Genomic DNA, 71,109 nt, shown 5'->3' with positions numbered 1-71,109 from the left:
ATGCGAGACTGCGCACTTGCGTATGGGTACAACTGGCTGCGGCCATTCTGCTCATTCGCAGGGCCTTATGCCCGTTCCGAATGTCCTCGGTCTGTAAACTCGCTGTAGCGCCTCGATAGTGGACGGATGGTCGGTTTAAGATTTTTACGACGCTAAGTCTTTGCTCAGTATATCCTGCGTGCTTCCGCACTCTCCAGTGATTGTGGCGCTTAGGCTCGCAGCCATGACAGCTGGCTCGTCGCTACTGTAAAAAAAAAGTTCTGTGGCAGAAGCTCGAACACTGGAATGACTCGGCAGTGCGCGAAGCCAGTGCAGCCGCTTCACCCAAAGAGCAGTGGGGTGCCGTTGAACGATACTTCGCGGCCATCCTTGTGAGCAGCACGCCTATCACAAGTCCACAGTAGACAGTATCGACACCAGGCGACCAGGCGGACCGCGGTCAGGCGCAGCATCGATGCGGCTCGCCATGCGCTTCCGGTGATTCATATCTATAAAATTGTGAAAACGGCGCTCGCGGACGGGAAGAAATACAGTCGGACGAAGCGCTGAATAACAACCAAATAACCCCTTCGGCATAGTCTTATAAGTCATTCACGGAAATAAATCCTACGGTCGTTAGTCAGCGCAGACCGTCCGGTTGTTTTCGTTTCTCCCGTTCTCCTAAGTTTAAATCATGGGCCGTGCAGCTCTAATTTCTACTTTACCAAAATGGCGTGCCCTAATTTACATTGTGTCAAATGCCACGAACCGAAACTGTTCCCTTAAGTCTACACTGCACCTGCGCTAAGATAATTGCTGCTGAGTTAGGAATTCTACTCCCTCAATAGAAGCAGCAGAAGCACCAGGAGCTTTTTCCCTGTTTCGGATACGATAAGCTTAACGATACCCTGCAGAAGGTCGCCACGACTGCGCGCCGCAGACGTACCGAAGGTATCACTGCACACGCCCATTCAGTAGCGCCAGCCACATACCACGGACGTAATGGAGCCGGTTTTCCAATCTCGTAACACATTTCAAAATGTTGCTGGGCCGCATTGTAGTAGCCCTGGTAGCTGCACTCGTTCCTAAGGCTCCCCATTCTGGACCCGCCAATGCGACCGGTCGCTTTTATGGTGGCCCCCTATGGGCCGGATTAGTCCAGCGACGAGGACAGTTTCCCAAGTGCATGCAAATCATGGAGGAAGAAAAATGTTAGGAGGGAGTATGACGTCAGGCGGCCCAGCTTTGGCAAGCCAACCTCCTCTGACGCCGCATCCTCCTCTCCTCGGGCTCCTCCCGCGCAATGCATTATGGAAGATGCACCACTCTCAGGTCCGCGGTAGCATTTAGTGGCTAACAGCAACAAGATGCGCCCGATGCGGTGCCATCGACGCACCGGAACAGCACCCATGCACACCCAGGTGCATCGTCTGTGGAGGGGGCCATGTGACCGGTTCCAGCGAGTGTCAGCAGCGGTTTCGTCCCCGCAAGACCTTCGCCATGGCAGTCTCCACCGTGCCCGACAAGGATCAATTTCCGCCGCTACCTCAACGAGAGGAGAAGCTGAAACTATCCAAGCAAGATTGTGGCAAGAAGCAACAAGAAGCCGGCCTGACAACATCGAGCAACGTCCCCGGGACCAAACAACGCAACCAACAGGTGGGCATACCCCCCTTGCCTCTCTCTGCTCACATGCAAAATGATCGGTTTAACGCAACTCCCCCTAATCCAATGACAGACATAATTCGAGAACTGCGCACTATTAGACTTGAAATCTCCTCACTCAAAGCAGAAAACGCGGCTCTTAAGCAGGAAAACATGTTGCTCAAAGCTCGCATGCAAACGGCCGCTCTTGATTCTGACCAAGCAGCATCCCCTAATCCCCCAAAGCGCACGGCACTATGCACGCCGAATCTCGAGGAAAAAGGATCCACTCCCCCTATCCTGGAACAACGTGTCGGAAAAATCGAGCAGGTTCTAGTGGAACAAAACGCTGAATATACTCAGTTACATCAAATCCTCCTAGTAAACCTAACCACCATGCAGTCCACCATAGACGCAATTAGAGCAGAAATGCACAACAATATCCAACGGATAGTTAGCAGCATAGAAGCGACAAACGCGCCAGTGGTAGATATTACAGATATCGACATCCCCTGATTCGGCCCAGCAACCTATCAAGAATTTCAAGAATAAAATCACCCGAATTTGGCAGTGGAATTGCCGGGGCTTCTCACAGAAGAAAGTTGTCTTACAACAGTATATTCAAAATGTCGATACCCCCCCTGATATTATCGCTCTACAAGAAGTTGGAAAATCTGTAAAACTTCCGGGATATAGAGCATACCAAGCAGAACAGAACCCAATCACGGCGATACTGATACAGCGAAACATTCCTGCCTGTAGGACTCAATTTGAAACCATCGATATCCCTCACGATTTCATCACTTACCCACAAAACGAAATCAAACCAAACTTTTCCTGCTTAACATTTACAGCAAACCTAAGGCCAAAGATCTTAGATTTAACTTACTTTTCTCACTTGCCCGTAAGGAAGCTGGACTCCATAGCCTAGTCATAGTTGGAGATTTTAATGCGCCACACACGGCTTGGGGATACCTCCATAATACGCGAAAAGGGCAGGACCTTTGGGATCAAGCACAATTACATCATCTTACACTCGAGAACGAACCGAACACCCCCACCAGGATAGGAAACAGCATACAACGCGACTCTACACCAGACCTTACATTCACTATGCACATAAAGAAATCACAATGATCTGTAACAGACGTCAATCTCGGCAGTGACCACTTTATTGTTCAAACCGATCTTGAACTCAAGCACCCAATTAAAAGGCTACCTAGGCAAACACGGCTCATAGACTGGGATGAATTCAGGAAGCAACGCGTCGCCAAGCAGGACTCCCAAAACAGTGCAGACCTTATACATCTACAAAGCTGGACCACTCAACTTATACAAGACACAGAATTGGTCACAAAAATATTAGACCAGGAAATCCCCGCTGACAATACAGATTCACATCTACTACACTTATGGGAGGCACAGAGAAGCATTCGTATGCGGTGAAGAGGCAACAAACACAATCGTAAACTTAAGCGCAAACTCGCTGAATTGGAAAAACAAATACAAGAACATGCAACATACCTTGCACAAGCTCAATGGGACGAAATTTGCAACCAGATGCAGGGAAACCCGAGTATGAAGCGCACCTGGCATTTACTGAAGCATCTAATAAATCCCAACCACTCCAAAGCGGCTCAGATTAATCAAAGGCTTACTCACACAATTCAAAATTATCAAGGCTCTGGTGCAACACTCCTCAACGATATCATAGACACATACCTTCCAAAAGGCACCCGTGATACACTTCCAATGCTTCCAACCTACGCCGGCCCAGACAACCCTGACAAAGAGATTTCCGAGGCAGAGGTTAGGGGAGCTATCTTTAAACTTAGACCTAACTCTGCACCAGGTATAGACCAGATTACCAACAGGATGCTAAGGAATCTAGATGATAACTCTATTACAGCCATCACGGAGTTCTTTAATCACCATTGGACTCAAGGCACTTTACCTCAATCCTGGAAAACCGCAAAAATCACGTTTATCCCCAAACCAGGAAAACCACTCAGACTTAAACATCTCCGACCGATCTCTCTCACCTCCTGCCTCGGAAAGCTCATGGAGCACATTATACACAACAGACTCGTCAAGCTTTTACAGCACAAGCAACTCCTTCCTCACACAATGATTGGTTTCCGACCTAAACTATCCACACAGGACATTCTTCTTCAACTGTCCCACGACATAATCACGCCACAGCATAAACATGACAACGCCGCTATACTAGCATTAGATTTAACTAAAGCCTTTGATAATGTTTCACACACAGCGATACTCAAAGGCTTGCACTCCATAGGCCCAGGACCACGCACATACAATTACATCCGAAGTTTTCTCACGAACAGGACAGCTATTGTACAAATCGCCGATATCACTTCCACCACCCTGACTCTCCCTTCAAAAGGCACGCCACACGGCGCCGCCCTTTTCCCTTTATTATTTAATCTCGCCATCTTAACCGTCCCCCAACAACTCCAACAAATCCCTAATCTTAATTTTGTTTCGTACGCCGACGACATTACACTTTGGATCAACAAAGGCAGCGACGCTGAAATAGAGAGCATTTTACAAAGAGGAGTAGAAATAGTGATAGAGGAGGCTGGTAGAGCAGTGCTCACCTGTTCGCCAGCCAAATCGCAGCTGCTCGTACTCCCACCAAAAACGCAAAACTCATCCCCCCGAATATCCACATAAACATGCGAGGCGACCCCATCCCGAAGGTTGAAATAATCAAAATCTTGGGTTTAACCTTTCAACATAACAGATCAAATACTCACTTCATACGCCAGCTCGAACAACACGCCACGCAAACGATTGGTTTAATTCGACGAGTTACCAATAGACACAGAGGACTCAGGGAAGCTGAACGCCTCCGTCTCCTTCAAGCATTTGTCCTTAGCAGGCTGACCTACTCCCTTCCCTATTTAAACCCATCTAAAACAGAGCTTAATAGAGTGAACATCATACTCAGAAAAGCTTATAAAGCAGCGCTGCAACTGCCCCTCAGCACTTCCACTGCCAAATTCGAAGCTCTAGGTGTGCATAACACCGCGGAAGAGCTCATTGAGGCTCACCTCGTCAATCAAATGTATGTATGTATGTATGTATGTATGTATGTATGCATGTATGTATGTATGTATTGCACAAAAGAAAGAAAGGAAGGTCCACCAACAGGCGTAAATTGTCTCGCCTAGGGGCGGACACCGGAACGCCTGCTGGTGTAGGGGAGGTGGGATAGGGAGGAAAGAGTACATAGGAATAGGGGGATAGGGTAGAGGGCTAACATAAATATATAACACATGGGCAAGAATAACTATATATACAACGTTAGGTGAAAGAAAACAAAAACAAAAAAAACGAAACACTAGACAAATACATAAATATCAAAATAAAGGACACCAAGGAGTAGCAAAAAGGACATCTGCACACGCACACACACACACAAATACACGCACAGGAATTCCACACTAACAGCTACACTCCACTGCAACCCGGGCAGTTACGTAAAGTTGTATCTTAGTGCGTTGTGGAGCCCCGAGGCCCCCAGGTATGCTCCCAGGGTCTCGAGCACTTCGTCCTAAGGTCCCTGAAATTACTAAGGTAGCACCATCTTTAGATCTCGCCGCCTTTCGCCCTCGCCCGCGCTCCTTTCCTCCTTCGTTTTTTGCCATTTTCTTTTTCGCCGGCGAACGCCGCGCGCCCATAGAGCTAAAGGCGCGCCATTGGCCAACGGCCACTGACGTAGTACCTCGTCCCTGCGTTGTTTGTTTTTTCTTCTCTTCGCCGCCACTGTCCATGTAAATTCGCCATTTTAGGCTCAGCTGCCTCGGAGCAGGCCATTCGATTCAGAAGGGGTGCACGGCAACGTTGCAGAGGAAGTTCTGTGGTGCCGGTGCAGTGCAGCAGCGTGGTTCCACGGTGCCGTGCATCACGGTTGCACCATCAGTAGCGCCCCTGCGTGTTTACAATCGAGTGAGGTGCAGGCATAGTCGTCAGCTAATCATCCTCGCCTGTAGTCCTCTACAACTGGATATTTACGGCCATCTGGGTTGCGTCGTACGCATCAGCGGCGACGCAAAGTTTGTCCCACGCATCTTCGAGCTCGACGGACATTTTCACGCGGTCGCCGCAACTGCCGGTAGCCGCCTGCCAACCCGCAACGCCCGAACGCTCACGGCACCGAATCGCTGCGCCTCCTCCGTAGCACGTGCATCGGTTCTCTGCACCGCGGCGGCACCGCTGCAGCACCATAAGCAATCGAGCGACGCGGTGCACGACACCATTCCTGCAGCGGCAAATCGAGCGCTTTGGTGCAGCGCACCGTGCAACGGTGCAGGCGTTGCAGGGAATAGCGTCTGAATCGAATGGAGCTCTTATCGAAGCCGCCAACGTATAACAACCGAAGAGTCAGCTGCTCGTTTCAAACAAATGTTGCGTCGGCGTCACTTTATGTAGCTTCGCGATGCCGAGTTGTTGTGCCTTCGGATGCAATAAGTTCAGTGCAGTCACGGCCAGCTCGGCTGTAGCAAGCTGTAATTTATCAAAGCCCACACATGAATCAATGTTAGCTGTACAACATGGATTCACAACTGCGCTTTTAGCGCGCTTCTGGCCTTGGAATACGGTAGTTATTATAGAATTTGGCGCTACAGCTAATTGTAAGCTGAGCGCATTCTTTAACTGCGCGTTCTTTGTGCCAGCCTTTTCCAGATATGCCCGACAGGGCCTTACTCGAAGTAATTGTGAACGCCAATCGCACGATTATTGCTATGCCACGGACGCACTGCCAAAAGTACAGCCGTCATGGGCGAGGCCAACGAGGAGACGCGAGAACTTTGACCCTGACAGCAGCCTATAACGACGTGAAGGTGACATATATTTTGCAACAGCGTCAAAGCACCGTAAAGTGCACGGAATAAAGGTGGCATGAATGTCAGTAGCTAATGCGGGGCGCATACTGAGCGCTGCCTAATGATCTACAACTAACGCAAAAAACGCGAACGCAAAAAAGCCAACGCAGCGCTCGAACTGCCGCGAACCAAGGTCACCGCGAACCATGCGCAAGCCGTGCAGCGCTTGCACGACCACACCTTAATCACGCAAATGCAAGAACGGAATTACTGTAATAGAGCAATTTGAAACGTCCACGTTCGATCCTTTCGCGTTCACGAACTATCCTGAGCATGCCGCACACGTAAACAAACACCGCGCTGTCCGTATGAGCCAGCGGCATCCATCCGGCAAATATCCCCTTCTACACAAAAATATACAACAAAACAGCCTCACTTAGGGCGTGTTGGTAATATGGGGCTCTAGAAATACTATGTAACAGAGAAGTTTGAAACGTCCACGTTCTAACCTTTCGCGTTCACGAACTATTCTGAGCATGCCGCACACGTAAACAAACACCGCGCTGTCCGTATGCGCCCGCGGCATCCACCCCGCAAATATCCCCTTCTAGACAAAAATATACAACAAAACAGTCTCACTTAATGCGTGTTGGTAAAACTTGGCTGTATAAATACTATTAATGCTACCAAAGAGCGATTGCGGCGCGAAAACAAGAGCAAACTGCACGAAAAACTGCAGCGAGCGGCCCGAAGCGTTGCGAGGGCGTCTGCTCTGAGGAAGCCAACAAATATGGCGGCCCCGCCGCGGAGTTAAAGGAGTACTGACACCAAATTTAGAGGCCTAAATAACGATATAATTGGCTTCAGTAGTTTGTACAGATTACCCACAGAAATGTTTGGAGCGATCCGAGGCTGGAAACGCATCAAAAATCGATTTTAATTGCCCTGGCCGCGAACTAGTACAAATCGGCAGCACTAGCGAAATCGCTTAGGGTGTGACGTCAGGCTATCCGCGACATGGAGGAAAGAATACTCAGGAGAGGCCCCTGGCATCCCAATGCATTGCGAAAAGTGTGGAGGAAGTTACGTCATTTTTCTTGAGCCCATGGACAATGTTGCTTACTTGTTTACAACTGCGGCGGCCAAATTTGGGCAAATAGAACGGACAAATTTTTAAGGCGCTTGGCATTTCGCTGCCTGGCTACGCTTGCAAACCAGCGCAGTCACTACGACAAACGTTTTTAGATTAGGCCAGTTTGAAAACTCTGCCGTCGTTGCGCCATCCCGCGAGCCTGTTGCTATGACGACGACAAACGCTACTTTGCCAGGCTTAAGAGCTGAAAAATCGTCCTTCTATCTCAAAAACGAAGGCCGTTTTTCGATTGAAACTTTGGGTGAGGGTTAGAATGGGCAAATTGAAGGCGAAATCAACAGCTTAGAACATCACATCGCACCGAGGAATTAGCGACGAAGCTGTTTTCGCTTCGAAGCGGGAGGGCAGGGCGACGCCATGTTAGTCAAATCAAACCGGAGACAGCAAAGGATGATGGGATAGAGTGCTGGGCTCCGTGGGCTCAAGTCATGGCGGGACTCGGCTTCACAAATGTGACGTCACGGCCTCTCCTAACCTTTTCTTTCCTCCATGATCCGCGATTTTGCGGCCGATTCAGCATGACGTCATACAGTTGTTTCCGGAACCGGAAGCGATAGCCTGCGCTGTTGTTGTGGGCGGTCTCGCTTCGATAGGAGGTTTGGCTTGGCTGCGGTACCGCTGTGAGCAAGGCTTGCGAAGTGGCGAAGTGCGCACTTCACGTTTCCGCGCAGGTATTGCCATCTCTCGACCGGTCGGCGCACCGCCCGCCGCGCGCCGCGGGGGGCCGGTCAGCGTATACGCTTGCATCGCGGCAGATATCTGATCGCCGCTTTTAAAATAAGCCCTGATAACAATCCCAAGCACAATTTTTCACCACACTAACACCTACTTTCTCGCATGTGGAACTTCATTTTAACGATCAGATTGATTCAGAAGAGCAGCGACAAGCGGTTGCTACCGTCTTGCTACCGTGGTCTGCGCCGGATCGAGCCGCTGAGTGTCCGAGCTGGCAGGCGCGGCCGGCGTGTGCGCGAACTGTTTCCGAAGGCAGGAAACGCTTCACGATTGCCTGCTTTATCCATTTTTTGCGATTAAACGCGCGGGATCTACAAATTCAGCTCAGCGATAGTCGTAGTTGACCATGGAGCAAAAACGGTGGGCGGAGCGACGCCGACGACGCATCGCATGCACGCATCGGGTCATGTGTCTCAAATTCACGCGTACGACTAGTCGTGGTGACAGTCGTAACGATCAGTCGCATGCGAATCGAGTGTACAAATCGTACATGTGTCCAGCGCTTTAGTGTGAACCGCGTGCAATCCGTAGCAGACGATGCAGCGAACGTCCCTGACGTCACGGAGACCATGACGTCACGGTCCGACGTCACGGAGACCGTGACGTCAGGCAGTCCGCTTGCAGGCTCTCCTTCGAACGGCCATTTTCCCGCGCGGCGACCGAATTTGAAAGTGGTTGCAATAAACGTGCTATAATTAATTATATGTTGGTGGCTGACGCCTTTCGGTTCGATTTTCGTAATTACTGGGACCATAGGTATTCTTTACAGCATAAAAAAAGAGGAGGGCAGCGGAGAAGGAGGGAGCAGTTGGCGCTACCTTAGTTATTTTAGGGACCTTACTTTGTCCCGCTCCCTGGCACCTCCTGGGGGCCAAAGCAGTTCCTCGAGTGGCCGCACCCCTCGGAGCACGGCCAGAAGCTCCGCCCGCCCTGCCGCAAACTTTGGGCACTCGTACAGTACATGCGGCAGGGACTGCACGGGCGCTCAGCAGTGAGTGCAGGCGGGACTGGCCACCCGCCCTAGTCGGTGCTTCCGCTCTGCCGTCCACGCGGCCCCCACGCGGAGGCGCAGGACGGCCGAGCGCAGTCGACGAGGCAGGCGTGATGCCCGCACAGGCGGCAGACCCCCTCCGACACGCAGCCGCGGGTCTGGATGCCTGGTGCGGAGGTGTCGCTGGATGAGCAGGCGGGCGTCGTCCGCTGCCGCCTGGGCCAACATGTCCGAGGGAGGCAGCGCGTGTGCTCCGGCGGCCAGCTCGTCCGCCCGCTCGTTTCCGTCCAGGCCGATGTGGGCGGGGACCCACTGCAGGCACAACCGAGTGCCTCGGTCCGCCAGCTGCGCCGCTTTCTCCCGGATGCCCCGCACCAACAGGGAGTGCGAGTCGCCGTCCCGTAGACGCGCCAGGGCCACCCGGGAGTCGCACAGCAGGGCACAGAGCTCGGGCAAGGGCGCCACCTCCAGCAGCAGGTCCAGGCCCAGTCCGACACCCACCAGCTCGGCTGTGGCCGAAGATGAGGCATAGGGCAGCCGCACCTGCCGAGTGGCCTCTCCCACCACGGCGGCCGCTGCGGCCGACCCCTGCTGCTGCCGCACCGAGCCGTCCGTGTAGACAAGGGCGTGGCTTTCGAGGTCGCCGCAGACGACGCCCCGTGTCAGCTGCAGTTGTGCGCATGGGGGCGTCCACCGCTTGCTGCGCAGACCTGGGATGTCCAGTCTCACTTCAGCTGTCAGAGCAGGAGCCGGGCCACCAGGTTGCGCATCCAAGGGGTCCACCACCTCTTCGTAGAGCGCGAGCATGCGCCCCATGCGCGAGCGGTGGTGGCCCCTCAGTCGCTGCAGCAGCGGGCCGCCCCCCTCGGCGCGCCGCAGCCGGTCAATTTGGCCAAGCGCCCGCCGGTCAGCCGTCATCCCGAGGGTCCACGCCCCCGCCTCGACCAGCGTCTTCTCGCAGGACGAGCTCTGGGGCAGGCCGAGGCAAGAGCGGACCCCCTTGCGGTGATCCGTTTCCAGCTGCCGCCAGGTCGGTTTCCGCAGGCTCACCAGCGGCAGCGCATACATGAGGAGACCCAAAGCGGAGGCGTTGTACAGCCGGAGAGCCGTCCGCTGTGAGCAACCCCTGTCCCGGACCACCATCTTGTGGCCAGCTGAGCCCTGGCTCGGAGCTTCTTGGCTGCCTGCCGGAAGTTCAGCCAGTGGTCCAGGGTGAGTCCCAGGTACCGCACCCTGGTCTTCCACTGGAGCTCCTCACCATCGATGGTCAGGCGCCGGGTCCGTGCACGGGCGGCGGCGTCTGGATGCACCAGCATGGCGTCTGTCTCTCAAATTACCAGACTCTCAAATACTACCACTGGCGCTCTTATTCTCCAGAGGTTACGAATATCCCCTTTAGACCCCCCAGAAGACAAAACCACACTCCCTCACGACATTCATTCTAATTTAATTATCAGGCCTATACCCAGAAACATGCACCCACAATTCAACACCAAAAGGCGTTCGCAACGCGCACAAGCATTGTATACATAAAAAATACCGCGACAAACATGACGCGTCGACGCAGCCGAATATCGGTGGCATGGTGCCTTGTCAATCGTCTCCCATTGCCGTTCCAATCAGGTACAGCGGAACTTCCTGACCATTTGCACCACCAACCCAGCCACAGCGGAAGAGGCGGCGGTAGCATTAGCGCTAACGGAAAAGCCGACCCCTTCCAGAATCATCACCGATTCTAAAACGGCAGTTCAAAATCTCGCCTCCGGCTATATTTCGCCCCAGGCACTTAAAGTTCTCCAACAAGCACCCCCAACGTCCCCCGTAGAAATCATCTGGGCTCCGGCGCATGCTGGCCTGGAGGAGAATGAAGTTGCCCACAGTATGGCTCGAGAACTCACCATCCGAGCCGGGCCCAGCTCGTTCCCCCATGACGCCAGATCCGCTAGAGACGGGATGATCACCTACAATGAAATTACCACCACTACCGCCTCTCTCGCCGGCACACAAACTCACCATCCAGCAAGAACATACATATGGCGTCTTTTACAGACAAACACATTTCCCAATCCCGCTAAATTAAACCTAATTCAGCCAGCGCTATACCTTTCACCTGACTGTACTGCCTGCCAGTCCCTCGGCACACTTCAGCACCTTATGTGGGGATGCCAGAGGGATCCCTATCCAAAAATAACCTCATGTGAGCAGTGGGAGGAGGCGTTGCGCTGCCCAGACCAGGAGGCTCAAGCTTCACTGGTCGCCCGGGCGGCTGCGGTCGCCGCCAAACCGGATGCCACAATCGTCAACTAACTCTTCTCCCCAATAATAGTGTTTCTTCTTCTTCTTCCATGGTCGGGTGGGCCGGCGGCGGCGGCGGTCTCTGACTCCGGGGCATCTCTCGTGTTTGGTTGGCGGTAACTTTTCCCCGTCCTTCCTGCATTTGTCTGCTCGGCGATCCCATGCCCGCGTGCGGGCAGGAGTGCCGCGTGCATGCAAAAGACAAAAGCCGTGGGAAAAAACCAACATATAGCAGCCTTCGCGACAAAGGGCCGCAGAGCAGTTTCGAGCATACGAAATTGAAGAGTGCGCGGCGGCCCATACTTCGGCAGCGCGGTGGGGTCACGTGGTGCAGTGACGCCTGGGCCGACTTCGATTTTACTTTTTATGATAGGCTTCACGTTTCTCCGGTGGCGCCGTCTCCTAACTTATTGCTTCCTCCATGCGAGTGGCGTTGCCGAAGGCGCCGTACGAGATTTTTCGCCTGCGTTGCGCTCCCACCCTCGTATTGTGGAAGTACTGTCGCTGTTCAAAGCGACACGAGACGTAGATCCCATGCTCAGGAAGCACCTTCACGAGCTGCGAGCCGAATTTGACGCTTACCGCTGGAACCACGGCCGGCTTTGCTCGAAAGCGCCGCTGTAAACATTCACAAGCACGGAGAGGCCTACGGGTGCATAGTGTTTTTTAGGTGTGCTTTGACGATTGCGCTTGGAATTCTGCTAGGAGTTATCGCGCCACCTTCCCTTTACATCATAGCGCTGTAACGAGTGGCCCATCAGCTGATAGGTGGTGCGAAAAGCTTTGGTTTCGCTCGCGTGCGCATTTGCATACATTCGCCATATCGGTGCTCCGGCATGGTAGTTGGAGGCGATCGATGGCAACGTTGCGCAAAAACAAACGAGGGCAAATAAGAAACGAAAGGACAAGCGCACTTTCTTGTTGTTTCTTCTTTGACCTTGTTTGTTTTGCGCAACTTCGCCATGTGTAGAAAGCCGCTACCGCCGCACTGCACCCTCTAGTTCCAGCTCGTCGAGTAGCTGCGAATACCTCCCAGATGAAGGGCAACTTGCCCGCTTAAAACGCCGACGTGGGGCAGTATTACTTGTTCAGGTTTCTTTCACTTCTAAGCACGCGCACATAACCGGTTGCCGGCGTGCACGGCTTGGGGGGAGGGGTGCGTGCACGCGGTCCTTACTGATGGCGCCTCCCGTACTGGCGGGAGGTATAAACGCGGACGTCAAACGGCCCAATGCGACTTGTCCGGTGTCCTCTCAGTGATCGAGCGGATTGGGTTGGTGTGTTACACGAACAGTGAGATGCCTACGAAGCGGGAGTCAGCTCCTAGCTTGTCCGCGAGACTGAACCTTGGATCCTTCCAAGTTTCATTCAGCTAATTGGCTAGGAAGTTTGCTCAACCGCTATTTACGAACAAACGTGTTTCATTTCATGCACTTCGTGGACTGCGTCCAGCTTCGCAGGTCATTTTTCTTCACAGGGTGGAAAGGGCACTAATTTTCTTACAGCCACGACTCGTACGCACCCGCCGCGATGGCTCAGTGGCTAAGGCGTTGTGTTGCTGAGAACGGGTACGCGGGTTCGAGTCCCGGCCGCGGCGGCCACTTTTCTAGTGGATTCGAAGAGCCAAACCGCCCTTGTATATACGAGATTTCGGCGCATGTTAAAGATCCCCAGGTGGTCAAAATCAATCCGGAGCCCTCCACTATACGGCGCGCCTCATCGCCTTCATTTTGTCGGCGCGTTGAACCTTACAATCAATCAATCAATCAATCAATAAATCAATCAATCAATCAGTCAATCAATAAATGAATGACTCGTACGCAGTAGCATTTGTGTTCCCGCGCAGTCGACTGTTTCTTTAAGACGTGGCGTTTTTTATTCGGTTTCAAAAGCCGCGGAAGACGGCCGGTAACGGCCGCATGATCGATAGGACCGTGCAATCGCGCTAGCCGAAGCCCCCTAGCCGACATGAAGAACCACCAACCAAGAAGGTTATCTTGCTCCGTGACGCAGCATAAAATGCCTTGTCATGCCACGGCCGGGCTGGAGGAGCGGCGGGCGCGCAAAGTGCGCGCTCGCCGCTCCTCTAGTCCGGCCGTGGTCATGCATGCTCCGGTGGCCGCGCGGCTGCGACTTGATGCGATAACTTTTTCGTTTTGTTTTACAACTGGCAGAATGTTCTGGAAGACGATATCGATGTGAAAGAGTGGAAGGGTAGGCGGTAGCCGACCAATAGCAGTGCTCTGTAATCCCAGGATAAGCGCGTTTTAGAACAAGGGGTACGCCATCTTGCTTGCCTGTTGTGCATCGGGCGCAGAGTAGCTGGCGGCACGGTGACGGCGGCGATGGACAGGTGAGTTTTTTTCCTCGCGGTATACTGTCTATTGGGGAAGTTTAGTTCGCGCTAAGAGGTGTTTTAATGCCATAAGTGTTGTCGTTTTTGTTTCCTTCAGTCGTTTTTCGTTGTGCCTGTGCCATCCCCGCTCCCAACCGGCTCGCTCGGACAAGCGAATACCCACGAGGGCCTCACGGACTTCCTTCACGGTATGCTGCTTCAGTCTTCACCGACGACTCTTCCAAGTGGTGAGTTCCGTGGCTGAAGGCCCGGTGCGACGTGCGGCGTGCCCACGAAACCGGCTTTCGTATAATTTTTTTCGCGACGCTGAACGTTTGCGTATTTGAATTTTCCTAACCGAGCGCACATTAGCCTCGGAGCCGGACGTTTCCTGGGCCGTCGCGACGCAGGGATTCCGACTGTCGCCAAAGCTTTGCGGTGCGCGTTAGGCTGTAGCTTTCGGGACAGCGGCGCAGTGGCGGTGTTGGAGCCCTTCGCCACTGCCTTTAGCGCCGGACTCAGCTCGGAAGCCCCGTTAGGTTGTGGTGATAGTCGGTCTTCCTTTCCGAACGCCGCGGTAGCCGAGGTATGTGCACATCGATAATGCCTTCCGCTCGCACGTCCTCGGTTCGCGCGGCGTTCGGAATACAGTCGCCACCTTCAACGAGCATCACTGAAGCACGGAACGCAGCTCTGCGGTCTGCGGCTCCAAATTGGGGTCGTGGCAAAGGCGAGTGATGGAATTGGTGTCCTTGGTTCCTTTTCAGGTTCGCGTCCGGCACCGCCTCCGCCCTCCCCTTTCCCTGACCCTTGCGTCGTGTCTTATTGCACTTGTTCCTTCCCGCAAACATGCACTACTCTTCTGGCTAGGCAGGTACACGTCTCCATCTGTCCTATCTACTGAGCTCGACGACGCATGTTTTGTACAGAGGTGTTTTCTGGTAATAAAAGTGGTTCTGTCGCTGTTCGTCTGTTACTTTGCCTTTCAGCGTCCCTTCCCGTTCCTGCCAGGCGTAATCATGGTCCCCGCATTCAGTAAGCCGTGATTACTTTCGAAATTACAACATTTCTAACGTGCTTTGCCGTTTGTTCCAGACCGCCTCCTGCCTATGGGTACCGGCCACCGCCGAGCAGGACGGGGCCGTCATCGAGACGTCCAGAATGCCGTTCAAGTCGAGCTGTACATGGCTGCGCCTGTCTTGAAATCATTAAACCCTGTTTGCAATCGGTAAGGAATGGTGATCTCCCTAAACGTAACATTTTTAACGTGATTTGCCCCTTGGTGCAGGCCGCCTTCTATCTATGCGTCCTGGTTACCACTTTGGAGGACGGTCCGTCATAGAGCCTTCACGAATGCCATTCGAGTCGAGCTGTCCGTCGCTGCGCCTGTCTTGGAATTAAACCCTGTTCGAAACCGGAGTACTGCCTTTGTCGTTTGTACACAGTCGATGCGGCTCGCTGGCTCTGTCGGCTCGAGCGACATCAAGTACTGTGTCGGTCTCTTGTATCTCGTTTCGAACAGTATTTTAGGAAATCCTAGTTGTCATAATGGCGCTCATTAAAGTAAGGAGAGAAAAAAAAAGAGCGAACAAGTTCGCACTCCTAGTGAGCATAATTCCAAAAATGATTCGCTAGGAGTGCGGTTAGGGACAGCCCTTGACCCAGTGTGAACGTCGCACCGTTCATGAAGCGAAGTTCTTACTCGGGTACTTTGTCCTCAGGCTGGTGTGAAAGTGTTCATTCTAGGCAACGTGTCCTCCCAGGATTTGGCCCCGGACGGCGAAAAAGGTAAACGGACTGTTGTGTGTAGCTTGTACAGGGGAGTTCGGCGTAGCCGCCGGCAAAGTAGCATGCGGACAGAAGTCTGAACGTCCTTGTCGTCACTCGTAGAGTTGAGTGTAATACTCGGCGTACTGTTTAGTTTTCTCAGTGGCTCTAACCGCACCAATTTGTGTCCAGATAAACCATGGCGTGCCATACCAGAGTGTTATCAGATGTAGCTGCTCAAAGATTAGCGATTCAGTATCGACAAGTGTTGTACGTAAATGTGCAGTGAAGGGCTCGATTATGCATGGTGGCAGTGTGAAAAACTGTCGCAAAGCGCCTCAGTGACGCTAAGCCCCAAGCAGATCGTCACAGAGGAGCCTAGCAGCCCTGCCAGAGTGGTGCATTACCTGTGCGAAGGATAAGAGCCTGTGGGGAACCCGGACTGAGTTTTCACCCCCAGAGGGACGTTTGCTTCAAACTCACCGGAAAAAACAGTGTGCGCGCATTCCGGTGTTCGTAGTGATAGCGGCGTCAGTGTCTGTTGACGCTGCCAAGAGTCAAAAGACGTTTGGTTATGTCGCCCGCCTACTTGCTTGGCCAGCGGGCTCCTTCATCTCGGAAGCAAGTGTGCCCTGGCAGAGAATATATTTCCTTCGTGGTCAATAAAAATACATAAAATGATTCGCGATTGTTGTCGTCCCTTGCTCCACTCACCAAAGTGTTCAGCACTAATCAGAGGCACCGGAAGCACAGCGGCAAACAAATAATGTTCACATACGGCCATATTTTCGCTTCAAACCAGAAGAGTCCTATTCGACGATAGAAATACATGTGCTGAATTAGGTAAAGAAACAGTAATGCGATAACAGACCAAGTTAAAGAAATGAAAGAGAAAGGAAGAAAAGGGAAAAAAATTGCTGAAAAGGTACTGAATCAGGCCTACGGCTTATGCGCGGGGCTCAATCTCTGACAAGACGACGGAATCTGCCGGCCACTGTATACCGCCATCTAACCTCCACACGTCATTGGCGCAGAGAAACGCCCTCTCACGGACAGACTCCGCCATTAAATGACTCTAATAATGTTCCCTAATGCGTGTGAAACTAAACACATGAGTAATTTGCCTGGTCAAGCTAAGGCTGAAAGCTTCAGAACTAGCGCTACTAGCCACGGGTGTACTAATGGGGACGAAATACGTACGTCTCAACTCAGCCCGCATGCAGTCTTTGCCTCAACGGGCGCTTTCTAACCATTCCGACGGCGCCGAAAAGGGCAAGGAAGGCGCGAAGAGGCACGATTTGCGTCGCCGTTATCAGGAAAATCTTTTGCTGATAAGGGGGGTCTTTTCAAGCATTCTTTAGCAAAACTTTTCACTCGAAGGTGTAACCATGGTGTAACATTAGGCTGCGCGAAAAGGTGTAAATTTTGACTCCCTTGAGGGTGTACGTGCTGACTCTCTTTTGCAGGACTATACCTACACCCTTTGAGGGAAAAAAGTTTCACTGAAAAGACCCCCCTTATCAGCAAAAGATTTTCTTGATAACGGCGACGCAAATCGTGCCTCTTAGCGCCTTTCTTGTGCCTTTTGGTGCCTTCAGAATGGTTAGACAACGCCCGTTCAGGCCAAAGATTTTCGGGACGCTCAAAATATACGCCCCTTCACATCTACAAGCCTGCGAAGCTGTAATTAGCCACGCATTACCGAGTTTCGCGTAATTAATTAACGGATACAGTAATTTAGAAATCCGCGGACCTTTCAGCAAACTTGCCGTGTTTTTGACCATATATTCGGCTCGAAGGGTGAGAACTTTCATGTTATCGGGCAAATCTTTTGCTGATAAAGCGTTCTTTATTTAAAATTTTCACTGGAACTCTGGAAGTATAAGCCACGCAGAAGGGTGTCAGTCCTTGCACCCGAGAGAGAAAAAGAGAGAGAAATACGTTTATTGGAGAGGTTGGCCTAGGAAAGTCAGAATTTGCTCCCTTGCGTGCAGCGTAATGTTAGACCTCTTGAGGGATACGTTCACATCACGTGTGTAAGTTTTCTCTTCAACGTGAGTTTTCATGTGATCTTATTTATTCGTATTCAGAGATCTTAGTGAGTGAGAGTTTGTTCTAAAATGTAGTTTCCCATCCAAATTCCCTTTTATATTCATGTTTTTAATTTTTTCTTTTCAATTCTGTACATGCACGCCACTGTGCTCAAGCTGACGTAGCCAGCGAGCTCAGGAGCCTTGATAGAGGCAGAAAATATTTAAGAACTTTTATTTTCGCAATTGAAGCAAGGAGTATGAGCGACATGGCGAGATGCTACGACGTCATGTTTTGGCGGCGTGAAGGATTGCAAGCTTGTACAGAACACGGGCAGGCTTGGACGCGCTTCGGGTTTGGAGCTTCAAAGAGGTGTCCTGACTTGTCGAACAAGGCCAGTGCGCTGAAGCCAAGTGAATGCGACATCTGAAAAACAAAGAAGAACAAGAAGAAAACGCCAAAGTTACACATACGCAGCAGTCGAACGGAAGCAGCTGCGGGCTGGCGACCCGGTTTATTACAGCTCCATAGCAGTGAAGGGAGCAGGCCGATAAGGATCCTTAGGTACGACAGATTACATGAAATTAGTTTTATAGACTTTCAGTCATGCTTCTACGAGGTTGCGGCTTCGATTCCCGGCCGCGGCGGCCACTTTTCTGATGGAGGCGAAAAGCAAAAACACCCGTGTGTACGAGATTTCGCCGCACGTTAGGCGCACGTTAAAAAAAATGGCAGCATCTCAACTCAGTGGCTAATGGCGACGGTGCGGAGTACGGGGACCGTGATATCCAAGTTGCACCCCGAGTGAAATCCGATTTGTGCCCCGACCGTCATTCGATTTTAGTCACTTTGCCTCCGCTTGCCGCGGTTTCGTATTGGGGAAAGCTCGTTGTCTTCGTAGACGTTAGCAGCAGCGTGACGCGTCTTACGTTCGTTTCTATCCATGGCGGGAAGGGGGTATGGGATTTTCAGAACCCGCTTACATACGCGGTGCACCGCGGCACCATCTCGTGTTTCCGCGTAGCGCCATTTAGCGTAGTTTGATGCAGTCACTGTGTATTACAACTTGATCACAACCTGACTACACTGGTGCTTTTGCGCGTTTTCTCGTATGGACACCAGGCCATTCTTCCCTCGAGGGAAACAAGGCGGCCGCGACACGCCGCTGCCCGCGCTCTTACATTCCGGGCGTTTTCGTCGACGGAAGACGACCTTTCCGAACCCTCCATCTATCCTCCGGTCTCTCCCTGATACACTGAAATCTTGTATCATTATCGCCAACTGCGGCTTCAATACCCTCCTCCTCACCCATCCCTCAGCACACAGGCGGCTCGCATTTGGCGTCGACTGCAGACCAACACATTCTACAACACCATAGCTATAGCTATATGCTGCCACAAATTAATTATACAGCTGCAGAAAGCCACAGAAAAAAGACACAAAAAAACTATCAATGCACACCTCACGAAGCACAAAAACGACATTGCAAATTACATCCACCATTAAAAATGCCGCCATTTCTCACAATGACTGTTTAGGATTAAAACGGTAGAGACACTGGCTCTGGCGTTCACACCAGCCAAATTGGCAAACAAGCCCATGTACCTCCTATCGGTGCAGATCAGCGAAATACTGCGCGAGATATCTAGCCAGAAGCTTGTGGCGCTTGTGCATTTCAGCTTGCTCGCAGACCTTCACTTGGAGGTAATGCCAGAAGGAACCTGCAGCGACAGAAAAAAGAAAAAAAAATACGAACATTGATGCAAGACAATGACAGGCAGCACAAAAAGACTGAAAATCATACTGCTAATACTGTGTCCTTAAACTGCGCCATTTTATAAAACTAAACACGTCTCTGCATGCTGAGCAATACGAAGTGCTCTCTATTGCTGATAAAGTGCTTTTCACATTACTGTGCCTATTCAAAATCATTTAATTTAAATGATACCTTGCAAGCCCCTTTTCACAGCGTTCCTGGCATTTCTGGAACAAGTAAAGCCATTAAACTTAGATCAGAAAATGTCCTTTCAAAATCAGTTCTGTTTTCATTTTGCAACAAAAACGTGATTTTTGACATGCATTTGCATCACATGGGTGCAGAAAGGGTAGTGGTCTTTGCGCGTCATTGCTACTGAAGAACAACGCATGGCAACCGTAAGTACTCTGCATCATTGTTTGGTTTTTTTATCAGGGCATGAAGGGTGAATCAGAAGATAATTTTTAAACGTCAGGTTTTCAGTCACACAGTAATAACCCCTGAAATCGGCTGAAAATATCAAGCAGTGCCCGTTTGCAAAGTTACTTCACGATTTTAGGCAGTCTTATTGCCTTTGCGCACATTGTTCTTAGTTGTGTTGTAGTTCTACTTACCACAGGACCATTCAAACAGTTAACAACAGTTTCGGTTTTGTTTATGCATCGTGAAATTCATATTTAGTGTTACTCTGCAGTTACTCAACTTCAAGCCTACCTGCCATGGTGCCTTGAGCGTCCGCTACACATCCTCAAAAAAAAAAAAAAAAAAAAAAGCATGCCACTCCTGATTCCCCCCCCCCCCCCCCCCACCCTAAAACGTTTTCTGCATTAAGAACTTCTGATGCAAGTCAAAAGATAACACCCAGTTACCAGATATCTGTTCCGACGAGGAGAGCACTTCAAACCGGCTTTACACACCCCCAGCTGTCTGCCTGCCAGTTTCGTTTCCATACAAGGGTATCTCCAGAGGTCTAGTGTTGCTCCTTAATTGAAATGTCTATTCGGATGGAGTCTCCAATACCTTTTGTACTGTTTCATTTCAAAAATGTTTGCAGGAGGCTCGTAGTGCTGATCTTTGTTATCGCACAACAGCTACTTGAGCAAAGTTTGCGGGGCACGATTTTAGCGCATTGCACCACATTTCTGTAAGAAAGGCTACAACAGCGAGTCAGAAGATAATAATAAACAGCAAGTTTATGTTTTTAGAGATAACTGACAGTGAACGTCAACAAGCATTAACCACGGAGTTTCGTTTTCAACTCCATGCATGTTTTTCCGCATCGCGTGCTTGTCCCGAATACTGTGCTGGCTGTAAATGCAAAGTCAGTCTTGACAAAATGTTTTTACGTCACACGGGACACATTGGTGCCTCTGATAATGTCAAATCGCCAGATTTCTTCCAGGGAACCACCCAAAATTGCCCATCTTGAAACGCAGGTTGGGCTTCACCGCATGGCATGGGCACCACGCGTGGTAATTTTTTTTATCTCTGCAAACTTTTCCACGCAAGCCAACAATTTTTCTAGGACGTGTTTTTGGAATGTTCCCTACAAAATGTATATCCGAAATTTTTTCTACTGCCTGTGGTTTGTTGTACACAACTCCTTTTTTATCATTTTCTTTGACAACTTGACAAAAATTTTGATTTTGATATATGTTTGCAACTATGAGTGAAAACATTTAAAAAATGGTGTTTTTGGAAAAGGCATTATATATTCTGCAATTTGTGTTCCTGTAATTAGTTCTTACCAATGATTTTTTGCAGAAAAGAAATGTTTTCTTGGACCCCTAAAAATCGGTCAATTTTTCAGCGCTAACGAGAGTTAAATTACTACAGCGTGACATCATACTCGTAAAACTTTCCCCAAAGAGTATAAGCCAGTTCATAAATCTAAGTGAAGTTAAGCAACGATAAAAGTTCAGCCAATAAAAAACACATTAAAAAGAAAAAATGCCGATACTCCCTAATGCAAAATTTGCGCGCAGCGCGAACTGTAGTCTTCTCGGTCGAGGCGCATAGTTGCCGTGCCAATTTAGACAATCAAACTATCAATGCAGACAACCAAAAATGCCTCTATATCAGTAACTGACCATTTTGGATTAAAAGGACCCTGCAACACTCTTCAAACAGTGCCAGTAAACCTGCACGATGTTTAGATTACACTGCCAGGAATACCTGACCCAAATATTACAAGTCCACGTGAAGCGGTGAGCACGCAAATCGTTGTGAAAGACGCGGAAAAACCAACCGCGCTCTCTTCAATTTTGCTCATTATGCACTCTTGGCATGGCCTAAACGATGTCATTGCGGCCATGGCTGTTCAATTGGCTGTCGCTGGTCAACTTTGCGACTAATTTCTCACATTTCCTGTGAGGATTCGCCGTCATCGGCACTGTGTACCAACCTGTTCTGTGCCTGAACCTCAACGCACAGTTTGGTATTTCTTTTGTTGAGTGCGCACGGAGTTTGAGTGAAAAACGCAATACTCTCCTTTCAACGAGACCACTAGACAACAATTGCTTATTGCTTCAAAAACGCCCTACCAGCCTGAGCGCACGCTTGCAAGCAGGCAGCCATGCCTGCTTTGTGTGGCACCAAACCAGAATTGACTCCCCCCCACGTTGCGGAGAATACTCCTCAGCCTATGATATGTCCAAGGACGCCGAAGAGAACGTCGCAAGCTGCCCCCCTCTCCAGGAGAGAGCACACAGCTTTAGTTGCGTTGTCCGCAGTCCAGTTGAGAGAGAACAACTATGCGCGATTTCTGATCGTGCATAGTTTTGGTGACAGTAAAGGGCTTTCATAATTCTTGGAGGGGCGATTTCTAGGACAATAGACATTACCCCAAACTACATTCCGAGTAGTCGATGGCAAGTGCTGCAGGGTCCCTTTAAACAGTAGAGACACTGGCCTAGGTTTCCACCAACCAAATTGGTAAACATGTACCTTCTTATTGGTGCAGATCCACGGACCCTCGTGCTAGATATCTCCCTAGCAGCATGTGTCGCTTGTGCATGTCCCCTGGTTCGCAGCCCTTCATCTGCAGGTAGTGCCAGAAGGGATCTGCATCGATAGAACAAAACAATACATGTAATGCAAGACAATGGCAAACAACGTAAAAAGACTGAAAATTAGACTGCCAAAACTGTGTCCTTAACCTCTGCCATTTCATAGAACTAAACACAATGGCTCCACATAGATGAGCTGCGAAGCCGGGCGCAGTCGACCAAGTGCACGAAACAAGCCACATTTGTTCATAATTTGCAAGGCAGCATACTTACTAGTCGTTTTACTGAATTAAACTTGGACAGACTCGAGTTTTATTCTAGCAAACAAACATGGGGCTGTCTGTTTCCCTTACTGTGTGTGTAGCACACAACCCAATTTGCTCTACCCGTGAAGACACCAGACAGGTCACATTTGGCTGTTCGACGTCCATGTGTAAGACTCCGCATGTAAGAGGGTGTGAAACCTATAGTTTTGCATGCACGACCTACCCTCCTTCCTCCGGTCCCCGCATGTGCACGCGTAAACCAGCGACCGCTTATATGTGTGTGCTTAGCAAAAAAAGACAAGAGCAAGCAGCACCCAGAAAATTGCTTCACTGGAATGAAACCGGGGGAGGGGGTTGAGACACAGACTGCTTCGCAGTAAAAAGAATGCTCCCCATGCTGAAAAATGCTAAAAAAGTGGTGCCTTTCACATTTATATTACTGCAGAGCATAACGTTACACTCATAAAACGTCTCTCCAAAAGTATATGTCAGATTGTAAAACTTTAGGCTAAAGGGGCCATGCAGACACAACACAAGTTTGGTTCATTCGAAAGATTGCCACGTTAAAATCATAGTGACACCACTTTTAATGAGCACTTCAACCAAATAAGCTATCATTAGGAAAAAAGGGAATGGCCATGCAACCCACTAGCTCATTTCCCGCAACAGAACCTAGATGTCCAATGTGCCCAGCTGTGTGATTGGCTGAGGCCGGCAAAAGCAAACACAAATTAGGTACGGCTTGCAAGCTTTCCAAATGAGCTATTTGCGCATAAATGTAATGCATATTCATTTTACAGCAGTACGAATGGTGCGAGAAACAATAAAAGTACAAAATACACATAAGCATAGAAATACCGATGAGCACTGCTGTTGGTACTGGGCACACTATGCTTGTTGTAGCTGCACAGCAGTCCGCCGCTTTGGAGTTGCCTTACGTGACCCTGTTTGTCGAGCATACCCCATGTTTCACAAAACGATTACTTTCTACAGTAGCAAAAACAAGCCAAGTTCTGGGACTAACAGAAAGAAAGCGTTAAACACCTACTTTCTTCACAGCCAGCGCCGTAGAGGGCTCGTGCTGGTGGTGCCGCCAGGCTCGTGCTGGCGCAACTGGTGTCGGGTGCTGGTGGTTCTGCAGGGCTCATGCTGGCAGGGAGCTGCAGGCCATGTCCACTCTTTTCACTCCCTGGAGAGGTGCCTGAGTCACATGAAAAAGTATTGCACTCCTAAAACAATACGCAGTACAGGCAATCAGTTTTAATAAAGTGCTCCGCTTTTAAAGGAATTTAAAGGTTGGTCAATACCATTCTCAGCACGCACAAAATCGCAAACAAGTCATTCTACATAGGTGCAGATTGTCCTTTTATGAGACTAACAAGTCACTTTTAGGGTTGGGGCTGTATGAAAAATATAGAGCAATAAGTTGTGTTGCCCACTCATAGTCACATTGTTAGCAAGTCTGCTACAAAACACAAAGCAGCATTGCCGTGTTCCTGCACTTTCACTAGAATTGCAGTTTTATGAATTTTTTTACTAGGCCCTCTCTTCCAAACAATCTCATTGTCAAAATCCTTTACAGCGAGTAAAGCACTTTCAACGGGCAGTAATTTATGCAGTGCCTGCAAAAAAGCAATGGCTAGCAACTAGATAAACCAATAGCTCAAAATCTTCATATATAAGCCACGTGACAAGGTCATGCTGCAGGAAAGTTTTGTTTTCACCCACCCAAAGACAGGAACCTGTTCAATCAGGGTGTAGGCTCCTTAGATGGTACTGCCGCTTGTTTGAGGAAGTGAAACCTTCCTTGCAACAGTTGACATTACAGCCAACTAAGCATGATAGCAACTGCAGTATCTGGTACGTTGCTTAGCTCATAATAGTGATAAGAAGCCATGCACACAGATGGAGCATTGTTTACGCACTGGTGAAAAGAACTTGCCGGCCGCTCCATGTTGAGTGATCGCAGCCCCCGCATCTCGGCCTCCAATTGCACGACCCTCTTCCTTAAAACTGCTACAGGGTCTTGGTCCCTTGCGGCAGCTCGAAGAATGATGGCGACCTTCGCTGATCTTTTCTCTGCCTTCGCAGTTTTTTTGTCTGCCTGCAATGAGAGGTCAAGAGATAACATGCCATACTTGTTCCGAGCATCTTCCACCAAAATGACACTTATTTAGAGCAACAAGCACACTTCAGTGTCATTTTACACATGTTTAATTATAGTTATGACGTCAACTTTCATGCAAATTTTGACTTCCCCTAATAAACATACCAGAAAGCGGTGGCTATTCTAGCACCTTGGCATTTATGTGCGTCATGTTCGATAAGAGAATTTACAAATAACATTACTGCAGTGGCTGCTGGCAAGACGGCCTTCACAAAAAAAAACCCGATTTCAAAGCTCGTACAATCGGCAAAAGGCTTGTCTATAACGCGCGAGCGTTGTGCTCTGGACTGCGAGCGAGACACTTAGTGATAACGCCTGGTTTGACACCGGTAGAATGTGAGCATGCGCGACCCGCATCAGCACGATGGCTCTTTCCCTTGTCGCTGTGCCCGTCGCTTTGACTTCAGTACCTTCTTTCGTGGTGAGAAGCGCTGCCTGCACTGCCGGGCCGGGAAACAATAGCGGCAATGAGCGATTGGTAGTAGAGCGTTGGCTGCGTTTAACTACGTGCAACGCTTTTTTTGCGGCGCGCTGCACAATTTAGACAGGAGTGTTTTCCTGTATGCGAGACAACGAACAATTGCAGAAAACGCATCGATGCCGGTGTTTTATAGTGACTAGATATCGGTCTGTGATCGCTTGCACAGTGCATTAAGTATTGTGGCGTGAGCCCGTCAGCAGTGACATGCAAAGCCGAGCCCAGAAACCGGATAGTGGCGCTCATGGGACTCTTGCAGCTATTGGCGGAACGATAACGCAATGAACAGCTGTGCGCCAAGGCTAATGCAGACGAGAAACTGGCACAACGCGCGTGAAGGCGGGTAATCATCGGTTTTGTTTCCCGGCCCGGCAGGGCAGGCATGCAGCGCTATTACAGTCAAAGATGGCGTGGAAGCCAAGGCGACGGGTACAGCGAGGAGGGACACAGCCATCGCGCTGATACGGGCCTCGCATGCACGCATTCTACCTATCTCAAACCAGGCGTTATCACTACGTGTCTAACGCGCACTCCGGAGCCCGCCACTCGCGCGTTCAAGCCTTTTGCCGACTGTACGTGAGAATTTGGCTTGGTGACTACTCGACGCCGACACGAACAATGCAGATGAATTCCTAACCCGACTAACTGGTAGCCAGCACAGTCCTGAATAGAGCGTGTTATGTGCAAGGTGGTACCGTGCCTTCCGACGGCTCCACCGGCACGCCGACATTCATTCCTTACTTTCTGCAGTTGATGTAAAACTGCTAAAGAGCGCTCAGACAGTGTTATGCACAATTTAAGGGTAAGAACACTTACCGGTCATGTGAACGATGGTGCCCTCGAATAATCGCCCCGCGTCTCGCTGTCATGAGCCCAAACATTTCACACGCCACGCTCGTAGTCGTCGACGTCCACCAGAAAAAAATTACGCTCGTCCGTAGGCCCGACGACTTCTCTTCCACCTTCCAAATCATACTGAACGAAAACGTTACATGGTTACGCTTTGTTACACGGTCACACTACGTCAACATGACAACGATCGACCAGCGCAAGAAAAGAAACGCTGCGTAATGTTTGTTGCATTATGTTGTTGCATTCTAGGGACCATAGTTGCATGGTTTGTTGCAACAGTGAGGGCTGCGGCTACGGCTGGCTCCGTGCGCTGGTATGGTGGCGACACCAGCGCCTGAACAACTAGCGCCATCTACGGCCACTGGAGGCATTTATCGGATGTTGCTGTCATCGCTTGCGCCCATTTCTGTGCCGCCAGTACCGCCCGTGCTACTATGGTCCCTAGAAATATGTGCGCTACGCTGCGATGACTGCTAAAACCAGCGCGCTCGTTTTAACGGTTTCAGAGAGATGGGATATATTGGCTCGTTTTCTTTTTCATACCTATAAGAAAACCTCAACTTGAACGTGGTCGCCAGCTCGCCAGCTACACGCCACAAACATCCGGGAGGAGCTAGCGAACGCAACGGAGCCGTCCGATGTTTCCAGCAATGGCGTTGGGCACATGACAGACGTGACCCTGGGCTGCGACTAATTTAGAGGCGGGTACAGTGAATGGTTGTGAGTTCTGTTGTAAACACGCGGCTCACGCATCTCTGCACTTTATTATGAGTTCAGTGAGTCTAAGCGAGGTAGGCGAGGGAAGCTGCACGTGCAAGGCCGGGTGCCACGGCTCGCGTAAACATGCCGATGCAGTTGCTATGTTCGTCAACTCATAACTGTGAGCGCCGGCCAGCCATTGCCAAATTCTAGCGCCGGTATCAACGCCGGTGTATTTCGAAACAGCTACTACATCCTCCCCTTTGCTTTCCGAGGTCTTCTTGACTGCCAATACTTTTTCAACGAGCCCCTCATTTCCTATTCTGATTCGCTACATGCATAGCGAGGGCCTCTGTTCTGGCAATCTTGGTGCCATAGGGAGCTTGAGAGGGTTCAACGCTGGTCGACCACTCTCGACATGTCGTAGACGCTCGAGTCACGGCCCGGGGGCTAAAGAGAAGGTCCCCTTCACCCCGAGTAGTCCGAGTGGCGCTGGCTACCACCCCCAAGCGCAGGAAACAAAAACACCTGAACATAAATACCCCAGAAAGTGGAGGCTAAAGTAGCCCAGCCGGTAGCGTAGTGATTATCGCACCAGACCGGTATTCTGGAGGTCGTGGGTTCGGATCCCACCTGGCGGGCATTTTTTCTCCACTTTCTTATTTCCCAAATTCTTTATCTTGAGCTACTACATCCTCCCCTTTGCTTTCTGAGGTCTATATATATATACATACATATTTGCCTACCCGGCGGGCATTTTTTCTCCACATTCTTTCTTTCTTTCCGAATTCTTTATTTGTTTCAATTACCTACCACATTCCCCCCTTTGCTCTCCGAGGTTTTCTTGACTGCCAACCCTTATTTCTGTCTTATTTTCGACGAGCCCCTCATTTCCCATTCTGATTCGCTACATGCATAGCGAGGGCCTCTGTTCTGGCAGTCTTGGTGCCATAGGGAGCTTAAGGGGGTTCAACGCTGGTCGACCATTCTCGACATGTCGTAGACACTCGAGTCACGGCCCGGGGTTAAAAAGAAGGTCCCCTTCACCCCGAGTAGTCCGAGTGGCGCTGGCTACCACCCACCCCGCCCCCCCAAGCGCAGGAAACAAAATACCTTAACATAAATACCCCAGAAAGTGGAGGGGGAAATAGCCCCGCCGGTAGCGTAGTGGTCATCGCACCAGACCGGTATTCTGGAGGTCGTGGGTTCGGTTCCCACCCGGCGGGCATTTTTTTCTCCACTTCATTTTTTTCCAAATTCTTTATCTGTTTCAATGACCTACCACATTCTCCCCTTTGCTTTCCGAGGTCTTCTTGACTGCCAACCTTTATTCCTGTATATATATATATATATATATATATATGTAGAGAGCCGAGGAGATGAAGATGAGGGGATGACGATAGTACATCCTATCAGAGCAGGACGACTGTCCCAGTATAGTAGAAGATTGTGCCAGAACTGGTAGATTCTGCTGGCGCTCTCACTTATCCCCCTCTCCTCAAAAGCGGTCACCCGGCCGCGGTCTAGGTCGTGTCGTACCGCTGGACGTAAGGCTTGGGCCGCAAAACGTGGACGATTTCTATTCCACGACAATGATGATCGGTGACGACGCGGTTTTGAGCCACGCGATAATTCACAGGAGACGTTTGCTCGAGCATTGTGTGAATATATATATATATATATATATATATATATATATATATATATATATATATATATATATTTATATATATATATATATATATATATATATATATATATCAGGGTGTCGAACCGGAACCGAACCGAACCGTAAACCGGAACTGAACCGATATTTTTGCCGGAACTGAACCCGAACCCGAACCGTTATTTTTTGAGCGCGCTGAACCCGAACCGGAACTGAACCGAAAAAAAAATAACGGTTACCGGTTCATGCCGAAATGGTTCGACCCTCTGTTGTTGATATTGCACAGTAAATGCAATTCAGGCCTTTTTTTCTTTCACGTACCATCAACTTCGTACTTGCTCGGGTACTTTCCCCTCCCGACAATTGAACACTATCACGCTCTATGTAACAACAGGGGAAATGAATTAGCACCATTGTAGCAATGGTCTGTTGCTGCTGGAGGCGCGAGCGTAGTGCAAGCTGACCAAACGAAATGTCATTCTCGGCAGCTTGCAGGGGATATAAAACGACTTTGCCCTTCCCTAGTTGCGACTTCATTGGAGCAATCAGGCTGCAGGAGTGCTCCACTGCGCAACAGCGAAAGCTCACACCCGATGTGTGCAAACTTTTTGCATTTCATAATTTGTTTAAAAGGTCCGACACCTGCAAATTATTAATACTTGACAAGTGTGACCGCAGGAGCTGCTCAGTGGCTAAGCCGTTTGCTAAGCCGTTTGCCCAACTCGCTACATTGCTTCTACTGCGACTCGTTCCGGAGGGGAGTACTGCTGTGGACGAATTAAAGAGCGTCTACCCAAAAAGTCCCATCTCATGCTCCGCGTGACAAATTTCCCTTTCATTTTGTAACCGCATTATCTGTTGTAAGATTCCGCAATGTAGCACACGGAACGATGGTAGGGGTTCAGGCGGTACGATGACATACTGATTGTAATGCACACTTTCGGTATCGCAAAAGGAATTGCAGTGGTCAGAGCAATAATGCAGTGACTGAGCATTAACTAAAGCTTACTTTTAACAAAAGTGTGGCTAACACATTCGATAAGGTGACAGCTAACAAATTATTCAGGGTGACCAAATATTCTAATTCATTGGTAGTATTTATGTGCCTGTTGTAGGATTTTTCTGTTTTGTTACAAATATAAAAAAAAATGTGCGCTATTGGTATTAAGCGCTGGTATTTGAACGCGCCAGTACGCAGGACTAAATTTCAAGCTTCAAGGTTAGCGTGATGGGTGATTGCATAGCGACGATTGCGATTTCAACAAAAAAGGAAAGGACAGAAAATATATCCCACCGTCATATGTCTTGGCGGTGGCTTTATGAATAGTCCCTGGGACAACATAATGTGAGCGAGAAAGAAGGTGGTAAATCGTCGCCACTTCATTTGTTTTTCTAATATCTCGTGATTGTTTAAAGTTTGCTTTGCAATTGCGCCACTGCCCTTGGGGAACAGCAGAATTTTGAATTTTTGTTTGTGTTTTGACTTGACGGTCGTTTTAAACTAGTAAATGTTTTTTTCTAATTTCAGTGATAATTCAACTCGTCGAACCGGTTCGCGAACCGGTTCAAGCTCCCGAACCGGTTCGTGAACCGGTTCGGTACGTGATTTTGTCGAACCGGAACTGAACCGGAACGAAATTATTTCACCCGAACCCGAACCGTAACCGAACCGGTATTTTTTTCGGTTCGACACCCTGATATATATATATATATATATATATATATATATATATATATATATATATATATATATATATATATATATATATATATATATATATATATATATTGTTACAAGACGACGACGAGGATGAGAACAAGGAAGAAGAAGTAGGGCAGGTGCGCAGCCAGCGCCGGTTCGGTCTCATGGCCGACATCTTGTAAATAGCGAGAATACATTGTTCGCCCATCTCATGGTTCACGTCCTTTGTCCTACCACCACGTAACATGTTTGGTCGAGGTGCGGGGTAAATTGTAATCACCTTCATACTGGCCCACAGCATCTCGCCGTCTTGACTCCTGAAGCGATCTTCTCCAGGCTCTTGGAACTCTTCGGCATTCCCCAGCCCCGGTGAGCCATCACTGCATCTGTTCCCCAGCCCGATCCCCAGCCTATGACGAGCCGAAATCAGCCGAGACGTGAGAAGCCGCGACTAGACAAGACGACGATGCCATACCCCTGCCCCGTTCGCCGGCGCGTCTTCTAAAGGGCTTTGGACATTGCTTCATGACGTCGGCGGGCATGGGTGTTCTGGGGCCAGTGTGCACCAAGCTCTTCATCCTCACCGTGGTGGCAACGACGTATTCACTGTGTGCTATAATTTCATCGTTCGTACTCACTACACTCGCTCATCTACTAAGGCCTCGACCGGGACGGTCTCCCTCGACGGCGGGGTAGTGTTACAAGACGACGACGAGGATTAGAACAAGGAAGAAGAAGTAGGGCAGGCGCGCAGCCAGCGCCGGTTCGGTCTCATGGCCGACATCTTGTAAATAGCGAGAATACATTGTTCGCCCATCTCATGGTTCACGTCCTTTGTCCTGCCACCAAGTAACAATATATATATATACACAGTCAACTCCCGCTAAGATGAACTCGGAAGGAACTCGTCTTATCAGAAGCCCTCAAAAAAAAAAAAGAATCGGCAACACGCCCAGGTGCACGCAGATATCTTTCTTCAAGACGGTGAATGAAGCATAATGGCGAAAAAAAGGCAAAAAATAATTTATTTGAGTGCGCAATTTGATAGAAGACTGTCTTCAAGTGCTCTTGCGTGGTTTAATCCAGTTCAAGTGGCGACCGATAGTGTTACAGAGAAGGAACTCCTCGCTTTCTCGGCGGAGACGCGGTGAGGCTCGCGATGCGAACCGACGCGAACTAACAGTATAGTGCCTAGAATACTAGGCACTATACTAACAGTGCGCTGAAAAACGGCATTGGTCAGGAGAGCCGGTACGTTCGTGAATCGAAGGGAAGTCTCCGTCGTCACATTTTTTTAACTAACTTTTTTTTATCCTCCTAGCTTTGCCCCTCTCTCCTCCAGAGCGGAGCGACCACAGAACTCGCCCTCGCTCTTTTTTTTTTTTTTTTCTTTCTTTGCCGCTGGCTCCTGGGGTTGAAGGTTTGGAGAAGTGGTAGCTTTATCAGCGTGTCTTTTTTTCTGGCTCCCTCTCTTCCTCCGTGGCGCGAATTTGTTTCGCGCTGTGGTTTTCTTTTACCTTTCTTTCCCTCTGATCACGTGAATGTGGCGCCGCACCCCAACACTACCCAGAATCGCCAGCAGTGGTGGTCACCCCGAAAGTCGTTCGTCTTAACCGAAAAGCACGAGCAAGGCTGTTCGTCTTAAGCGGATTTTTTTTTTTTTGCATTGGGTCTATGGAAAACCAAACAAACGTTCCCTCCCACGTTGTTCGTAATAAGTGAGAATTGGTCTTATCCGAGTTCGTCTCAACCAGAGTTCACTGCATGTATGTATGCATGTATGTACGCATGTATGTATGCACGTACGTACGTATGCATGTATGTATGTATGTATGTATGTATGTATGTATGTATGTATGTATGTATGTATGTATGTATGTATGCGCGTATGTAGTTAATCTATGAATCTTCGCGTAGAGGATCCCTGGTTCAAATTTTCCTAAGTTTCTTCGGCAGCAAGTGGTTGAAATGAGCTCCGGTCATGCTTTCAGCTTTCGAAAATAAACGAGTGCAACGGGGTCCTTCTTCATATCTAAATTTTAATTTTAATGCGAAGAATGACTGAAAGTCTCTCAGGTTTAACGCTTCCATTCCTAGTTATTACGCGCGAAAGCAAATACTATGCACGCAGTCATTTGTGAAAATTTGCCGTTGCTTGAGATTTCGCAGCCTGCCTCGTGTCTATGGATGGCATGATTCAACCTTTTGCTTGCGCTGAAGGGCGCGTCCAGTTAGCCCAGCCGGTGCGCCATCGATGGTGACACTGAGCGACCAAGCGCCGTCGAAGCAGCCTAAAAACTGCGCCTAGCCACGTGGCTCCCTTGCGACAAAGCGGTGCATCCACAGCCGACGCTGAGCGATCGAGCTAAACGAAGTAGCCGTTTCACACTCGCCTATGCACGTGTTGCCGCAACAGCGAAGCTCCGAGCGAGCGCAGCGTTAAGAAAGAAGAGAGCAGCTAGCGCGTCGGTGGCTGAATGTCACTTGAGACGCGATAAATGACCTTTACGAACGTAGCGTAGCAGTGATTTCGCTATAAAATAACTTTCATATCGGCTACGGCGCGTACGTAAACTTACGAGCATGATCCCTTTCATGAACCGGGTCCCCTATCCGCAGCTCGCCCTGCTCTTAATTGCTGCCAGATTTACTTTGAATTCTTACTTTGTGCTTTTCAGGTGCTGCAATCTTCGGTGTTCGGCAGGCGGAACAGTGCTCGACCAGCCAGTACCCCTCTTTGCAGTTCAAAAGCCAACCCCCGTCCAAGATGGCTAGTGTCGTGTACAATTCTGCACTCCTTCACGTCGCCAAAACAAGACGCTGCTGCACCACTCCATATCCCTCATACTGCGTTGCTTCACTTCTGTAAATTAAAGTGTTTTTCCATCAACTCTTGCCGCCTCGATTTATGATGGCTGCTGAGCTCGCTGGCTACACCAGCTTGAGTATAGTTGCCTGCATGTACGTAGAGATATAGAAAGACAGCTTTCGAAAAAAAAATGGATATACAGGAAACGTTGAGTGAGATTCTCCACTTTAAAGGACACTGGCCCGCTGAGCCCTGAGGGTGTGAGTAAATGGAGTCACACCGAAATACACATTGAACAAAACTTACACACCTGCTGTGCTCGCCACCTCGCGAACACTCTACGATGGAAGGATCTTTACTTTAGGGCGCAACGCATGTAGCTCAACACAAGGACATGTCTGCCTGTGGCGGCCGCAATAACGTTGCGTCTCTCAGAGAATGCGTATGCTACAACTCTGTAGGTAACGGTGGAATGGGCTGGCTAAGCAAGATAGGTCGCTGTAGCTAGGCTTAAGGCCTAGCTGTGAGCGTGGTAACAACCACTGAAGTTGTTTTTGAAGGCTAAACGATGTCCGCGTAAATACAGATTCACAGACTCGCGGATATGAGTGGACGTGCTGTTCTTACCATTCATATGATCTTTCTTCGAAACGGGCGTTCTTTAACCATTCTGAAACAGTCCGTTCTCCGAAACGGCCCAGTTCCCGTCCCCGTTATCAGGAAAATCTTTTGCTGATAAGGGGGGTCTTTTCAAGCTTTCTGTAGCAAAACTTTTCACTCGAAAGGCCTAACATTAGGCTACCCTAAGGGATGTAAATGAACTCCCCTGGGATATTGAGGAAGGGTGTTAGTACTTACAGAGTTGAGTAGACGTGGGTGTTAATTTACTCTCTCTAGGGCAGGTTCAAGTTCCACCTTCTGAGTGAAAAGTTTAGCTAAAGAACGCTTGAAAAGACCCCCTTATCAGTAAAAGATTTTCCTGATAGCGGCGTATAGGGACTCGCGCGTCTGTGCTGCCAGGCGCCTTCAAAATAGCCAACGTCGTTTGGGCGAAATTCGGCGTGCGGAGTGGCGACATGCGCATTCCAAATCCTTATTAAACTGCTTCCGTGGTTAGTACGGCTAGGCCTAAATATGTTAGCTTTACCTAAGCCAAGTAGCACACTAATGTGTTCAGTCTCAGATGCATCGGGGAACATAATAAAAACCATTGAATGGCGGAGTCTCCCCGTGAGAGACCGTTCACTGTCCCGATGACGTTCCGTGATGTGTAATGGCAGAACAGTGGCCGGCAGGTGGCGTTGTCTCGTTCGATGCATCACCACGCCAGAGCTGTAGGTTTTATTCAGCAAATCTATTTCTATCATCGACTAAGATTTATCTCGAGTTCAAAACAAAAGTTTGTCGGTACGTGCGTATTCTTTATCTGGGCTTTCAGCCAGGCTTTCGGTGCCGCTGCATAGGGCTGAATGCTTTAATGAGTAGAACAAGGGAAGACAACGAATATGAATCGTTCAATGCATTTTTATTGACCACGATGGTAGTATATCCACTGCCGCGTTGTAGTACGCACTTACGGCGAGGACTTGCTTTCCAACGGGAGGAGCCAGTTGGCAAGCAGGCAACAAAAGGAATCAAATATTTGTGGACTCACGGGACAACGCCGCCATCACCATGAACACCCCCACACTCGCACATATATACGTTAATTTCGGTGAGGTCGAAGCAACGTCTCTGGTGGCAACTCTGGCAGGCTTTCTCGCTGGCTTACAGGCTGCGCAGTCAATGCATCACCCGGGAAACTGCTGGTCGTCGAGCCTGAAAATGCAAACTTATTGCAGCGAAAATGCAGCGAACGGTGGCAGAACCCATAAAACAATTTATATGCTTTTCTGGTGACAATTATACTCGAAGGGGCAGAATTACGGCATTTGAGCACGTAGAGTACTTCATATACATACATGGCCAACGTGAAAAAGCGTCTATAATGGTGTGGTCTATGCGGTGCTGCCTCACAAGTATAGCAGACAAAACGATTGACGAGATAAAGACGATTGCATTGCTTCGCGTATAAACACAACGCCGCGCACCCAAGTTTACATTACTTTCGTTTTGGGGGGAAGAGGGAGAAGGAGGAATAACTTTTATTTCTTTTTTAGGGAATAGGAGAGTAGAAAGGAGAGTGGGTGGTGTTCTTAGTTCAGGCCGCCTTCAGGCCCCACAGCCGCCCGCGACCGGGAGACCCGATCTCCTGTCTGGAGCGCTGATCTTCGTTTGGAGCGCAGTGAAGCTATGAGTCGCTCGATCCCCCGACAGCTTTAACGAACACCAGACTTTGCATTAGGCAAACTGGCTGCTCCGCCTTGTGCGTTATGGAGTCACGAGTCACGCTATCCCCCGATACCTCCGACGGCCAATTGGTGGCTTCGCCTGGCACGCGCTATTGATCCACGAGTCACGCGATCTCGTGGAGCCACCTAGCGCTCACGCTCGTTTTGTGTGTTCTGTGCATTATTTCTCCTCTTGGCACCCTTCCGTTCGAAAGCCGCGTTCCACTCGCGCACGTGGAATTTCGCACGTGGAATTTCGTGGCCATCCGCTGCTCTTTTCACCTCATAGGGCACATAAGGCTTGCGTCTTAAAACACAGGTATCCGTATTACTGGCGTTTCTATATTTTAGCTCCTGTTTTGCTATCCCTGCTGTTATTGACTGCTGTTTTCTTATCTCCAAGTGTAAGCCCTAGCATTCTAAGTGTGGCTGATGCACAAATATTTATGAATGCTAGAGACAAACAGCGTCTTTCTTTCGATACAAAGGAACTAATCTGATTATATTTCTCCGAAGGAGCGGTGAACCGCCAGCCACACCTCACTGCAGATGACACAGACGGCAAAGACAAGCGATGCGCAAGTCGATACGATACACAGTGGCAAGCGTTTCTAGCAGCTTTCCAACAACCCGCAACGGTACCGTATCGGTATAGTAGAAGGCAGGGCAGGTATGCAGCCGACTAAGGCTACCTTGATGCTCAACAAGGTCATGGAGCTCCCTGCGCGTTGGGGAGACAAGGAGAAGCCCGTCAGCCAAAGCTTGACAAAGGTCATGGTTTCTGTCTTCCACCTGTGAACACACCCCCATGGTTGGACAGAGCTCGTAGTATTGCCTACTATATGATCCTCCCGCTGTCAATTTGGAACAGCAATCAATTCGTATCCAACAAAAACTGAATCCAGGGTCAACTAAAAAAAAAAAGAACGTGGAAGCAGCGTTACGTAACTTTTTAAAGTTCACGTCTGTTATTGTTTCCTTTATTTCATGTTGTGTCAGTCATTTTTATCTAAAAGCTTCATATCTAGAGCGCGCTACTTTTTAGCTGAGGCCAACTCCCTTGCGGGCACGTGCCTCACTCTTAGAGGCTACTATCATCATCATCATTAGTAGACGACGTGGCCTCTTTGTTGGTGTCCCGCAGACACTAGAGTGGCCTGCTGATCTTTACTAGTTCTAGAAAGGACTTTGAGATAGGCGGCGCAATTCCCTATGGATTCTTCGCTTGAAGACGACCCCTCGATCTACGAGAAGAAGGACCAGCTCGACGATATCATCGAGAAGTGGACCGAATATCTGCACTTTCTGCAAAATGCGCAGAAGGGCCAGCAGCTTGAGCCTGGACACATGGAATACCTGCAGAACTGGTACGCCGAGTTTTGTGTGTGATCGTTAAATGCGCATACTGTACTGCACTGCACTGGCTTGGAAGACTTATCGTCTGTTTGCCCTTTCAGGAAGCACGAGTTAGCGCTAGCATACAACGAACGTGGTCGCTTGCACTACAGCATGATCAAGTATGACAAGGCCATGGACGACTACACAAAAGCCATAAAGTACTGCGACACCTTGGCCACCGCCTACTACAACCGTGGCACACTCCGTTATAGGATGGGTAAGGCAAGCACCCGTGTACTACTCCATATTGCATGCCTCTTGCCGTCTGCCACGCAACATGTTGCGGTACATTTTAAGGTGAAATCCTTGGGTTTCTCGTCAACCGCGATAAGTGACCGCAGTCGTCGTCGGTGTTGTCAGAATGATTGATACCAAAAGGGGCGCCACTTTAAGGATGGATAGCTCAGCTACCCATGGATATGCAAAGCGAAAGCTTAGATTAGCCTGTTTAAGTATTGGCTTCAATTGGTTAACCTTTGATTTAGCTGTATTTATTATATTACTCGTCCAAACCCTGCCTTTGTCTGCGGTTGTGAAACCGCTTCAGGCGTTTTCCGAGCCGAAACGGCTGGCTGGGCGATATCCGCGGAGTGGTCTGACGCCGCTAGCCGGTGACGGCTCAAAGCCTCCAGCTCCCGCACAACGCTCAGAGAAGACGGCCCGGCCTCGCTCTTATCCATGGCCAAGCTCGCATGCACGCGGCGAGTCACGTGATTCAGGCGCGAACCAGCTGCGGAGAGCGCATGCGCCAAGCCGGCAGCAGCTGCGGCAGCAGTGAACGCGGCCGTCGAGTCACGGGATGCGTTTGGAGTGGTACGGCGCAGCTGCGGTCAAATGAAGGTCAAAGTTGCCGCCACGGCGAAACCGTTTGACGTTCCGCCGCGGTGGCGAAGTGGCTAAGGCATTGTGCTCTGAGCCCAAGGACGTGGCTTCGATTCCCGGCCGCGGCGGCCGATTTTCTGGTGGAGGCAAAAGCGACAACGCCCGTGTGTTCGAGGTTTCGGCGTACGTTAAAGATCCCCAGGTGGTCAAAATTAATCCGGAGCCCTCCACTATACGGGATGCCTCATTGCCTGTATAGCGTCGGCGCGCAAAACCTCATATCCAATCAAACCGTTCCACGAAATTAATAAAGCTTTTCTCTAAGAAATTTAATTCGTGTGGGATTTGAACCAGGGCTCCAGAGCAGCAGACAGCGCTAACCGGGCGCCCTGCCAGAATGGAACAATCCTGATGTGCGCGCCGTGACAGGTGCATTCCTTACTCATCAGCCGCCTTGCCTACCACGTCCCCTTTCACAATTTGCTGCGCTCCGAACTCCAGCGCCTCAACACTGCCTTACGGACGGGAATCAAAGCAGCCCTGGGACTTCCCCCCTACACTTCTACACAACGTCTCCTTCAATTGGGTGTCCACAACACGATAGAGGAAATTATTGAGGCACAACGAGCTGGTCAGCTTATCCGCCTTAGCACCACCCGCACCGGTCGTCACGTGCTCGCCAGCCTGGGATACCCCGAGCCGTCGTCACCTCTCCCACCAAACCCTGTGGCTCTCGCCCCTGTCCTTCGTGCACGTTTACAAGTTGCCCCGCTCCCCAAGAACATGCACGCGGAAACCAACCAGGGCCGACGCCGCGCCCGAGTCGAAGCGCTAGCCCGCCGGTACGGTCAGGACCCACATGTGATTTACACCGACGCAGCCAGTTATCCAGCCAACCCCAACGCTAAAGTGGCAGTGGCCTCTGCAGTTGCTGGCAATGCGCAAACAACTTGCTCTGTACGCACCGATTCCATCAGGGTGGCCGAGGAAACAGCCATAGCATTGGCTGTGTCCCACATCACCACCGCTCGACCCGCGGAAGCTGACGACGACGAAACCTGGGCAATTATAACAGACTCGCAAGCCGCCTGCCGGGCATATTCTTCTGGAATCCTCTCCATCCAAGCAAACAACATTCTTAGACACTCCGATCCATCCAAGCTTCCCTTCATCCGTATCGTCTGGACCCCTGGCCATGCCTCCCTTCCTGGAAATGAGCACGCACACGCGCTCGCCCGAGAAATGACCCACCGGGCGTCAGAGGAAGCGGAGAGACAGATCCGGGGTGGCTCCAAGACATCAGCTTCCATCATCCCATCCCACGAACCTCTCAACTATACACTCACACTCGCCTACTACCGCACACAAAGAAAAACACTACCTCCACCCCACCACTCCCTATCCCGCGCCGACGCCACGTCATGGCGGCAGCTCCAGACACACACGTTCCCAAACTTACACCACAAACACCTCTTCTACCCCACCCAATACGCTGACAACTGCCCGGCTTGCCAGAGCCCCACTCCCACCCTCTACCACTCTGTATGGGAGTGTCCGCGTCCACCAGACGGGCTCCCCCCTATACGCATCCCCACCCTCTCCTCTTGGGAGGCTGCTCTGTCCAGCACTGCCCCGCAAGACCAACAACGGCTGATCGAGCGGGCCCGCCGGATAGCGTCCGCCATTGGAGTCCTGGACTGAGGACCCCACTCATAGAGTCTGCTCTTCGGCTAACAAATGATCAATAAATGTTTTCACCACCACCACGTGGCGACACCCGCGTAGAATAGGTGAACTTGTAGGAGAGCTCTTGTAGGAAGCTGTAGGAAGCTGCCAGTCTGCAAGCCGAGTGATTCGCGTCAAAAGACGAAGAAAAAGAAAAAATGAGAGCCGCAAACACGGCGTGGCAGGAAAGGAGTATGATAGCTGCTAGGCTTTTGCCTTAAAACCGCGTAAGCAGACTTAGGTGCACGGGGGATCTTATGTTTAAAATAGCACGCGTGAGAGGAATGTCCAGGCTTTTTCGCGACTGCATTGGGCGATTATTGGGCGATGGGCGCGGGCTAAGCTCTCGCTTTTTAGAGCAGTGCACACATACCGAAAAGGAAAAGAAGAGTATAAAAGTACCTTAACCTCCGCCGATAGGCAAAAATTGGTTCAAAGTTCATTCCATTACGAATAAATAAGACAAGGTGGATGCTTTAGCTTGTCCTAATTTAAACACAATAGACCATAAGGACAGATTTTCCAAAAAACGAGAGAGCGGTATGCGAACGGAAATTGCTTCAAGTGGCTCAAATAACGGCGGAACGCGGTATGTGTATCACTGAGTCAGTAGAAGCTGTGGAAGAGGCAATATGTATGTGATAGACTTGAAAACCAACTAAGAAAATGACGGAACTACTTGCCAAACGTAAGAACATGGAAGTGTCAAGCACGGCGGATGGGATTGAATTAGCCGAGCTATGGAAACTGATTAACAGAAGTAAAACAAATGACATTCGTGCATATAGCATGGCAGTGATCGAGGAAACGCTGCAAATAGGGGAAAGCTTGAAGCGATCTAAGAGAAAGCTAGCCACCGGCAAAGACAGGATGTACGCACTCAGAGATGAGCAGGGAAACATTACGCACAAGTTGGACGAGATAACTAAAATAGCAGAGCGATTCTACTCCAGGCTGTATGCCAGCGATAAGACCAAGAGAAACTGCTGAGAAGACAAGCTCAACTTGCGACGTCCCACTAGTAACTAAAGAAGTTGGAAAGGCTCTCAAGGGCATGAAAATAGGAAAAGCTGCATGGTGACGACGGCATAACCGTAGATCTCTTGAAGAAGGGAGGAGATATTGTACTGGAAAAGCCACGGAGCAAGAATATTTTTTCTTTCTCCGTGGGAAAAGCTGACTGTACTATTTTCGGAATGCTTGGAGGCTTCGAAAAACGCCAACATTATTCTGATTCATAAGGAGGGAGATCCCAAGGACCTCAAAAATTACAGATCCATCAGCATACTATATATATTTACAAACTGCGCGTTTACCAAAGTTATTGTAAGCCGCATAGGTGACAGCCTGGATTCCCAACAACCCAGAGAGCAGGCTGGGTTTAGAAAAGGGTACTCGACCATGGATCACATCTATGTTGTCAATCAAGTGGCAGAAAAATCTGCAGAATACACTACCCCTTTTTATGACAGTCATAGACTATGAGAAAGCGTTTGATTCCGTACTCACCGCAGCCGGGCTATAATCACCAAAATATTAGGGAATAGAGGAGATCTACATAAGACTTCTAGAAGACATATGTAAGGAATGAACGGGCAGGACAATCCTCCACAAGCAAAGCGATAAATTCCCAATCCGAATTGGGAGTAAGGCAGGGAAATGCCATCTCCCCAGCCTTGCTGAGTGAGAGAACAACACCTTGGGGAACTCGAGAACAACAAATGCTTGAGAACAACAAATGAGTGAGGAACTCGAATCAGAAAGCACGGGCGTGGAGCTAAAAATAAAATAAATCTAAAGTAATGGGGAATAAGCATGGCAAAAACGTCCTCTTCAGCTTGTAAACGAAACGCTAGAAATAGTGCAAGAATATAACTGCCTCGGACAGATGGTTAGTGCTGACGCCAACCACGAGAGAGAAATCCGGCCCAGAATAGGTATGGGCTGGGGAGCATTCGGCATGCAGCGCTCCAAAATAACGAAAAGTAAGCTACCTCTGTCACTAAAGAGAAAAATGTACAACCAGTGCATACTGCCGGTGATGAAATACGGAGCTGAAACTTGGCGCCTTACTAAACAACTAGAACGAAAACTATATTGGTGTAGAAGGAGAAGGCCAATGATGTGATGGAGGGATGAAATATTGAACTTCAGGGTTAACCGTGGACTCGAGTAGCGCAGGACAGGAGCGGTTGGAGGTCGATGGGAGAGGCCTTCGTCCTGCAGTGGGCGGGGGGTGATGATGACGACGACGACGACGACGATGGTGATGATGCGGTATATGTGTTTAACAGCAGTCATTTGCCTTTCTTTTTCTCTACCAGGTTGTTTCCAGCTTGCTCAGCTGGACTTGGAGGAGGCCCTGTCTCTAGATCCGAACAACAAAAAGTTTCAACTTAGACTGCGAGAGACCCGGCAGCTGTTGCATGCTTACCCTTGAAGTCACGCGTTGACACAGCGCGGGAGGTCCCCGGAAGTAGATTAGTGGCAGTTGAAAGTACAAGTTGCCTGTAACCCAGTCGACAAAATGCCGGCGCTTCGACTTGGACTGCAAACATAGAACCTTTTCCTTTTTAAACATGTTACTGCTTGAAATAAACATGTGCATGCATAGCTGTTGTAATTTTGGCATTCACATTACATCCTCCTTGATATTCAGCATGTGCTGTTAAAAAAAATGCGCCCATGCACTCCTTACAGATGGTTAACCAGCGGAACTGTGACGTGCGGTGGCATTTTAAGTATGACGCGTGACCTACCCATTTGAGGTGTCACTCGATGCTCATGCGCTCCGCTGCGATAAACCCAGCCAATCTCTCTTCCCTTACTCTTATAGTTCCTTTGCAACCTGTTTTTTGTTTGTTTCTCCCGTGCACGTGCGATTGCGCCAGAGGGGTTTCTGCGTACACAGGGCCACCAGATCTTCGTTTAATCCACACATATCTTTAAAATCGAAGAGTCATCCTGTCCTACATAATTGGATGGCAAGCGAAGCCTGAGGTGCCGAGCTGCTGATACCTTCCATCGGTACATTTGAAAAAAAAAAAAAAAGAAGTAGCCTTTGGTCTCTCCCTTGATGTAGAAAAGGCTTGCAATAATGTGAATCGTGAGATTTCGTGTAATAAGTTATGCAGTTGCGGTTTTCGGGGACCATTTTTATCTCTCCTACGTTCTCCAAAGAATGCAGAGCATTCTTTGCAGACTACCCCCACGGCCAGGACCGTGTACCGCCCTGCATTTCCACAAAAATGCGGATATCGTGGAAGTTCCCCCTGTAATCGTTATAATAGCGTGAACGGAGATAATTGGTCGAACAGAATTTTGAAGAAAATAAAAGATGAGAAAAATAAAAGAAAATTACGGAAATGACGAACCGTGTAACGCCCTGCATTTCTACAATAATGGGATTTCGCCAAAGTTCCACCTCTAATCGCTATAATAGCGAAGGAATACGAAAAATGGCGAACCGTGTAACACCCTTCATTTACAAAAAATGCCGATTTGGCGCTTAACTAACACCTGTAATTGTTATAATAGCGTAAATGGAGATGATTGGTCAAACAGGATTTGGAAAAACAAAAAAAAATGGCTGTTAAGAACTCACACTCAACACAAGCGGCACAAGAATGCTACGCATTAATAAACAATTCTCTGAATTTATGCTGATTTTTTTCTTTTTTTTTGTGGAGCCGAGTTCTTCAGGGCTCTATATTATCGTCACTTCTATTTGACATCCTAATGATATTTCTGATATGATCACATCCTCTCAAACATTTCAGTACGCAGACGACACTGTGCTTGTGTCTGGCGACGCTGCTTTCAGACCTTCAAAAGAATGCTGTTAGGCTGAGTGACTTGTTCGAAGCAAACTTAATTAAAGTTAACCCTAAAAAAAGTCAGAGAAGCTTGCACTCACGCGCAAGACTTGAATGGTGAAGCTTTTGTACGGGAGCATTGCGGGTCCGGTCCATGTCGAGAACTGCGCAGATGCCGCCGCGCGCAAGGGCTCTTGTGCGGTACCGGGCGCATTCGCACGACGACACGACTACGAACGAGTGAGGGGCGTACACTATGACGGGTCTTCCACGTTCTGAGCAAGTGTTGCCACGATTTAAAAAAAAAAAAAAAAAACGTTTGAGGTTTTTTTTTTTTTTTTTTTTTTTTTTGTCGTGCCAGGTCGTGCCGGGTGCCTCGCGCCGGGGGAGTTTTGACACCGGAGCTGTTTACGGTCTTAGTTGCGCCGTTCATAAAAAAAACTTAGCAGTGGCTTAGCTGGGCTATTCCAGGATATACGTAGCGTGAGCTAAGGTTCAGCTGGTTATTGTTAGGTTTCCTGGTTGTCTAATATTAGCTGATTATCATGCTTACTGCTGCTGAAACAATTTCCATTCCAATCCAATCCAATCCAATTCAATCCAATTCAGTACAGTCCAGTTCAGTCAAATCCAATTCAATCCAGTCGCGGCGGCGGTGGCGGCGGCCCGGCGCGCCAGCTGTGCTAGAGTGTACTAGAAGTTGTGCGCCGTGAGACGTCACTGCTCCTCGCGCATGCGCAGCACGGCTCTCCAGGAGCCACGCGAAACTACTCAACCTCGGACAGTGCAGCTTACGCTACAAAATACCAAGAAAATACCGAGCGCACGTGAGCGTGCGTCTCATGTGGAGCGCCCGGCGTCATCCAGGCTTGCGCGTGGGTTTGCATATATGTATATGTACTCGCAAACAGAAAATAAAAAATACCGAGCGCACGTGAGCGTGCGTCTCATGAGGAGCGCCCGGCGTCATCCAGGCTTACGCGTGGGCTTGCACCACGTGAGCCCACCACGTGGGCTCACGCGTGGGCTTGCATATATGTATATGTACTCGCAAACAGAAAATAAAAAATACCGAGCGCACGTGAGCGTGCGTCTCATGAGGAGCGCCCGGCGTCATCCAGGCTTGCGCGTGGGCTTGCACCACGTGAGCCCACCACGTGGGCTCACGCGTGGGCTTGCATATATGTATATGTACTCGCAAACAGAAAATAAAAAATACCGAGCGCACGTGAGCGTGCGTCTCATGAGGAGCGCCCGGCGTCATCCAGGCTTGCGCGTGGGCTTGCACCACGTGAGCCCGCCACGTGGGCTCACGCGTGGGCTTGCATATATGTATATGTACTCGCAAACAGAAAATAAAAAATACCGAGCGCACGTGAGCGTGCGTCTCATGAGGAGCGCCCGGCGTCATCCAGGCTTGCGCGTGGGCTTGCACCACGTGAGCCCACCACGTGGGCTCACGCGTGGGCTTGCATATATGTATATGCACTCGCAAACAGAAAATAAAAAATACCGAGCGCACGTGAGCGTGCGTCTCATGAGGAGCGCCCGGCGTCATCCAGGCTTGCGCGTGGGCTTGCACCACGTGAGCCCACCACGTGGGCTCACGCGTGGGCTTGCATATATGTATATGTACTCGCAAACAGAAAATAAAAAATACCGAGCGCACGTGAGCGTGCGTCTCATGAGGAGCGCCCGGCGTCATCCAGGCTTGCGCGTGGGCTTGCACCACGTGAGCCCATCACGTGGGCTCACGCGTGGGCTTGCATATATGTATATGTACTCGCAAACAGAAAATAAAAAATACCGAGCGCACGTGAGCGTGCGTCTCATGAGGAGCGCCCGGCGTCATCCAGGCTTACGCGTGGGCTTGCACCACGTGAGCCCACCACGTGGGCTCACGCGTGGGCTTGCATATATGTATATGTACTCGCAAACAGAAAATAAAAAATACCGAGCGCACGTGAGCGTGCGTCTCATGAGGAGCGCCCGGCGTCATCCAGGCTTGCGCGTGGGCTTGCACCACGTGAGCCCGCCACGTGGGCTCACGCGTGGGCTTGCATATATGTATATGTACTCGCAAACAGAAAATAAAAAATACCGAGCGCACGTGAGCGTGCGTCTCATGAGGAGCGCCCGGCGTCATCCAGGCTTGCGCGTGGGCTTGCACCACGTGAGCCCACCACGTGGGCTCACGCGTGGGCTTGCATATATGTATATGCACTCGCAAACAGAAAATAAAAAATACCGAGCGCACGTGAGCGTGCGTCTCATGAGGAGCGCCCGGCGTCATCCAGGCTTGCGCGTGGGCTTGCACCACGTGAGCCCACCACGTGGGCTCACGCGTGGGCTTGCATATATGTATATGTACTCGCAAACAGAAAATAAAAAATACCGAGCGCACGTGAGCGTGCGTCTCATGAGGAGCGCCCGGCGTCATCCAGGCTTGCGCGTGGGCTTGCACCACGTGAGCCCACCACGTGGGCTCACGCGTGGGCTTGCATATATGTATATGTACTCGCAAACAGAAAATAAAAAATACCGAGCGCACGTGAGCGTGCGTCTCATGAGGAGCGCCCGGCGTCATCCAGGCTTGCGCGTGGGCTTGCATATATGTATATGTACTCGCAAACAGAAAATAAAAAATACCGAGCGCACGTGAGCGTGCGCCTCGTGGCACCCGGCATCGTCCAACTCCACCTTCAAGATCACTCTACCCAGCGTTCGTAGCGTGATCTCTCGCGTGCTCTTCTCTTCGTCAGTTCACGCCGAGTTCGCGAAGTCGGTTGCCTCCGGTTCTAGCACGTGCTAACGCGGTCTAATTTGTGAGATGTGAAAGCCTGCCGACAAAACGTTCCGGGCCTGCCAGTCATGGAGACCTTTCAGCGGCAAGTTCGGAAATCCATGTCAGGTGCAACAGCCGAGCCTCCGACGAAGGGAGAGGGGCCGCCACCGCTGCTGCTTCCCCCCAGCATTACACCATCAGTGGAAACTGCGCCAATGTTTTTTTCTTTGTATTTGTTTTTGCTACGCCAACGGACCAAGCTCAAGCTTAAACAATTCTATATTTTAAGACGTGTCTGTCCGTCTGTCTATTGATGTGTCACGATTCCGTAGCGTGCTAAAACTCGCTAACAATAAAAAGGCGCTTTCTATTCAAACATCTCCATACGGCTCCTATAGAGGTGTCTTCCCAAAAATGCACCTGCGTAAAGCAGTCAAGCCCACTCTAGAGGGGTTCAGTGTTTAGCGCTTATGGGGACTTATGGAGGTATTAGGGTGTATTATTAAAGCCAACTGAAGCCTACTGCGCTTTATATGGACAGCGGGATCTCACGATAAGAGGACCCAAGGCCTTTCTACTTTGGTATCAGACTCTTTATAAGAAGCCTCAAATGTCTTCCCAGCATTGTATATGCGCATAGTAATGAAGCCAACCTTGAATGGATTCGGTGTATAGCAGAGTGCTTAAGCAATTATTCGAAAATTCCCACTTTATAGTTCCTGCATGCTATTTTTTTTCAGCGAAGCTCTTAGGCTCTCGTTCGTCGGAAAATTTCTTGTGGTTGTAATCAAAAAGTTTAGCCGGAGTTTACAAGATGTTCTCGAGCAGCGACCCGACGGCGTTCGCGCTGCGCTTCTTCTTTCTCGGGAGTTACATACTTCGGCCGACCCATGTTTTGCGGGAGTCTAAATGATGCGCTCGGCACGGAGCCATGAGGTACTGTGTGTCACGGGCGCACCTTCTGTTATGCCGCCCGTCCCCCGAGTAGAGTTGAGCCCGGCTACGAGGCTAGCTCTCGCCGCTACTGGAAGCTGGGCCCGACCGGAGTTGCGCCCTGTTGGGAGGCTTGGCCGGGAGGCTAGCGTGCCCTCCGCTCTTTGCTTTCGCGCGCTGCTTTCGCGCTCTCCCTCTTCGCCAGGAGGCATTGCGTGCGTCTTTTTCTTGGTATTCTTTTTGCTCACGCCACCGGACCAAGCTCAAGCTTAAACTGCTCTGCTTACAAAATTTCACTTCCTTTCCTCCTTCCTAAAGAAAGTTTAGAGAAGCGTGAAAGCTAAAAGTGCGTCTAACTTTCGCTGAAAGTGCGACCAATCGATCGCCAAACCTTCAAAGACCCAAATCGCAAACAATGAACGAACCCATGCGACGACTTTTCGCGCGCTAGGTTAACCCACCCACGAACGATTTAAATATATACCCATACGTGGTTTATGAGATAAAGGTATACTATTGTACTCATTTTTCTTGATCGATCTAGAAGCGTTCCCTTTTCGAGATATTCAAGTAAACGTTTTGACTCAATCGAAGCCCACTTTCACGCAAGTGCCGCGTGTCCAGAAGTTTTACCAGAGCTTTTCGGTCGACCAGCCGGTCTACGGAGAAATGCATTAGCTTTTTCACAGGACGCCATAGGTCTTACAGGCAGGACCAAGCCGTTCTCTCCCAAGACGCCGAGCGGATGTGTCAGGCTAGGCAGGACACAGCATTTGTCGCCAGAGAAGCCCAGCGCCATGGTTACTTGCAATTGGGCATACAGTATATATAGTTCAGTATTCGGTTAAACAAAACCCAAACCAAGCATCGAAGCCGCATGATGGATGATAAGGCGCTTCTGAACTATGGGAACCAGGCTATTCTGTACATCAAGCAAGAATTACCACAAAAATGGCAGCATCTCCACTGCGTGGATGATGGCGAGGGTTCGGAGTACGGGGACTCGAAATGACATCCAAGTTGCGCCCCGAGTGACATCCGATTTGCGCCCCGACTATCAATTGATTTGAGCCATGAGTTGCACCTTGAATGTTCCCTAAATAAACCTGCAACTCACGGCTCAAATCGAATATCGCTTGATTTTCGCTTGATGGTGGTGTGCGAACGGATGGACGTGGACGGACATTGGGACGTCCTAAGGTACTCCGCGCCGTTACAGGCGAGGGAGTAAGCCGTTTGACTCTCGGGTATTAACTCACAGTCGTAGCCCAATGGGTAAGACGACTGACACTAACTCTTCTTTCTGGTCTACCATGACACAGGCTCATGGGCGTCCGGAAGGGGGGGCAAGGGGGGGCAACTGCCCCTCCCTTGGAAATTCGGATATTTTTATGCACTACAAAAAAGCTGCACATGTAGCTTGGTTGGCCCATAATTAAAATAACTTTGCCCTGAAGGACGGAAGAGAGAGAGAACGACATCGACATTTTCTCCTTTGTCCCGTCCTTTAACAAAGTCTTTTTAATTATATATGTACTACGTGAACCAACTAGCGCAACAATCCACGCTACTCAAATGATTAGCACACTCAAGTCCTGCGTATCCGCATGGAACGCCTTTCAGGACTGCGGTCAACATTGCACTTTAGACACTTACTAGCATTGCCGGTCATGTGACGGCAGTGAAACAGACTGCCTGTGCTGGCTATTGAAGATAGCAAACAATTCTGAAAGGTTTGACTTTTTTTGTTTTGTTTTTCTAAACTAATTGTGCAGTCTTACCGCAATAACTTCAGTTTTCGGACAAAGTTGCAGCTATATCTAGCAAAAAATCTTCACCACTACGTAGTAGGGAGAGTGTAACATCCTCCCGTGCCGTCCCATCACCTTGTACACCCTTTCCTTCGAAATTGCGAAATGTCGGCACCACCCAAGCCCCGAAACAAAACCTATAAATCAGCCCCTTAAAGGGACCCTGCAACACTTGCCATCGACTACTAGTAATGTATTTTGGGATAAAGTCTATCGTCCGAGAAATCTCCTCCCGCAAGAATTATGAAAATCCGTTCACAATTAACGAAACTACGCGCGATGAGAAATCGCGCATAATCGTTCCCTCTCAACTCGACCGCGGACAACGCGACGAAAGCTGCGCGCTCTCTCCCGGAGAGGGGGGCGGCTCACGGCGTTTTCTTCGGCGGCCTTCGATATATCACATGCCGGGTAGTTTTCTCCTTTTCTCCGCAACGCGGAGGGGCCTATTTCCGGTTTGGTGCCACAAAAAACAGGCATGGGTGCCTGCTCGCAAGTGCGCGCTCGGGCTGGAAGGGCGTTTTTAAAGCAATAAACGTTTGTAGTCGAATGGTCCCGTTGAAAGGGAAGTATTGAGCTCATCACTCAAACTCCGCGCGCACTCAAAACACAAAAGAAACTGCAAAACTGTGCCTACAGGTTCAGGCATAGAAGAGGTTCGTACACAGCGATGACGACGACGGAAATGGGAGAATCTAGCCGCGAAGTTGACCAGTGACAGCCGATCGGGCAGCCATGGCTTATGTGACGTCCCTTAGGCCATGCCTTGGGTTGCATAATGAGGACAAGTGAAGAGAGAGCGGTTGGTTTTTCCGCGTCTTTCACATCGATTTGCGCGCTCACCGCTTCACGTGCACGTGTAATATTTGGCTCAGGTATTCCTGGCAGTGTAATCTAAACGTCGCGCAGGTTTACTTGCACTGCTCAAAGAGTGTTGCAGGGTCCCTTTAAAACGCTTGTACGCCTGTACTGCATTGAAAGCCAGGGAGGCGAGTAGTATCTTTACTGCGTGAGCCATTTCAACAGACTTCATCACACATGTCATCTCGCAATTTGCCCAGAAAAACCCGAGGCGTCTGCAGCTGTTATTCAAGGAAGATTGACGGAGTGCAGTTCTATGTATGTGAATGTATTGTACTGTGTGTTGGTGATCAGTTGGCGTGAGTCGAGAACCCTCACGCAGCGAGACTGGCCACTCTTTACAAAGTGACAGTAACTTTTCGCATTTTCTTTATTAACTTTATTTCTTAGTTCGGTAATAAAATCCGATGTATATCCTCCAAGTCTGGTTCTAATTCGCTGTTTGTACTTTTTGTAACCACAAATAACGCCTTTTTGATGCTATCCAACCGTACCCCACCCCCCCCCCCCCCCCCCCGGCTAATGGTTGCCCCCCCTTGAAAAACGTTCTGCGGACGCCCGTGCGACAGGCTCGAATACTGCCGGTGCCTGTGTGATTTTTTGCGATTGTAAATGCTATGCGCACGGACGCGGACGGACATTGTGCGGTCCTAAGGTACTCCGCACCTAAAATGGGCTGTGATTTGCGTCTCAAGGCCAGCTCTTCAGTGCCTGCAGACTGCTCTTCGTCGCGGCCCGTACGAACATTTTGTGGCCGAGATTTGTCAGGAGTACGACATCCTTGTCAGGCGTGGGCATAATATTATTTTTCAATGGCTCTAAAGCCACTGTGGCATTTCTGGGAATGAATAGGCAGACAAAGCGGCTCATTCTGCCCAAGAAAGTTCCCAACTGGCCTGCATCCCGTCATGGCGCCATGACGCTGCAAGGTCACTGCGCTCCATCGCCCGCAAAATCACGCTTGCTCTTTGGAATACGCCGGAGTTTTAAAACTCCCGCTTGTACTTGCTCAACCCTAGAGTTCCTCTACATAGCTCCGGCAGGGAGCTATATAGAGGGACTCTACTCGACCCCGACCAGCAGCGCCACTTACCCATTAACATGCCACGCTCGGATGCCACCCTACTGTGCCACCTGTAAACAGGAGTCACTTCCACCAATGCTTATACTCCTTCACTAGCGGCATGGCTGACAACCCTGCTTGTGACGTGCGTGTGCCGGAGACGAAACAACATAACACCTCTTGTGTCACTGTGGCCAGTTTGCAACTCAGAGACTGCACCTATCAAACGCACTCCGGAAGCTCGACAACGAACCATTAACTGCGCAGACTGTTTTAGGTCACAGGCATTGTCCATCGTAGTTACGAAAGCGTTATATTAAGGGCCACAGGCTTGTCTGAACTACTGTACGGACACCGTGTACTGTCTTTCATTCATCATTCGGCTAGTCTGCCAGTTCTTCTGTTTCAGGCTTTTTTAGCGCTCATGGTGTTGTTTTTGTAGTTACCTTTACTCTTTCTCTAGTCGCCCTGCAAGCTCCACTCTCCGTCTTTTATATCATTTTTTCTTTCTTTAAGTCCCTCTTTTCCCCTCCCTATGTGTAGGGTATGCCCAACTAAACCCTTATCTGGTTAACTTCCCTGCCTTTCGTGTAATGTCTTATCCTTCCTCCCCCCATGTATTAGGCTTGCAGCTGCTCCCGAAGATGGGGGTTGGCGTCATTTGAGGGCGAGCGCACGCGTCAGGCTTTGCCGGCATAAAGCCGAGCGCAAGCGACAAGCCCGCCGAGACGACAAGAAACATTGCATACATACCTCTATCACCATTTGTAGCGGTTTACAACCGCTTTACTGGACGGACATACACTTTCGCAGGGCGGGATGGCGGCCGTTTTTCTAGTTTTTTCACTCACAGCACAAACTTTTTTGGAGCAAACGTGTGAGAAATAATATCGGAGGCCTTGTATGTGCGTATAAGAACAGGTGTGTTAGCTTCATGTGTAGTTTACATGCCCACCTACTACCCATTCGCACACGCACGCACGCACGCTCTTACACACACACATACACACAAACAAACAATGCGAAGTTGGGTATTCGAAGGAAGCAAGGTGAAATTGTAACACGATATTCGAAAGAAAAGTTGTGGGCCTAACCCTACAAAAAAAGAACAAATACCCGAGCATTGCCGACACGCCTGGGTACTCCCCATTCGTCATATACGATGACTTGCATGATACGGGCGAATACGAGCCTACCGATTGACACCTGTACGTGAGCCACACGTAGTTTCGAGCACTCATTATTACGCACCCCGTAAACCGCTGTCCAACTCTGCGTATATTTGTTCTCGCGTATCATACCTACTGCACACCTAGGTGCGCTAAACTCCGAAAGACAGGTGATCCTACAAGTTAAAAGTCGTACTAGACAAGATAGAGCACAAGCCGCCTTATTTGTGGGAAAGCTTACCGCGCTTCATTTTTGTTGTTACGTAATAAACTGAAGCAGTGCTTTATACACGCATTACTGTTCCCGCTTCAACTACCTTAAGTGACGGGCGCTTCTTTCAATACCACCATTAATTCTCCCACGTCGTATTCTCTCTCCGTACAGAAGTATCGGCACGTGCATATAGGCGCGATTTGGGCACCGTTACGCATTCACCGGGGTGCTAAACGACTTCCAACACCCTTCATCGGCTTCCCAAATCGACTCACCCTAGATAAACAGCCTAAACTCTCGACATCTTCGCGCTGCCAGAGGCTTATCCTATCTGCTAAGGCAAGCTTACAACGCTGATATTTTTTTCTGTTGCGGCCAATCAACCAGCCGGTATAAACACCCCCCACACCCCAGTCCCTGCCAGCACCCAAGCATCTCGCCATTGAGTGTGTTGCGGAAACTCCGCCGCGCTTGGGATTCTTTACCCACACCCGGCAAGTGTTAGCGTGCCCTGGAGAGCAGGGGCGGCGCTGCTGCTGCCGCCGATCGATATTCTGCCCCAGCGACATTTCGAGAGGAACGGGAGCCGGAGGGAGGAAGGAGCGCTTCCGGTTGGCGGAAACGCGTCGAGCTGCTTCACCTATCAAATTAAAAATGCACCCGCAAGCTTCAGGAAGACGGATTGGGACAACGCTTCCGTGCTTTACCCGCCCGATAGGGAGCACTCAATCTCCCTGAATTTCCTCCTTTTCTTCTTTCTGTGCAAAGAGGGAAGGGGGTGCCAACGGACTTATATCCGTGTTAGTGTCCGGAGTGTCATGTTCTTTGGAACGATACTTTTACATTCATCACGTCTGCGTAGCTCTGAACATTGCTTCGGACATTGCTCCTTTGTTTCCGACTCCGAAGTCTCGAAAACACTGTTCGTCGCTCAAACAGACCTGAACGATCTTCGGTACGCCCTTGGTGGAAACTAGTAAGGTGGGGAAAAAAGAAAAAAAAAATCAACATGCGTTGGTGCGCGTATAAAATTAATAAAATGTCGCTTTTTTATGCAAGGTACTTGAGTTGACACATTACGACACACATGTAGTCACCCCGATAAATATATGTCACACGTAGCTCTTCCGTACCTCCGGCGCTCACAGTTTCATGGAGTACTTCATGCAAGAACATTTATGAATTTTAGCGCTGCGGATTTTTTCACTCCTTGCTTTTATGCCTCGTTGATTTTATGCATTGTTGTTATAAATCACAAAACCGAAGAACCTTAAGCGCACAGCTTTATCCTGCACTATGCTTCCTTAGCAAGAATTTTAATCAATTATTTCTAATAGTTACTGAAGTTCTTTTCAGTGAAACTTATTTCGTAAGTGGATTCAGCTACAGGAAAGCCCCGATGTGCCGAAGTGCTCAGTCCAGGAAACTGGCTTCGTTATACGCAACACTTCGTAAAAAGCGTATATGATCTCTATTCACTGCGGTGGGACCCACGAAACAATTCAAATAAAGAGAGTTCTTTATGACGAGGCCTTACTTATTTCAATTAGACGCTTATTCTGAGGGAGAAAAAATTGGGGCTAATGTTTAACTGCACAGCCACTAGCCGCTGTCCGTCGCTACAAAAGTTTACATTCGCCAGGAGAAACTAACACTGATTTATTGATTGTAGGGTTTAACGCGCCGACGCAACGCAGACGATGGCACCGTAGTGGAGGGCTCCGGATTAATTTTGACACCCTGGGGATCTTTAACGTGCGCCAAAATCTCGTACACACGGGCGTTCTTGCTTTTCGCCTCCGTCAGAAATGCGGCCGCCGCGGTTGGGAATCCAACCCGCGTCCTCGTAGAAACTAACACTTGAACTTAACATCACTTCGGCTGCACTTGTCAGCGCGATTACCGAACTGTGCTAGTTAGTAAACAGTACACAGCGGCTTCCTTAGACAGCTTTTACAGGCTTGACCGGCGAAATCCTTTAATTAACACGTCATCACAAATGTCTCGTCACTTGCGACGTGAGGTGAAGGGGAGTGCATGGCCACTGCACACGGCAGTGGTTCTCAAGAGGGGGTCCGCGGAAGCCGGAGGGGGGGGGGGGGGGAGTCGGGTGCGTTTCGGGGGTCTGCGAACCCCTCACCCGCGGATCAGATCAGAAAAAACTTTATTGTTGCCACGGGTGGAGCCGTTTTCAGGTCACCTTCAGTGTCCTTCCGCGAAAAAAGTTTTTAGATGCGACGCTCAGAGCATCTCTTGTCGGCGGCCCTGTCCTTCCTGCGTGCGTCCGTTGTTGTCCACGTGCGTCCGTTGTTGTCCGCAGCACTATCCGCCTCTCCTCTCCGATAGCGAACACTCTCTCGCGAGGGGCATTGGATTGGATTCGATTGGCTTGGCTTGGATTTGGATTGGATTAAAGTGGATTGTGTTGGATTGTGTTGCGTCATATCCGCGGCACTCTCTTTCTCCGCGGTCTCGTCTCCATCGGGCGCGCTGCGCATATAACCGACGCATATAACCACGACGCACGAGGGACATATCGAAACATTACATTTGGGCAGACGGAACTATTCACCTCCTTATCCACAACTCACCAAAGAAGCAACTCACCAAAGAAGGCTCCAGGCTATCTCTTTCCCGCACGCCTCACAGTTGCATATGATTCATCCCAGTCTCTACAGTTACGACTGCAAATTCTGCGGCACCCCCAACACTCTCTACCACATGGTGTGGGAGTGCAAGGGTGTGAAGGAACTTCCGGAGGTTCTGACGTCATCGACTGAGCTGTGGGAGACCCTGCTGTCCAGCGAGGTCCTGGATGACCAGGCGGCCTGGTGATCCGGGCCAGACAAGCAGCTGAAGGCAATGACATCTTGGACTAAGGACGCCACCTACCCTGGATGATCAACGCTACCAGAATGAAAATCATCCACCGCTCAATTTCCCCTTAGGAATCAATAAACGTTTATGCCTCCTCCTCTGTAAACCTTGTAAGTCTTCCACCCATCGGAGTCCAGTGGACACATTCACTGTACCGCACAAGATCGTTTCGGTGAACTCCTCTTTCTCTTTCTCTATCTCTGCTCAGCTGGTCAGCGACTCTCCTAAACAGCTTCAAAGTTGGTTGAGCTGGGTCAGCAGGTAGGACTATTCTAGTGGACTCCGGGGTAGTATCTGCGAATGAAAGAGCCACAGTCATGTGCCACTTGAGCAGGCTAAGTTGCGAAGTTGCACTACTTCCCACACTCTTCCCTAGACACATGGATTGCAGCCGCTTTTGAAGCTGGCTGACGCTCTTTTGAAATGACGCGCATTAATTAGCGTTGTTCACGAGCTAGGTTCTTCTGGTAGCTGAGTTGAGCAGACGACACATGGAGACGTCATCACGCTTGGCAATGGATGATCACCGCAGTCACGTGATATCTCGCTTGTTCGCGAAACGAGATTGAGTTAAGTGTTTCACAAATTTTAAAGGGACACTGAAGTGAATTTGTGAGGCTCTCGTTTTTGCTTGCACTGCGTAGACTGGCTCAAATTAGCACACTTTTCATCGTTTATACGGTTGACAAGTTGGTAATTATTTTATGAAGCCCGAAAGAAGAAAAACTACCAGGCGCAGACTGCGGCGGCCGCAGCAACTAAAGGCTGTGACGTCGGGAGGAGGTGCACCGTGATTGGACGATGTCCAAAATTAGCATTCAAGCAAGTTTCGGTTTCGGTTCTGTAAAACAACATGCTTGACAGCCGACGTTATCGTTGGATGGGCATTCTGGATATCCCAATAATCGCTATGCTGCGTTTCTGCCATGTTGTCGGCTGTAAAATGCCTAAGATAAGCCTCCCAGGACGGTTTGGAATCGTAGCAATCACCAGCCGAGGTCTACGCAGTGGCTGAACGCCCTCCGTGTAACCGCTGACGTTCAAATGCCATGCGCTTTTCCCCCATATTCGGAGCTCATGCCTGTATCGTAAAAAGCGTGTTCGCACCAGGCCAAGGGTCTGCTGATTCTGGCCTGTGCCCACTGCCCGCAAGCAGTCGGTGCTTATAGCAACAGCACACTAACGAGAACTTGCTAGCGCGTCAGTGTGAGTCTGCGCGCGTTCTGCGAACTCGCTCGTGAAGCAGTGAACGTTACGGCCTAATAGTCAACTCAGTATAGAAAACATCGGCCGAAAAAAAAAAATCAACTTACAAAAAAAAGGAATCTACTCTCTGGGATACGAACTGAGAAGAGAATTTATTATAAAGCCACATATCAGCACGCAGCGACTAGTGGTAACAGCGCTGCCCGAAAAACAGAAAAAACAAAATCCAATCAGTTTCCAAATACTCCGGGCAGTCAACACTTTGCACGACAAATGTCTATGGTGGTAAAACAAGCTAACTTGCGACTTGCAAAATACCAAACCTAGCGCTCCAGACCACTCGGCCACGGGCCAGCGATGACGGGGTAGGAAATATGAGGTACATAATCTATAGCCAGTTTACACTTTTATTTAGTTTTATCATTTCAAGCAACTTAAGTGACTATTTGTTGTATAGCGCTCGTGCTGTAAGCGTCCCCCAAATTTCCACAATATCTTTTTTTTATTTCTTTTTATTTGATTTTTATTTTATTTATTTTATTTTATTTTAAGCAAATTTATTTCTTAGACGGAAAAGCGTTCCCAGATGTGTGGTCGTGATGCTGACCGCTGTGCTTGTTTTCCAAGCGCAAAAAAGTGTTTCCTGCACCCTAGTTTAACGCTGTACGGTAAAAGTTTCAGTTGAGTACCTATATTGACTTAGCTGACTTTTATCCCGCCTTCAAGTGGCCTTAGATTTTGCTACTAGCGTACCAGTCAGCGAAGCGTCGCATGTGCGCTTGTATGGAGCGACCTGGATTTGGAGCTTGATACAGTGTGCAAACTAACAAAGTAAAGAAAGGGAAATTCTTCCATTCACAAACGTGTCGTGGCTTAGCTTCAACTTGAGCGAACGAATTGCGACGACCCGTCGGCGGCCGGCGGACTAAACGCTGGGCCGACTGACTCTGTCGGAAGGTCTGCGAGCCGTGTAGTAGCGCAAGCTTCGTCCTGTGGTCACACGAAAACGGCACAGAAAATGGGCGAGGATGCAGAGAGGAGGACAGCATTTTCGAATTGATTTTTTACTAAATAAATTCGCGTAAACGCACTCAGAGTGGTCGAAACATGCCCTATGCATGGACTCCGGACTACAATTTGCGCTAGATACCGCAATGTTTACAAATCACTTCAGTGTCCCTTTAAAGCAAAGCTTTCTGGCTCTACCAGCCAACGGTTCTTTCATGGCGTGCGGGACAACAAACTCCCATAGCGTCGATCGGAGGCGGCGGGGGGTTTCACTCACGGAGCACACTGGAGATGGCGCGGCGAATTTACCCAGCTCTTTCCCCGCGCGGAAGTGCCTGCTCGCCGGCGTCGGCGGTACGGCTTTGTCGTCTGCTTTAGCGACGGTTGTTTTGGGCCTGTTTTGCTGCAGCTTCGCGCCCATTGCGCGGTGCCTCCGCACGGCTTGATTGACTTGTTCGACAGCACGTACAGGGTAACCCGCACACGAAGGAATTAAGTGGTCGTACGGCAAACATACGGCAAGTGGTCGTACGGCAAAACAAAATGTAGAGACCATATACAGACATCTGGCTGCTAGAGAAACGCAACATTTTGCGCACTGCTTGCCACGAATGGGACTCCGTTTTCTAAATTGGTAATTACCACTTCGGTTGTTTTAAGAGGTGTTACAAAAGGCGAAACCAGCAATTGGCTCTGAAATTCTTAAACTACTTAGTTTAAATCGGTATAATTGATAATCAATAAGCTCACATGCCGAACTGTTTCGGTGTCTGCGCTTGTGTCGCGCGGTGGTGAAGCCCCAAGCTAGCACATCAGGATGGCTACGTTCCGCTGTCTCGCCTTTCGAAAGACGCTCATCTCCGTTTTCTCTCTCCCGACTCATGGCCGGGGTACAGCGGCGGCGTCGGCCGCTCTAGCCTGGCCGTGGCCGACGCTGCTGCTGCGTTCGGGACGCCGCCCCCGCGAATTCCAGGTAACGGCTGGCAGAATTTTTGGTTTCACTCCTTGTAGAGCCACGTGTGTGAATTCAAGTGACGTCGCATGGGCAATTGTTGTGGGTGTCGTTTAAAGCTTTGCTTTCCAACCACCTTCACAGCGTGATTGGAGCCAATTTTTTTTTTGTAACTGATGTTGCATAAGATTTCTTGATTATTGTTTTACTCAGAGATAAAACGTCATTTGTATCACGTGACTTCCGGATCGTAGGCGATTCTAGACCGAAAGTAGAGACCAAAATTTTATGCCTCACTTGCAAAAAAAAAAAAAAAAAGAAAACTCGGGTCGCCGCGAGCATGCAGTGTAGCGAGCAGGTAGCCGAGCAGCGTCGCCGAAGGCGCCGTACCACGTTTTTCCCGTCACGCACGTGCGCTTCGTGACGTCACGGCGTTCACATACAGGGAGAGGTCCATTTCCTCTAGCTAAATGCGGACGCTGACTTGCAGGGGGGGGGTGAGGGGGTGGGGGGCCGTTCACACAGCACAATGAGAGATTAACTACAGACTTACTTTATATTCTTAGGAGAGAGTTTTCGCAATGTACAGCGTCTGCATGCTGCCGTGCTATTAAAAAATCTCCCCTGTGGCGCTGCCGCGAGCAATAAAGGCGGCCCCGTGACTGCCCGCTCAGTTCCCGAACCAAGTGGCTAGCGATAGTCACCCTTGCAGCATGCCCCCGCGTGCTGCTCCTAGACTTGAGGACGTCTTTTCGTGCTATACCTAATGAAACGCGTCGGTCCCCAATTATGACAATGTGCACTCTCCAATACTTAACGTTGGCTCATTCACCCCAAAAACATGGGATTTTGCCGGCTGACCCAACAAGTGACCTTAGTATCATTATTCATACGGGACATTTCTGGAGATTTTCGTATCTTAAGCCCCCATATGGGGCAGTTCCGCGAGTCGCAGGAACGGCTGGTCCTTCTACCTGCAGCTTATCCACTCAACATGTGAACAGATGGGCTGGTGGAGTAGAGAACACTGGTTGACCTTAATTGAATCAACCTGGCGCTGTAAGGGCTAGTCTTCTCTACAGCTTTCTGACTCGGCCTGTGCGAACGTACACATATGGGTCGGAACCGTTTTTTCCGACTAAACGCAGCACTGTCGGGTTTAGACTTGTACGGTATTAAAGTGAAGCTTTCTGTCTCACTGATGGCATCTGTAGTCCACCTCAAAACCCACCACAGGAAAGCAAACTTTCTGGGACTATGATGATGATAAAAAAAATGATTCCTGTGCTTGGAATCGAACTTGGGTCCCTTGCTTTATGGAGGTGACATTTATGTGATGCGCCATTCTGACACAGTCGAAACGTAAAACTTTCCATGCCTCACTGATGGCGTCTGTAGTCCACCTTAAAACCCACTGCAGAAAAGCCAACTTCCACCTGTAAAGTGTACTTTGCCTCAAATATACTCTTTCACAGGTGAAGCCTGCTTTAGGGTTTCATTTTTTTTTATAGCGAAGCTTTCAACAGACGAATCTCTCACGAGAAAGCTTTGCGTCCAACCATCGCCATCGTTAGATGGAAGGGTGCATGATTTTACTCAGTCCAGCACTATCTGGTTGACATGCAACAGTGCTGACCCAAACCTCAAGAAAAGGGCAGTGCCTATCCACTCTGAAAATGGATGACCAGCGGGACTCCATAGGTTGGCCACAAACTCCCGCTCAGAGCGCACCGCCACGCCGGGGAAGTGTGCAGTGGGATTGTAGCCATGCTAATGGCTTCCATTTTTTGCCTCCCGACATTCGCGGTCCTGACGGGCATCACACTTGTGCTTCGTGTCCACGGCCGATCATCGTCGCTGGTCTCTTTGTCTTTGGGGTTCTTGCCAAGATGCTAGTTTTCAAACTAATACACTCCAGCAAACTAGAAGAAACGGATGAAACATCACAGCACAACACTTCATCTAACTGCATCATTTATTTCTTTGCTTCATCATCATAAAAAGTACTCGCATACGATGCATACATCTGTCGAGTTGTACAATGGAAGTTTGAAGAGCAACAGAGATGAGACAGTATAGAACGTGCTTCAACAATGCAGCTCGAAAAAAAGAAAGAAAAGAAAAAAGAACGTGACAATGGCTCACAAGAATGGAAGTCTGATATGCACAGTAATGCTAAAATGACCACTCATCGTCCCCATCACACTGTGTCGGTGGACAGTCAGTCCCACAACTCGAGCAAACAGCACACGCGCAACACGCCAGTTACGCGATTCATTCACCCGCCAAAGCCAAGAGCACTTGGGGCTCTTTCGATTTCACAATGTAGCTTGGAAAAGTGTAACAAGAGTACATTGCTTTGAAAAACTTTACGTGTTAAGTCTAGGTTTCTACACCTCAATTGTGGCTTCATCAATCTGCCTATCTGCAACATCTACAGATACACCTAGTCATGGAGACAATTACATTGCATGCCAAGTATTGTGTAAAGGCCCTTTGGGGATGCAAAGCACATTTTTTTCGCTATACAACACCGGAACTGAACAGAGTCGTTTAATTAAGTCAGGTCAAACTGAAGGAAACAGATGGCATTTGGTGTAGAATGTGAAAAGAGAAACAGCAAGCTGGTTTAACACACACACAAGCCATCGCTGCTAGTAGACACGTTTTTTTCGTTCTTCACCACTCGACAGAGTCATTTGCTGGAAAATAGTGGAAGTGTGTGATATGTATAGGTGCAGCAAAGAGCCCAGTAACAAAACATATATTATGGCACACACATTTTGCCATGACGTAAAGCTGCTTCTGATATACGGTCTCCGTATAAATCTGTAGGCTCTGCCTTAAACCAGCACTAAACTACCAAAATGATATGACATCTCAGCTGCATGAATGCTCACAGCTGCCTTGGGTAAGAGAAATAAAAAGCTGCCACTGCTAAAAAGCTCATACACCATCTACACCCTGTAAAAAAGCTTAAAAAAAGAAAAAAAACAGTTTTGTTAGTGAGTGAAGTGGCAAAGTAAGAAAAGGCTCAGTACCTTAGCGATTCAGAACAGGAGAAAACCCCTTATGCACAATTATAGGGAAAAAACTAAAAATTTGGAACTTTATATGAGGTTGACTCGGGTCATCTTTTACTGCTTCTTTTCTTAACTTGCCAGACCTTAAAGAGTCAAAATATGTGTGGGGAAATTAGATTTTAGTTACGCGATTTTAGAAAAAAATGTATCAATGAGTGATAATAGGTTTCGGTATCACTAATATCATCAATACTGTAAGGGTGAGAATACATCACAAAAACTGCATTATTGTGCGTTACATCGTGCCTACATCCTACAGTTATCTCTTAAAAATTACAGCCAGAACACAAAGAGGTTTTCAGTGCAGCTCTTAAACATTTGTCACTAAAAAAAAATAATAATAAGCATAAAACAGCACTTCCTCCTGCAAGGAAAAACCTATTGCTGGGCTTTTTAATGATTTCCAGCAGGTATAAAACCTATATATATATATATAAAAAGAAAATATTCCCGTGAAAGAAAAGGAAAAAAAAAAAAAAAACCAAGAACGAAACAGCAACAACGTCCCCTGAGAACACTAAAGGCCAAGACACAATGCCAACCCACCTCAATACACCTTCGGCCACCTTTTAAGTAGTTCTCAACGCACTGCCCAGAGTGATTTCCGTAAAAAAAGGGAGCTCTGACACTACAATAGCACCAGTAGCTGTTGTATACACAAGCAGGCAGCTCGTTACGAACTTAGAAAATTGCACGTTTCACCCTCCGACGTTTATCGTTTCGCATTCGACGCTGAGACACTCCCGTGCAGCTGCAAATCATCTCGATGCAAACTGATTCGTGTCCAGGGACAAGCACTGACGTATGACTGGTCTGAAAAGTGACAGCATTAAATGCACATTCGTCTCCTCACGGCAGGCATTGGCAGGTGAAGATGAATGGAATAGCACGATTCGACACAGAAACAGTCCCCAGGCAAGCGAAGAACGAAAAAAAAAGAAGATAATGTGCAGCACAGATGCTTGAAGGCGATGAAGACGACGACAAAAGGCTCGTGATCCTGTACACAGGGGCCGCAGTCCAGAAAGGAGGAGGGAGGCTAGGGGAATGGGAGTGGCACTCATTTCTCAATGGGGCTCAGATGAATTGCACTCCCATCGTTCTGACCTAAAAACCGAAAAGATAAAACAAAGAAAGAAACAAAAGAACAAAGGATTTCAGTAACAACCAAATGCTCGAAATAAGAGGAGAACCGACTAGAAATGAAACAGCAACACATAAGGTGATGAAAAAAAATAGGAAATGCAAGTAGAGAAAGTTTCTTATAACACAAGAGTTGGGGCATGGGAAACAAGAACAAATGTATGGCAGTATCTTTTAGGACACCTGTGAATGAATATTTTTTAACATAGGACATTCAATGTTAACAAACAAAGAGTACCAGGAGAAAATGGTGTACACTAGGATTTGCCAGTGCTGAAAGCTCCACGTGCTTTTGTTGCTCCTGTTGGAGTTGCAAGGTCCTGACTCCGCATTATAAGTGATAAAAAAAAAAATTAATTGAAGACAGCTGGTAAAGGGAAGAGAGTGGCCAAGTCTAAAGAATGTGGGCAGTTCAAAATGACTTGCAACCTGCCAACCAAAGTTAACAGAAAGGAAAGGCAGTGGAGGAACATAACAATTCCGAACATTCCACGAGCAATATTCAGCCCAAAACGGGCATTTGTTAGACACAGCAGTCCTTTCAGAAGGAATGCCGCAGCAGCTACACAGACACACACACACACAACTACGATGCATAACTGTTTTCGGTCGGCAAAGACGCTTGATCCTACAGGCAACTGAACGCTGCCTCCCTATGTATGTGACAAGCTTGAGCTGTCGGTACTTCAGGAACCACACACACTCATTCTCCTACCAATACGTAGTACGTGGCACATGCGAAAAATGTACAAAGTTACAAAATGGTCGCGTTTTACAGTGCCGGCTGCGAGGATACAATTGGAAAAGAACTTTATACTTAGGCTGAATTATTGCGATACGTAGGATCGGGGTACCTCCTATGTTTAACCATGGTCGCTCGATGAGCAAGGCAAAATGCACTAATAGTTTACACAGCACGTCGTCTTTGGGTAGGAACAGGGGCTGGGGGTTGCCATGGAAATTAGGTACAAAAGCGCGAGAAATTTCAAACTCTATGTACACGTCTTCCCCGCATGTGGAATCAAGTTAGACGACGACATTCGCGTAGTTCCCAACAAGCTCTATAAGTATTTCTACATTTCAAGCTCAAAAAGGAAGAACAGAAAAAGAGTCTTTCGAAGTCGAGCTTCCGATGGCATGCTTCTTAACACTGCTTCTCTGAACCAACCATTACAACTATGCCGCACTTAAAAGTGAGCATTACAATTGTGTTACCCATAGCAATTAGATTTAGTTTTGCGCACATTATTGGAATGACTGGTAGAAAGAGTTGATGCCATATATATATAAAAAAAGAAAACAGTGCAAGGTATCAAGGGTACATCATAGCCAAGTTTTCAAGACAATAAAAAGTTAAAGCCTGTCTGAATTACATTAAATATTCTGTACTTGATAATTATTAATGTATTTAACAGGTTTTATTAACTATTCAGCTTTAACCGCGGTGGCCTCAAACTACTATAATTGAAATACAATACATTCAAACATCGAGCATGTTTGAATATTCATAGTGAGCTGTGATTTCTTGAGCACTGCCTGATTCCTTGAAATCCTGTCCTCCACCATGCAATGTTGAGCACAACCCCCTTACTATAACAAATAAACAAACAGAAAAATAAAGAAGAAATGAGTTGAAACTGTCCAGCTAGCTGACTTTTGTACACGCCAGAAAAAAAAAGAAAAGCAGCCATTTGCATCACAACTCCTAAGCTATGCCTGAAATCCGAGGACATAATACCTTTCCTAGCAGAACTAAAAAGAAAAAGTTGCATTTCTGGAGGCGTGACTCGTAATAGACTCCAGCTACTTCTGTTACTTTTGTTTACAGTTTCGTTAGCTTGGTTTGTGCCACTCACAAAAAAGAAAAGGAGCTACTTAGCCTAGAAATCCAATACGGACCTAAAAAGTAATACTAATAGCTTGGCTGGTCACAGCACAAACGAAGATTGAAAGGACATGGAACAAAACCATGTTAGTAAGGCACTCAACCTGAAGACGAACATCGGAAAAGTAGAACTGCTTCACTCGAACCTGCACATGGCCGTAGCATATAGCACATGCATTTCCACCTTCAAGTGCAATAAAAATATTAATACGTAATAACTAGGTGTCAAGCTAGTTGTGGATCGTAAGACAGGTCAAACGAGACAACAAGAAAAGCATCAGTAAGGCTTTGCTCCGTATTTACTGATAGTAGCACAGCATATGCAACATTAACCGACCTTATTTTGTTGGTGTTCCTTTCTGCAGTATAATACAAGCCCATCCAGGGTAGTGCTCATTCCTAGAATGCTATTGACAAAGCCACCGATGTGTCCCTGCAGCTACAGTGCTTCAAGCCTCTTGCTCCCAGCTGCCAAGGGTGTGTTCTTCGCTTCCACAGTTACACTCCCTCACACTGCCTCATATATTCCACAGTCATTATGAAATCATTTTTCACCTGAAGAGGACACGTGAGCAGGATCATTATTGAGACTCATTGGGTTAACTTAAGCCAGTTCCGAGCCTACTTATCACAATACTTATCACAATGACTTCAAGTTAGAGTTCGATTTTTCAAGCACTCATCACCAGACATCAATGTGGTTATTCATAAAAGTTTGCAGTCTTTTTTTTTCCTTTTTGCCCAACTGGAACAAAACCTGAGCAAACTAGGGCACTGAAATGAAGCTATGTCCCTGGAGCCCCAACTTTTTCACGCAACTTTGCAAATATGCATAATGGGCCTCACCAATGGAGTGGGAACCTGAAACTACAAAGAAACAAAGCAGCCCCCGACAAAAAAATCAAGTGGCCACAACTTCACACCGACCAAACGAAGGGATGGAAATGTTACGGAGGCGAAAATTAAGGCTTGTGTGTAACAGTCCACTTTGAATACAGCCCACACGTGCACCACAGAAACGAAAGTCTTGAAATCTGTCTTTTCGAAGACGCTATGTGTACAGTACACAGGTGGCACGAAACAGAACACGATTCTTGCGAGGAAGTCGAGTCGCACGCTAGCGGGGAAGCTTCATCACAAGTGCAGGTTCCTCTCCAGTTCGGAGACACTGAAGTCGTCATCCTCGCTGCCGATGTCGTTGTAGTCGGCGTAGCTGTGAGCGTAGAGGCCCGAAGCGGCCGTGTGAAGCATGCTGCCTGGGTGATGAATGCCCATCGACAAACCTGTGGAAGAGCGCCTCAAGGGCATTAGTGGCCACACAGTGGGCCTGGGATGGAAGGGACGGCACACTCCGAAACACTAGCACATGTGCAGGAGCAGTCAAAATAGCCACCCATAGCCCTGAACAAAAACATTTTCTTTTTTTGCAATTTGCGACACGTGGTAGGTGAATTCTATGTAGGTGGTAGGTGAACATACAGGGTTGTCTATTCTAACCTGCCAGAAGATTTTAAAAGGAAGCTACAACAGAAATGCAGATGCCGCGTTTTTTTTCTTTCAAGTTTCTGGCTATACATTCAGCCAGAGACCATTTGTGTCAAAGAGTATTTGCCCACCCTATGTTATATACCTCTTAATTACTGGTTTGTGGGCACGCACTAGCGTTAAAACAATGGTGGCAAGCAATAACCGAAACAGACCTACTTAAAGTTCGGGGCCTCGGTCATATACAGTTAGTGGAATGGTCCCTACAGTTGGCCCTCAAATATATCAGCATGCCATGTCATATGCTGCACCCACCACTAGTCGTCAGATACGGCATGGAATGCCAGTGTATTTGACGGCCAGCTTTAGATACCGATGTCCGCAAATATGAGCCAGACTCAGATTATTCCAATAGGCTAGTTTTATTTCCGCCTCATCTTAGTGCCCAAAAATCACTAAGAAAAGTTGCAATAAATAAATTTTAGATATTACCGTAAAGTTCCCAAAGCACGCCCATCCAAAGTACAGAGGTATCAAGTGAAAAATACGGGGTGGGCGATCCTCAGGGTCAGGTGCGAAAAATTTAAAAAAAAAGTGGTGGCACCGCCAAACAAAATGCAGAGATACAAAGAAAAAATGCCAGATGGGCGAACTTTCGAGTGAAGTGCGGAAAGGACAAATTAGTGACTACATCAACACATGGATAGATGATTCGCGTTTATTTTGTTCACTCATCAGCGCTAATGCAATAGATTTTAGGGGGTGGGCGATCTTTGGGGTCTTTTAGAAATTTGAATATTTCACTCCTAAAGGGGGGTGGGCGATGTTTCGGGGGAGGGCATTCTCTTGGAACTTTACGGTAGTTCTTTTTGTACTAATGTAAATAGTAATAGGAAAGTAGTGGAAATATAATGTAAACATAATGTACTGCAAATTTAAAATGCAAATACAGTGTAGACCATATATAACATCACCACGTATAGTGCGAGACTGGATATAAGGGGGTTTTTCTGGCCATCGGTAGGCTTCCCATAGAACTCAATGCATAAGTACAGTCTACGCTCGTTACAGCGGATCCGGCAACAACGGACAAACCAACAGACTATTTCTGTTGGTTTGTCTGGTCCCCATGCATTTTAAATGGAGTCCACTCCGCTCATAATGGACCCCGCTAGAGCAGACTATCGGCTACAACAGACTAAATATTAGGCGAAAATTGTTTCGACTGAATGTTTATAGCGGACTTCCGCGGGGCCGGCACCCGATGTGCTTTTTCTTTGTTTATTTTGGCAAGAAAACTGTTATGTCTGGCAACATTGCTGGCAGCCGGGTCGTTGGCGCAGCCAAGCCAAGCCAGTGCCAGTGGCATTTTTTTTTGTGCGACCACTGGCATGAGCGGCAGGGTAGCTGATTTCACTGTCGGATAAATTAAGTGTAATTAACACTGTTGAACATGGGTGAAAAACTGCCGACATCGCCAGAAGTACAGGCCTGTCTAAGCAGACGATCTGCTCTACCGTCAAGAACAAGGCCGCTGCCGATAAATGCGACTCCGGTGAGATTGAAAACAGGGCTATTGAATACTCGAAGTGGTGCACTCGGAGGCGACTCTGCCCTTGTCAGTCTTTTAAGTGCGAATGCACTTTATAAGCGACCCCAAACCATCCACCGCCGGCGGCGTTGGCGTCCGCAGTGCTCCTCTATATTTGAAAAAGAAACAGCATCCGGCGCCAGGTTTCGATCCGAGGACTTTGCGGCCGCAGCGCGACGCTCTACCGACCAAGCCACGGAGGCGACGCTGATATCAGTGTCAGTGACGCGCCTTATATCTTTAACGCATTCAAACTACGTCGTCAGCGGCGTGCGTTGGCGACTCAGCGGCGTTATAGCGGCTTGATAACTGCGTGGTGTACACGTGATACTACAAACCCGATGGAAGAGATGGAAGAGAAGGCGGCGAGGCGGTGGGCTGCGGGGGCCGAGCGCAAGCGCCGCAAGCGGGCCGACAACCGTGCATTCGCACTTTCACATTCTCCCCCTCGGGGAAATGCGGGGGAATTTTTTATGTAATAAAAAACTCTGGTTAAAAGTTCGGGTTTTATTATTCCCACGCATGCATCGTTCCCGTTCCGTTCGGTGAAAAAGGTAAGAAATGCCTCAAGTAGGGGGGTTGTTCCCCATCCATTGTGTGCAGTCTGCCAGTAACCGTGTGCAGTCCAACTGGTATAACTATATTCTAGTTCACTATAGGTCTAACTTTCGATTTTACAGCTGTCCGTCATCAGATTATTTCATTACAGCTGTTTCAATGACCAGACTAAAATCGCTAAAAATGTGTAAGCTGCCTTGAGGGAACGTCAGGCAGCGATCCGATTTGTTTGACGAGCGGTTTCGGGAAAACCTGCCTCGTCGTGAGGGGATTTAAAAAAGCCTAGCTAATGCTGATGGCCACGCCTGGTGTTTTATAGCTGCTTAATAATTGCGCCTAGTTAGATTCTTGCTTTATTTGCTCAGCTGTCATGCGTCTTTACACGCTTGACCGCATGCGCTAGGCCTTTTCCAAGTGCCGGGGCTAAGCTTTGGAAACGGTGTTTACGCGATTCTTTGCCCTCGCGGGAACACTGTGCAGAGGTGCTGCAGGCGTGTAGAAAGAACAAAGTGTATGTACTATGCATATGCAATATTGGTGCACTTTAGGGCTCATACCCCCCCACCGTCGGATACTGCATACTTCGCCTACAGCAGATGTTTTTTTCCGGATTCAGAGGGTCCGTTGTAATGGGCGTAGACTGTATACCGCTTAAACGTGGTTGCGCAAAGCACAATACCGCTTACAGTGCGGTTTTTTGGCGGGCCCACTGGTCGACCGGCACAGCTGGGGCATTGTTTTAGGGTCACGAGAAAGAAAGAAAGAAAGAAAGAAAGAAAAAAAAAAAGACAGAATCAATCATCCCACACTGTGTGTGCTCCGCTCCCCACTCTCTTCTAACTTCGACATAGAAAAGAGAAATATAGGCACCCTTTAGTTCGTGTGTTCCGCATTTGCACGCACGTGATACCCACAACTGCCCTTGCTTGAGGCACCTTGGGAGATAGCGAGACCCTTTGTTATCCGAAGCCTTCAAGCTCAATACAACCCATGGGTTAAGCTAAACTAAGCTGATCGGTGACTAATTTGGCAGGATCAAGCACAATGCTATTGCTTCAAGTCAGTTTGTGGCACAAACTTAAACCATCCAACAGGCAGCTTGCTGACATTTCACTGGGTCTATGCTGAAAATTTTCAAAAGAAAAGTAAATGCTGCAAAATGAACTGAAAGGAACAAAACAGGTATAAGCAATGCAACAAAGCCAAAAGGGCAAAAGGAGGAGGAGGAAAACTGGGTGCAGCAGCTGATTGTCGCCAGTCGTTGTCATCTGTGCAGTCGTCTGTCATCTGAATTGCAGCATGCCAGTACCAGCTGTCTCAAACAAAACCAAAGTAAAGATAAGTAAGGGTTTCAACACAACAGAAATGACTGAACAGTGGCAGACAGAACAACACATTTTAACCATAACAAACAAAACATATCACTGCATCACGAAAGCAGAGAAAAACCAGAAATGAAACTCTTACTAGAACAAAATGCAAAACAGAGAAACAAGGGTTTTCACACAAACAGAAGCTACTTAATTATAGCTGATGGAACAGGAAATAATTTTTACACAAGAACGAAATAACCCAGAGGAAAAGAGAAAGCGAAAACGAAACTTGAATAGTGGAAAACAAAAAGCATGCAAAAAGGTTTTTATTCTTTTATGAAGGCTCCACTTTGGCTCACAGACTGCCTGCACAGTTTATCAGTGCTGGGCTGACGAGCAGATATTTTAAAAATTTCACTGAGCGGAGCTGTAAAGCGCTTCCCCGATAATTAGGAGCAGCATCCTCCATCACAGTACTACCCTCGCGACTAACGCTGTACATAAGATAAGAATTAAAAGTAGAACAGCCAAAAGCTAAGCCTTTATTCATGCAGTTTCGGCAGAAGATTATAGGAACCTAAAAGGCACATCGTCATTTTGGGAAAGTTGCAATAAATTAGTACTATAACATTGTGAGCTTGCACTAACTCACAAACGAGCACAGTGTGTTGGCTCTGAGTGCCTCAGCTTGCAGAAGCTCGGCAGATCAAGCGACTGCCATGCCACTTATCTCTCTCTCTCGCGCGTGCACTACTCTACACAGCTTTGCCATGCCCTATCCTTTGTGGCTGCCCTCTAAGGAGACAAGGCAATGCTCGTAGCAGCAGAAAAGTGGAGTTACCTGCGTGGTCGTGCAGCCTTCCGTTCCTGGAAGACATGGGCTCGGGTTGAAGCACCCGGTTTCGGGGCAACGAATGGCCGGGTGTCGTGTACGGGGAGCTGTGCGGCGAGAGGGAAGACGTCGTGCCCCGAGGAGCCGGCTACAGTGGGGGTGGAAAGGGGGAGGAGAGAGGGAGAGAGAACGTCGGGCGATCAGGACACCGATGGTCAGAACAAGAGGCTATCTCTTGCGAGCGAAAAGAGTGGGAGAATGAACCCACTGCAGCGGTGAAAAATCACAAGCAAGTTTTCGCCAGGATATACCCAGCTGTAATCATGTATTGTTTATTTGCGAAGCAAATAACTGCAGCTGCAATGGGAGGCTGCTCTGAGTTTTCCACAGCTCCTTCGGAAACGTGCTGCTAGAGGGCTTTCAGTGGTGTCCTTACAGGCAGAGCTCCTGGCCTATATCATTGAGAAAAATACAAAATTCTGTTTTTTTGTCAGCTGGGAATGTAACCAAAGCCCAGAAAAGTACAAATTTAGCTGGAAACACCTTTGTTTCCAGCTGGAAACACCTTTGTTTCCAGCTGAACCAAAAATCTCCTCCAGCTGAAAATGCGGTTGGAAATTCCGCATTTCTAGCTTGATCATGGAATTGGAAATTTCCTCCACCTGGAGATGCAGCCGGAAGCTCTACGTTTCCAGATGAAAATGCAGTTGGGAACTTCTAGCTAGAAATGCGAAACTTTCACCCATAGTTTCTAGCTGGAAACGTTCTTTTCAAGCTCGAATATTTCCTACCTGAAATTTCCATTGCAATAATCCAGCTGGAAATGAAATTATTTCCATCTGAGATATAGCTACTTTTGCACATGTGCTGTTTTATCACACGCACTTTCTTTTACTATTGTGCTGTTTTGACACATGGTTACTTTGTCGTCTGCAGTTTAGACAAGTGCCCACTGGTGGTGTGGGCACTTGTCTCTGTACTGTTGCCTCCGTGCTGTCGTTTCCGTGCTGTCGTAACAAAAGTGCCCTCTTTTCGTGCGTTCTGATGCATGGTGTTTTGCCGCA

At 48.8% G+C, this 71,109-nt stretch overlaps 3 protein-coding genes and 1 non-coding gene across 19 annotated transcripts in view; 2 read left to right on the top strand and 2 right to left on the bottom strand.

Annotated features, from left to right (window-relative positions):
- Window positions 1-11,090: 11,090 nt before the first annotated feature.
- On the top strand, window positions 11,091-15,547 carry LOC144153129 (uncharacterized). The gene is made up of 5 exons (XM_077684785.1): window positions 11,091-14,003; window positions 14,104-14,233; window positions 14,975-15,020; window positions 15,081-15,213; window positions 15,274-15,547. The coding sequence occupies exons 1-5, from the start codon at window positions 13,996-13,998 to the stop codon at window positions 15,545-15,547; spliced, it is 591 nt and encodes a 196-aa protein (XP_077540911.1). The 5' UTR covers window positions 11,091-13,995.
- Window positions 15,548-18,003: 2,456 nt separating this feature from the next.
- LOC144153766 (uncharacterized) lies at window positions 18,004-26,610 on the bottom strand. Of its 9 annotated transcripts, XR_013319373.1 has the most exons (7): window positions 26,276-26,610; window positions 24,756-24,921; window positions 23,862-24,014; window positions 22,486-22,602; window positions 19,732-19,766; window positions 19,476-19,504; window positions 18,004-18,209 (listed from the first exon to the last, which is right to left on the bottom strand). XR_013319373.1 is itself a non-coding variant. In XM_077685480.1 (6 exons), exons 1-4 carry the CDS (start codon window positions 26,279-26,281, stop codon window positions 22,490-22,492), a joined length of 438 nt encoding a protein of 145 aa, XP_077541606.1. In that variant the 5' UTR covers window positions 26,282-26,610; the 3' UTR covers window positions 18,004-19,504; window positions 19,732-19,766; window positions 22,486-22,489. The 9 variants fall into 9 exon arrangements, 7 of the variants coding, with proteins under 7 accessions (XP_077541606.1, XP_077541607.1, XP_077541605.1 ...); XR_013319372.1 differs by lacking the exon at window positions 19,732-19,766 and having other exon boundaries at window positions 19,389-19,504; XM_077685480.1 differs by having other exon boundaries at window positions 18,004-19,504.
- A 1,552-nt stretch (window positions 26,611-28,162) lies between these two features.
- Trnat-ggu (transfer RNA threonine (anticodon GGU)) lies at window positions 28,163-28,235 on the top strand. The gene has a single exon. It is a non-coding gene; the product is annotated as a tRNA-Thr (tRNA).
- Window positions 28,236-60,112: 31,877 nt separating this feature from the next.
- Window positions 60,113-71,109, bottom strand: part of Dys (Dystrophin) — a 478,030-nt gene continuing 467,033 nt past the window's right edge. For 7 of the 8 annotated variants that reach the window (XM_077685804.1, XM_077685803.1, XM_077685805.1 and 4 more), the window contains 2 exons: window positions 70,055-70,193; window positions 64,832-65,549 (listed from right to left, as the gene is read on the bottom strand). In XM_077685804.1, the coding sequence (XP_077541930.1) occupies window positions 65,401-65,549; window positions 70,055-70,193 (288 nt within the window). In that variant the 3' untranslated portion in view covers window positions 64,832-65,400. Of the gene's footprint in view, window positions 62,346-64,831; window positions 65,550-70,054; window positions 70,194-71,109 lie in introns of those variants that run through there. The other variant, XM_077685806.1, reaches the window with a different exon arrangement.

Source organism: Haemaphysalis longicornis, unplaced genomic scaffold, assembly GCF_048455015.1.
Source record: "Haemaphysalis longicornis isolate Haplotype H1 unplaced genomic scaffold, Haemaphysalis longicornis Haplotype H1 scaffold_9, whole genome shotgun sequence".
NCBI lineage: Eukaryota > Metazoa > Arthropoda > Arachnida > Ixodida > Ixodidae > Haemaphysalis > Haemaphysalis longicornis.
This window is presented reverse-complemented; position numbering and strand designations above follow the sequence as displayed.

Excerpts from the sequence above, each read along its gene's own strand:
- LOC144153766 (XM_077685479.1), bottom strand. Across the intron at positions 24,015-24,755 it reads CACTCAACATGGAGCGGCCG|GCACCTCTCCAGGGAGTGAA; the intron begins GCAAGTTCTTTT and ends CATGTGACTCAG. Across the intron at positions 22,603-23,861 it reads CGGCGCTGGCTGTGAAGAAA|ATCCCTTCTGGCACTACCTG; the intron begins GTAGGTGTTTAA and ends CTATCGATGCAG.
- LOC144153129 (XM_077684785.1), top strand. Across the intron at positions 15,021-15,080 it reads AATCATGGTCCCCGCATTCA|ACCGCCTCCTGCCTATGGGT; the intron begins GTAAGCCGTGAT and ends CGTTTGTTCCAG. Across the intron at positions 15,214-15,273 it reads TTAAACCCTGTTTGCAATCG|GCCGCCTTCTATCTATGCGT; the intron begins GTAAGGAATGGT and ends CCCTTGGTGCAG.